Here is a 71,139-nt window from a genome sequence, read left to right as displayed (position 1 = left end):
TAAATAAATGTTAATCTTTTTTTCTTTTTTTTTTTTGTAATAAATTTGATCAATCTTCCTAATATATTAATGTTTTTTATTAAACGGCATGATCCGCAACAAATAAACAAATGAAATTTATATATATACATATACATGGAAATCCCAAAATACACGAGATAATCGCAGAAATAAATTTGGCACCACATTATTCATTGGTTTTCAAGACAACTGATCAAGCTTTATCGGCTTAAACATATTTTTCTCTTTCTTTTATAATTATGTTCGACCAGACATCACCTATAAGATTTGGTAAATATCTGGGAATTAAAACTAGAAAGTCAATAACACCATTAACAAAATATATAATAAATAATTAACATATATTTATAAATACTTAAATCCATTAAAAAATACCTCTGTTGTGCACAATGTCATAAGTAACTAAAATTATAGAAACAGCAGCCCATCCAATAACTAAAAGTGGCCATATAAATGACTTAAAAGGAGTTGAATAAAAATTTGGAACGGTTATTAATAATTCTGGAATTGATTTTCTGGCAAACATTACTAAAGTAGCCGGAATTACATATTGTATTATTACCCCAGCAAATGATCCAGTCACTCCAACCTATATAAAAAAAAATGTATCATTCTGCTGCAGAAAGTCCATATTTTTATAGTAATTAATAAAATATATTAAATGAGAATTCTGGAATTAATCTCAAAAACAAGGCATTTCTTTTCTTTTTTCTTTTAAGAGCACCCTTTAATGAACGTTACGCACGAATATTTATCTCCTAAAAATATGCCCTTAGAATGTATGGGAAATGCACTCTAATCAAATAGATATATGACAGTGCAGAAAGATAGAAAGAAAGACATTAGGTGCGAGACCGAAAAGCCAAGATCTTAAATTATTTAGAATTAATATACCACCGCAGTTGTCGCAGTTGAAGTGGGTAAGAGAACAAAGATGGAAAGAAAAGATAAGCTTTTACAGAGCCTGTTTAGCCGGCTAATAAGTTTTTTTTATTGGGAAATGAGAACGGTACCGACCCGGTGATGGAAACTCCATGGGTATCAGAAAACTGAAGGATCTCTCCCTGAGTAGATACAACGGATGTCTGGTGCTAGGGAATGGTTATCTCATTCTGCCGTCACTCTGATCGTGGAATTTTATTAGTCTGATTGTTTACCAGAATTTGAGGAATTACTAAATCAGCCCTCCTTAGAACACCCCTAATTTTTTAGTTTGGGATCCATCTTCGGATGGAGAGGGCATTGCGGGGAGGGATGGATGGGAGTGAATATACCTAACTACCGGTGCCCATCTCTTCCAAGAATTTACTTGCAAGCCTGGTTCCCTTGATCTAAAGGTGAATGGTCTTAAAATTTGTAAATAACCAAATATTCAAACATATGTGTACTAACCAGAGCTTCTATATTTTCAGTCGACATGGCAATAAATATAGGAGGAATTACAGCCAATAAGGGTAATATGAAGAGATGTAGAATCCTCCATTCGTATGGTGCAAACATTGCCTAAAAATAACCTTTAGTAAATTTTGTTTCCAACGATAAAAATTGTTAATTTTAAATAATAAATCTGAAAAAAAGATAAAATACCTGCAAATTGCTCCTAAGTGTAACAGCTATAATAGGGAAGCTGGCCGTCAACGTAAATACAGGGAAAAGTGCCAGAAAATATGAAACTAATTCATCAAAAGCAGTATAATTAGAACCATCCGGCACAAAATTCAAAGTATAAAGATCTAATACGTTAGGAAACGCAAAAACAGCCGTTAAAGCTAATATTAGATAAAACAACAAAATGACCATGTAATCAAGTGCCAATCTGAAATTTAAATAAACATTATCAGTTAATCAGGTAAAGAATAAAAGAAAGTGTTCAATATTTTTCTTTTAAATTTAAATTCCGGAGTAAGCATCCCTCCAAAATTTGCTTAGTATTTTTATCAAACAAATAAAAACCCACCGAATACGATTTTAAAAAACTTACTTCGAGAACAGTCTTGATTTATCTTTAATTGGCATTATTAAAGATGGTAATGAATGGTGGCACATGAAGGAATACACACACGAGCCTAAAAGTGTTGGCAGACCAGATGCTATTTCCATTTTTGGTTTTCCATGTTCTAAAGCTGGGTTCAGTAATCGATGTATACCAAGACCAATCATTAAGGAAAAAGCTGAAAGTCATTAATATTTTAATTAAAGCACAAATAATAATACATAAATTAAAATTTTAATAAAAAAAAAATTATAATTACCCAGCCATCGTGATCCAGATGTAAAAAACTGCAAATATTTGGTTTTTTGCACATTAAAGAATACATACGGTCCAAACAGTATAAGAAACAAACCCTTTAAAAAAATTTACGAACTTTTAAAAGTTAGGTATTAAAAAAAAAAAAAAGTCAAGAAAAAATAAGGTAACAAAATTTACCAAATATAATTTATACATTGTTCTTCTGGTAAAATTGTAACTTTCCCAGCATAAATGTTCATCAGTTACATTAGTTTTAGTGCTGCTTTAAGAAAAAAAATATACACATATAAAACTATTTAAGGCAAATTCTATTTAAATTAATTTATGTTTACCACAGGACTTATAGTATTCGAAAAACGTCTAACAGTGTGTAATAATAAATGCTTCTGGTCACTTCAGAAAGCTCTACGCTTCAACCAGCTATCTTGGGAAGCCTAGATAATATTGTGTAAGACCATAATAAGGACGGTTATAATTAATCTATGGTAGCAAACTTGGACGCTAACTCGAGAGGATGAGCGACTATGCAATGTTTGGGAAAAGGAATGTCGTGAGGAAAATATTTTCCCCGATAAGACAGGATGTAATGTAGTGAATGAGGTCGAATCAGAAGTTAAAAGAACTATGCGGTGAACAAGATCTGGTAGGAGTAGTGAAACGAGGTAGGTTCAAGTGGTTTGATCACCTAGAAAGAATGGAGCAGGAAAGAATACCGAGAAAGATTTTGCTATACTGCTATACCCTCTCACGTAGCACAAATCCTATCATATCGGCCACTGTTAAGATAGACATCTATGCAAAACGTTTGAAGTTCATTCAAAGTAGAGAAAGACGAGATTTCTAGACCTGCGCGCAACATAAGAGAATTCCCATATATGAGAAAAAAAAGTTAACAATAAGCAAATACATATTTAAAAGTATAAGGTTGACATACCAAGAAGTGTCCACAATTGTTTTGGCAACAGCAGCAGAATAAATAGTCAGATCACCATAAAGATATAAACATAAACAAATGTAAAAAATGTACTGACCAGATTTACTATAAAGAGTTGTCGCCATTTCACTCTAAAAGTAATACAAATAAATGTATGTAAATTAGTGAACACAGAAATAATACAGATATGACTAAGCGAAAATAATTTTTGGTAACATACCATTTCAACTTTAATATCAAGTGTAAAAAATTTTTGAGGCTCACTTGGAAAATTTTGTAAATACTCTGAAAAATAAAAACAAATTTAGAGTCATCACAAAACCTGGTTGTTTATGTTTCTATTACTGAAATTGTAGCCTAGGCCTGTGCCTAAGCCTCACAGACTAATTTTAAGATGCAGGAGAAGAGACTTTTGTAAAGAACTATCACATGAGAACGCATAGTTAAAGTGATAATGAGCTAATTATACAAACTACTATGGACACACGAGACGTTAATTTGTTTCACGGATGGTTTCAGTCAGACAGCACTGATCATAAAGGAGCACGTGATTGGAAAGCAAGTGAGTTTACTGAAGTATGTCCACCCCTTCCTTGATCACGGAACTGAGATTTAGCAGAAGTTTTGGCGATTCTTGAGTGTGGTCTTACAAGAGATCATTAGAATTCAACAGATAAAGGTTAGTAATTTTCTCCAACTGTCAGGCTGCCACATTAAATCTTACATTCGTGAGTTGCTATACATGAGCATATTTTGTCCAAGATAAATATGTCATAAATAGACAGAATTCAGATTCGAATGAAATTCTTCTTCCGAGTTTTATTTGAGTTACTTCTGTTGAAATAAATATTTCGATTATACTCATTGGTTGGTGCAATGCTGTGTACTCAACAACAAAGGATTTTAATGGATAATCCTGCCACTTGATTTTCAAATGGCCTGATAATCTAATTACAACTTTTCAATAGGCAATTTTTTTTTATGGAGTCAAAAACATTGTATAATTGAGTGTGAAGTTAATTCAATTATCTCTTGCGTATCAAGTATTAATTATTACGATTATGCCAGTTAACATATAAATACTGTCATGTAATAAGGCTTAAAACAGTACCAGTAGGTAACATCAAGGAATCCTCGTTGGGTTCACTAACATCTTCGTCGTCTGTGCTTACAGGTGCTGCTGAAGCCTAAAAAAGTGAATTTAACACTATCGCTTCTAAGAATAAAATAAAAACATAAAAAAATATTAATACCAACCAGTTGAAAATAACGACTTATCCTTTTCATTCTTTCGACTTTTTGCCATTGAATAATAGCATTTGATATGGCCATAGATTCAATTACAAATGTAGCAGTAATATAGCTATTTAATATGACATTGAAAAGAAAACATTAATATAATTTACATTCCTATAAAGGGAAAAGTTTGTATAAATATGCTTTACTTACCTAACCAAGGCCAGAAATACAATGAGGACACTGCTGAAGAGCCATCCTGCTTCAGTAAAAGCTTTTGGGAGAGTCAAGGCTCCAGTTCCCACAATTAAATTGAAAATATACAAAAGAGCAGTCTACAAATAAAGTTCCATATTGTTAGTGACCATAGATTCAAATGTAACTGAAGTTATTTTAATGTAACATTAATTTTTAATGTTTTAACATAAATGAAACAACAATAAAATGCAAATCATTCGGAAAATATATGAATAAGTAAATTAAAGTTTTATTTAAGACTTACACACGACGAATACTGGTCATCCATTGCAACAAAAGAAATTTTATATAATTGATACTAAATGAACATATTTAATATTTCCTCGCAATTTCGTACAATACCAAATTAACATCTATAATCCTTTTCTTTAACTAATTTTTAGTTTTTATTTGCAGTATTATTAAATAATAGACGAATAAGTAACCAGTAAATTTATTTAAGTCAAAAGAAACAATAGTGTAACAGCTCGTATAACAGAAGATAACCTTCACATAATAGCAACTGGTCGACTCATTGGGTTTGGAAACAAATTTCACTGCACGTTCATCAAAAACGTTAATCATGCCAGACTATTTGGGTGATGATATGAGAAAAACAAAAGAAGAGAAAGAAGAAGAAAAAGAAATCAAAGGTAAGAAATTTAGAGATAATAATAAGAAAGTTAGTATTTAGTCATGGGCAAAAAAAAAAACCTTGATTGCATTGCTTTGCTTTTTTTCAGCTCTGGATGAAGCCGACATTGCTCTTTTAAAAACTTACGTATGTTCTTACTTTACAATAATAGAATCTAGTTTATCAACTGAACAATAATTTATATACAATTTGAAATGTTCACAGGGACAAGGTCAATATACGAAAGGAATAAAAAGTGTGGAAGATGATATTCAGACTATTATAAAAAGAGTAAACGAATTAACAGGTATTAAAGAATCAGATACCGGTTTAGCACCTCCTGCGTTGTGGGATCTTGCAGCTGATAAGCAAACTTTACAAAATGAACAACCTCTTCAGGTTATTGTTCTTCACATTATAATTGTTACAATTTTATGCTATACTTAAATTTACGAGTATCAATCAGAATACGACTTATTTTATTTGTGATAGGTTGCAAGATGCACTAAAATAATTAATGCTGATTCGGAGGATCCAAAGTATATCATTAATGTGAAACAGTTTGCAAAATTTGTGGTAGATCTTGCCGATTCAGTAGCTCCTACGGATATTGAAGAAGGCATGAGGGTTGGGTATGTATGGATTTAATGTATTATTTTATGAAGCATGGTTATAATAATAGAAAAAACTTTAGTTTTCATTAATTATCTCAATCACCATCACAACTTTGCATTTGAGAATTTCCTGACTTTTTAGTCCATCATTAGTCATATAAAACGTTCAGTGGTGCTAGAATGAATCTTGTAAAAAAAATTACAGATTTCTGGGAGGGTTTTCTCACCTAACTTTATAGTATTGTATCAGCTTATTTTTTTAAAATATAGATTTACAGTTTGATAATAGTGCCGTCACTTCTAAAAATTCATTTTAGTTTGCTTGAAATTTTCGTAAGTTATAAGCATAATTTCTAAAAATGGTTTAGAACCGGACGCTTGATTATAAGATCTTTTTTGTCACAAATAAACTATCTGGTATTTATTATTTAACTTTTGAATAGAAATGGATTAACATTAAAATTGACTGAAAAAAATCACGCTCATAACATTGGCGTCGAATTTTATATAATTACAACAAAGTAATAATTTTCTCCTTATAGTAAATTCTCAATTTGTAATTATTTACAGGGTTGACCGCAACAAATACCAAATTCATATCCCATTACCACCTAAAATTGATCCAACTGTAACTATGATGCAAGTTGAAGAGAAACCTGATGTTACTTACAGTGATGTAGGTGGATGTAAGGAACAAATCGAAAAATTAAGAGAAGTCGTTGAAACTCCGCTTTTACACGTATGTTCTATAAAAGTTGAAAAATATATATTATATATATGTATAATCCAAATTCTAATAAATGCGGTTTTCGTTGGTATAGCCGGAGAAATTCGTCAATTTGGGAATTGAGCCTCCCAAAGGAGTTTTACTTTTTGGCCCACCAGGTACAGGTAAAACACTTTGTGCCAGAGCAGTGGCTAACCGAACAGACGCCTGCTTCATTAGAGTAATTGGTTCTGAATTAGTACAAAAGTATGTTGGAGAGGTAAGCAAAAAATATTCCTAATTTTAGGCATTATAAATAATTTTATATAACAGGAGGTCGTTGGCAGGGCACAGAAAAAGGCCTGAGATGTTGAGAGTTTAAATTTAAATATAAATTATTATCTAAAATTTAGGGTGCTCGTATGGTTCGTGAACTTTTTGAAATGGCCCGCAGCAAGAAGGCTTGTTTAATATTTTTCGACGAAATAGATGCGATTGGTGGTGCACGTTTTGATGACGGAGCCGGTGGTGATAATGAAGTTCAAAGAACAATGTTGGAACTTATCAATCAATTAGATGGATTCGATCCTAGAGGAAACATAAAGGTTGTCCCTATTCAAATATTTAATTATATGATATGTTATTCAAGTTTTCATCTTTGAATTTAACAATTATTACAAAACATTTGCAACGATATTATATTCTTTTTTGTATTCGTCGCATCTTAGTTTTAATTTTATATTCTGCAGGTTTTGATGGCTACTAATAGACCAGACACTTTGGATCCTGCACTCATGAGGCCAGGACGTCTGGATAGAAAAGTAGAATTTGGATTGCCAGATTTAGAAGGCAGAACTCACATCTTTAAAATACACGCTAGATCAATGTCTGTAGAAAGAGATATACGTTTTGAATTACTCGCTCGATTATGCCCAAACAGTACTGGTAAGTAGCTTTTGCTGTGGAATTTTAGTACAATAATGGCTAATAACTTCAAGAATATTGTAAAAGCAGCAGATTTATTTATTCAGGTGCTGAAATAAGATCTGTTTGTACTGAGGCTGGTATGTTTGCTATAAGAGCTCGACGAAAAGTGGCTACTGAAAAAGATTTTCTGGAAGCTGTCAACAAAGTCATAAAATCGTACGCCAAGTTTTCTGCTACTCCACGATATATGACTTATAATTAATTTAAACTTATCAAACTTTATAAGGTTCATATAATTCATAAATTGATTGTATCTAATATTTTTTTTTTCTTATTTAATGTTTAAAAAAATATATGTTATTTGGTAACAATAGTTTTTTTCTATTTAAGTTTTGTAACTACTTTTTTTCTGATAATCCAGAGAAATAATTGGCAAGTTGACAATTTATTGCGTTATGAAAATTTTAGCGCCGAAGTAGGTAGAGGAAGAGCCAAACGGATTGGAGTAGACTACCGACCAAGGTATCGGCCGCTCGATCTAGTGGTGCGAGAGACTAATCGCATTTGAATACAGTTTGAGCTTCGAGTTTGTTTTAATATAAAAGTTTGTTTCAAAACAAGAGTTCGCCAAAGTTCAACCCTAAAAAAGCAATAGTAGTGGTTTAGTTTTCTCTCCATATTTAAACCACTAAGTTGTAATTATACTGACTTATTTCGTACTTTGCCAATTAATTTAAGCTTGGTGGGATAAACTAAGTTTAACACATTTCATTTGAACAATTTTGATTGATTTTAGTGGAGAACCGCTTCATATAAGCTGCATTTCAAAGTATACTCATTCCACAGTATAACATTGAGCATGATCTCTAGAATCATAGAAGGCATAGTCAATAGCTCAAGTTTGGGGGAAAAATCTAAAAAAATAGAGTTTTTTAAGAAAAAAATACTTCGATGCCTGGTTTGCAAGTTGGGATTAAAGGAATCCATGTATTTTTCCATCAGATTAATTAAAACCACGCTGTAAATGCAAGAAAATTGATAGTGCCAATTTTTCCCCTCTCAATTATTTTTACTACTAGTGATTATAAAATTAAATTCCCGGTACTGATTATTTTGAATTATAATTTTAAACTTAAGGAAGATTTTTATATAAGAACTGATACCAATGCATTCTTCGATAAAACTTCGATGGAAGAATCGTGCCAATGAAATCGATACTTTAAAAATATGGGTTGTGGTTATCTTGTGTTGACATGACAGGATGGCAGGCTACTGAGGCAGGGCGTCTTAGAAAGTTCAAACAGTACTGAAGTGAGTTAGTTTAATAGGTTTTTCCCTAAAAAAAGGGGCCAGTTTATTCTCGTTGTAGGTCTTGTACATTCAATACTTAACAAGCATTGTAATTGACAAGATCTCTGAAACAGTTCGGTCACTATTCCTGGACAACAATCAATATTATTAACCTCTTATTATTACTATATTTTTAACAAAGGTTTAATCAAAAGCTTTATTCTGATTATTAGTAACATTGGTCATGATTCAAAATTTTCTTTGTAAATTTTCTCAGTCCGCCTTGCGACTGCGTACGATGTTAGTGCAATTTATTATCTAGTCATTTGGCATAAACTGTAGAGACCTTAAGTTTTCACTGCGTTTGCAATTTGCTAATTTCGGCTCTCAGTCTTATAAAATTGAATCAGTTTCTTTAATAGTGAATTTTTGGCTGCTTATTATAATTGCACTGGGCTAACACATGCAATCATGCAAAATTGAGCTGGTAAAGTAATTTATTTGAATGTTTCTTTGTTGGTTTATCATAGTTTTTTACCATGGTTGGATGCTGATATATTGGCTGATATATAATTCTTAATATGTATTAAATGTCAGGAGAATGGTGCGAGTAATATCGGCCCATCACTTCGATTGCCAGCTTGTTCAAACATGTGAAGAACCTTTAGCTGTTACTACTGCTCCTCCTGACAGGTAGATAACTTACATTATGGTTTGTTAATATTAAAAGTTATATGTTTTTTCTTATTTCCAGGTTTATCTTACAAATTAATATTTATAATTAAATGTTTTCAAGCAATCAGAAGTTAATTTTCATTATATTTGTCTTTATTCAGACTATCCCCATTCATGAAGGCCTCAATTAACTAACAGAATAATTTTGTATTTCAGATTATTGATTGCTTTACCGCATCATACCATTGAAGTCAGAGATCTTTCTGCTGATGGAAAAACAGTACTGACTTTCCCCACAGTTGACAGTGTAACTTTCCTGAATTATTGTACAGCAGGTACACAAAACATAAGGATTAAACATATTTATTTATTTTTTAAATTCAAGTAAGAAATTAGGTCATGGATTTCATAAAAAGATTGTCCTATAAGAAAGTGGTTTTATCAAGACGTTGTGAGTGTAAATCAACACCCATTACATTTATCAAATATGCAAGAAATATAGCTGATCAGACTTCTGCAAAAGTGTCCAAGCAAGCAACTGAAATATTGAAACATTATTCTAAAACAACTTTTCTTCAGAATAATCTTCAATATATGAATTGGAAATTTCTTGATAGAAAAGTGCGAGTACCCCACAAGATGATTTTGGCCGATGAATTAGTTGCAGAAAAGATTATTGAAACTATTAAGCCTAATTTAATTAAAACCTCCGAACCTGTTTTTGAGGCAAATCCAGGTTTAGGGTTAATCACAAAAGAACTCCTGAAGATAGATAAACGAGATTTACCTAAAATTTGTATCTTTGAAAATGATCCTTTTTTTAGGAAGAAGATGCTGCTAGTGTGTGAGCAGCATGTTGGACGTGTAAAAATGTATAACACAAATATTTTAGATTTGTGGAAAACAAGTTTTTTGGATAAAGGTGATAGTAGATTAAAAGGTTTAATGGAAGATGTAATTGTTAAAGAATGGAATGAAGACCCTTGTGTAAAGATCGTAGGTACTTTACCAACTCCTCATTTTCTTCATTCAGTTGTAATCAGCATAGTGTTTAATTATGGTATTACAACATTTGGGCGACCCGAATTGTATATACTGATTTCTCCAAGCCTTTATGCCCGTATATGTAAACCTAATCGAGGATTTGAAACATTATTTAACATATTCTTCAAGTGGCAATGTTTAATGGAAGTGGACCAGAAAGCCTTGTTACCTTGGACTATAAAAAAAACAAAAACGACAAAAACATTGACTAATTATGGGCTGGATCCAAATAAATTTTATTTATTGAAGGCAGAACCAAAAAAAGATCTATATAAAATAATACCTCCTGAATTAATGAAACCTCTTTGGTACTTTTGTAAGACTGCCATCCGCGGAAAAAGACAAAGAGTATTGCCTGCCTTAGAAAAATGGATACCTGATTGTGGTCCAAGATTGATCTCGATAGGAATAAGTGCTTTTTCAGAATTTGGTGATCTTACAACAGATGAAATCTTACAGGTATTTTTAGAATTTGTAAATTGGCCAGAATTTTCTAGCTGCCTGTTTATGACCTCAATGGAAGACTATTTAATGAAATCTGCAACTGAACCAGATATATCGGATTCAGCAAGCGACGACGGTTCTGATTTTCAATCTGATAAGATTGTAAGTGAAGTTAGGGATAAATAAAAAGTTGATTAATTGATGTTTCTGTTGCTACTAGAATTTAATTTGATAGTAACGTCTTGGTACTTATGAAAGGAAAAATGAAACTTTCATTGTTTCTCCGGTTTAACTAAAATAAAAAATATGTATTCAACACTAATTATATTTTTTAAATATTAGCATTTTTATTGTACAGATTTCAGTTTATCTGATACAAATGTATTAAAACTGTTTTGTATTATATTTGTTCAATAAAAAAAAAAGAAAAAAAAGAAGAACTTTTTTTTATGTTCTCGGCCTATTATTACAGACATCAGGTTATATTTTTGGTACAATAAAAATGCGTTAGAATAAGACGGCGGAAATAATTTATACTGGAATACATATACCTACTGCGAAATAGGTATCTCGTATGGTACATATTTAAGTCAAAGAATATAAGACCTGGGTATTTAAAGGTTATGCTCTTAAAAGAAAATTGTTTTGTAAGCCTGAAAATTACTGAAGAAAAAAAATAAAGAAAATGGAGGAACTTAAAAATGATTGATGAGCGCTTCAATTATTCCCGATAGAATCATACAAAAGATTTTTGCAATATACCTATCTTTGGATGAATATATTGTTAGCCTTATTTTCTTCCTAAAAGCTACTTTGTGAAGTGCTTAATGCTTTACGGAGATATTAAGTAATGTACAGGAAAAGTCTTCTTAAAAAAAATATCTACTGTTGCATTTCATCTCTGTTACTTTTGGCACACTCCATCGGTAACTTTGAAGGGTGACAATAGTATTGCCTTTACTTTCTGGTTGGAATGTATTTGGAACTACTGACAAGGTACAGTAGGCGAGGTGGATAAACATATTTGATTTAAAAGACAAATTTACAGCCAGCACATAGTTGTCAATACAGTCTACTTCATTTCAAAGTTTTAGAAATTGGCAGCCATTAACATAATGTACAAGTAAAGTGTGCATTTGAAGATCTAAGTTTTGAATGGATATTTGAAAACCTTGTAAATGCTAAACCTCATGAAGCGACTGGATGATTTTAAAAAAAAACTGCTTAGTGGATTCTCCATTGGCGCTTATACTAATTTATTTATTTTTTATTACTACCTTTTTTATTAAGTTCTTGTTTAGTTCACTCGTTGGATAAATAAAAAGAAAGATGAGGAGCATTGAGGCATTATTAATTCATTACTTGATCGTTGGCATATTTTTCTTGTAGATCTGTTAAAATCCAGTGGTAATGATAATTACCTTTTTTTTTTAGATTAACAAATTAAAATTAAATAAAATATAATAAATAAATAATTAAATAAAATAAAATAAGATACAATTATTTTTTGTGAGAGGGCAATCATTTTCTTTACACTAAATCATTCAAATGGTAGAGATCCATTTACTTTTACATATCTTTTCTTTACAGGAAATTATGTCGCTACTGTGGAGTATAAACGTACCGGGGCGCATGGAAATGACAAAGAAAAAGATGTTCTCCCATCTTTTACAAGAGTGTACACAAATTGGGAGAAATGTGATTCTAGAGGTATGCGTGCGAGAATTGCCGGGAGAGTTACCCCGAGTAGTTCACAAATTGGAGGTGATATCATGGAGCTGATTGAACTTCCTAGTAGATTCCAACAGATCACTGCTATAGCATGTTCACAAGTAAGATTTAATAGCGCTTTTATTTATGATGCTCCATTTTTTTTTAAATAAAAGTAAGTAATTCATTACTTGATTCAGGAAAGTGGTAACATACTTGTATGTAGCCATCGTACGCTATGTCTCTATCAAAGAGTTACTCGAACGCATGATATTTCTCGTTTAAAATTCATAGACTTCGAAACATGGCCAGTTACTTTAGAGCTCAGTTATTCTCCTACACGATTGTCAATATGTGAAGATTTGGTAGCAGCATCTAATTCGGATAGTTTGCACGTATTTAGGATAAATAAGGGATTTGCTCGTCCTACCGACTGGACCACGACCGCTTCTTCTTCGGCAAGTTCTTCGCCTAGAAAGAATGGAAGTGAGTGTTTTTATTTAAATACATTATTTCCTCATTTTTTTAAAAAAATTATTAGTTAAAATAATTATTACTTAAAAATTATTTGACATTTATTCCACTATGCAGATGATTGTAATAAAGATGGAGAGAAAATTAATACAGATGCAGATTCTCTTCTTGGTGAAGCTTGCAAAGGAATAATTAGCAGTAGTAGTAGTATATTGTCAACTTTATCTTCTATCAGGTGTAGTTTACGAAACAATTATCCAGAATTAAGAGTACCACCTTTTAAACCTCCAGCATCTGTAGCAATGACTGTAAATATTAAAGAGATACCGGTAAATGAGGTAAGTTGACACATTTATGGAATGGAACATTCATAATATTAAGAGAATATATTTAAAAGTTCATCAATAATCTCCCATTTTTTGTTTTTGTTTTTAATGTTTTAATTTTCCAATTCAATAGCCTTGGGCCGAACAAATGACCTCTATGATCGAGAGCCTATTACAGTTAGAATTATGGGATGCTGAAGGTGAAAGAGCCAAAGATGCCATAGTATGTGTGGCTCTTAGACCTTTGTATAAGATTTCTGCTTTTCAGTCTTCCAAACAAGGTTTGCATTTAATTTTAATTTTTTCTAAATTATTAAGTTTGGATTAAATGTTTATTTATCGTCCGCATTATATTTGTACTCTTACTGCATAAAGATGTACAAATATTAGATATGAAGTACCCACACTCTCTCTTGCTGTAGTTAATGTAATTTTCTTATGACTATCTCTTACATTTAATTGTACCTTACAAGTTTTCTTAACGGTTAAGCTGTTGACAAATCTCTCCCCTTCACAAATATTTATTGTTACTAGAAAAAAATATATTATTATTATTTTCTATTCCAATTTAACAGTGAAAATAACAAAAAGTTGTGTGACTGCTCACTAGATTTTTTTGCATAAACTTCATTATTATTTAAAATAAATACAGTAACATTTACATTGCCTTAGTATGGTTTATCCTGTCCCTTTCTTGAAGCGGCTTGGTCGATTTTCTAAAAAAATTATTTCATTTTATACTAAATTGAGGTTTTTCACGTTTCCAATTAGAATTTTGAAAATAGCTCTGAGAGAGAGCTATGAAAGTTTTATTCGCAGTATTTCTATTCGCGTAATTTTTGTGTTTACATTTTAAGCTTTTGAAATGATTATTTACTTTTTCTCTCAAAATCTCAGAATCAAGCTGCCCTCGCCTCAGGTCACATGCATATAATACACTTGTAGCGTTTAACTGCCTAGTTTGTACTCGACTACAGGGCTTCATGTATCACTTTCCTGTTGAAGACGGACTAGTGGTGAGTATATTCTTTAATTTCAACTTTTAATAATTTCAACTATAAAGTACGGACCTTTATTTTTCTAAATTTATTTAGTTTGGTTTAATTGTTGTTAAATAAACCTGTGTTATGTTTGCTAGACAAGTGTTGGAAAGTGCATTTCCGAGTATAATTTTACATCTCTAGTAAAACATATTATTCTTCAACCTTATCTTCTGCATGCTGTGACTCAAACTGGTTTGGAAACCTACACTTTAAGAAGTATCCATGCCATTGAAGAGGATCGCCAAGAGGTAATTATATATATATTTATGTATTAGTGTAGGTTTCCAAATATTTTCGGGTGAAGCTTTCGTGGTACATACATACACATATCACGAAATACAAAAAAGAATTAAATTTTTTTTTTTTCAGGCCGTCTGTCCGTCCACCACTGAACCTGTTTGTCAGATAGGACTGAGACCATTTTTCGGCGTAGTCAATTTATTTTTAACCAAATCTTTCATCATAATTTTCTCATCTTCGTCTGATTCTAATTCTAAGTAAGTAATTATCTCTTTTGATTCACATTTAATATTTTTTAAAGATTATTTAAAACGCGACAGCATCTATGGTCTTAGATACAAGGGTTGGCTGAAAAGTAATGCACACGTGCTAGGAGAGGGGGAAAGAAAAGTGTTATTAAGTTTGGTCAAAAAGTATATTAAAGTACAATTCTTAAGCTTCACAATTATGTATTACTTTTCAATGAAGTCACCATTAACGCTAGTACATTTCTCCCAACGTGAAACAAGTTTTTCCATTCCGTCTCTGAAGAATTCTTTTGACTTTTCTTGAATCCAGGAATTGACAGCTACCTTCACCTCATCGTCTGAGGAGTAGTGATTACCCTTGAGGTCTCTCTTGAGTAGAGGATCTTGAGATCCGGGGAATAAGGAGGGTGTGGAATTGGTTCAAACTGTCGCATGATTATTGGTGCCAAGCTGCCTCTAACACGACAGACTCGACGCCGAGGTTTCTTAGAGTCTATAAGTACCGAGAAGAATTTACCGTTGCTCCTGGTTCCAGAAAATCGGTCATATAAACTTGATGAGCATCCCAAAACACGGTCAGAAGAATATTTTCGCGGACGGTTGTGTTTTGATTTTTTTCGGCGGAGGAGAAAACGCTTGTCGATATTCAGTGCTCTGCCTTTTCTCTTCTGGGTCGTAATGATGGAACCATGATTCGTCCCCTGTCACAATATTCAAAAGAAAGACGATAACAGCACGCTGTTTATCTCGCAGTGACATAGCACCAGTTCACGTGTCCATACTTCAGCGTCTAAAAATACACAGGCTGAACGCAGCAAGTTCAAACTGAGCATACGTAATAAGGGGAAATGTGACTTCCAAATGCCACCTCACGAGCTTATTGAAGCTTTTCGTTCGCGCTCTGCAAGCATGTGTGCATTACTTTTCAGCCAACCCTGGTAGATATATAAGTACTTCCACTAATTTAATTTAATAAAGCAAATTATCAGAAAATTGTTGAAAAACTGTTTCTTAGTAGCACCTATTTCATTGTGGTATTTTTTGTTTTAGTGATAGTGGTATACAAACTATTTATAGTTTACGTCTTTCATCGACTGGAACAGTATATACTGATTTATTGGCTGTGGCATCATTACACACCTTCACATCACCATTCGTATATTGTCAGTTGTTATCAGAAGCGCATTCTGTGTTACGAACTGCTATAAGCGTAACCGATAATGTTCATTGGGAAAATCAACTGATGGAACCATGTGATTCTGAATTGTATAGGGAATCTTGTGCATTATTATCTGAATACTATCTTACAAGAAATACTGAAGCAGAATGGATCCTAGGCTATGAATATAGTCAACTTGCTGGACTTGAACCAACGCAATTAATGGAACGATTAAAGCGTTTCGAACAGGAAGCTAATCAAGTAAATTCTGTTATAGTGTTTTATTATAAATTTTAGTACATTACAAGATTATCTAACTCAATATTTTGTTAAATTCTATAGTGCGAAGTTCTCTTAGATTCTGCACCAGGTTTAACTTATTATTTGAGAACGTGGATTGTAAAATGTGGAGATGATTCAAGAAAACTATCTGCTGCTGCTTTAAGCGCTTTACAGCATCTTACGTCTTGTGTTACCATTGAGGATGGTGGATGCCTCCTTTCTTCATTGGTGTTGCAATCACCTTTATTGAGACAATTTTCGAGAGATAAAACAATAAAAATAATTACGGAACATGTGAATAAGAATAGGTGAATATATAGTATCAAATAGTATAGTTGAAAGTTTACAATTGTTAAAAGTTACTTGAAGAATAATTTTGTATATTACAGTTCACAAAAGATATCTGCATTAGATTGTCTAGCTATGACTGTTTTATTCTCTTCTAAGGGCAAAAATTCAGACGCAGAGAATGCCCTCTCCTTGTGTACTGATTCCACTTCTAACATGGTTGCCTTACTCATTGAACATTGGCCTCTTCTGTTTGACAATACCAGAAATGTAAGATCTATTCGTAATTAAAACACAGTATGAAATTAATTATAGTATAATAGATTATTTAATATTTTTAGAAGAATCAAGTTACTGCTGATGATTGGGAAGGAGTGACACTGTCTGATCTTTCAGTTCTATTGATAGAAAAGAAACCCATAGCCATGGCAGAAACTTTAACATTATTAGTTGTCAAAGAGCAAACACTTCATTTGCAGCATATTTTACAGGTTAAAAAGGATCATTCTCGTATTATTGAAGTGCTAATATCTTTTTTGATTTTGTTTGTTTTGGGGTTTCCCCCTAAATTGTAAATTTCTAATTTGGTTTGCATGTGACTGCGAATTTTTGGAACCCCTTAATCATTTATTTTCTAGAAAAGAAAAATTATTGGTTCAGTAAAGAGTAGCGTACCGTAAAGAGTAAGTCCATATAATACAATGAACTGGCATTCTACCGAACAGCCTAACTACCCCCTCCCCCAAAAGGACCCTCAATCGAAGTATTTCAGAGAAAATGTTTTTATAAAAGTTATAGAACTATTAGTGAGGTAAATTATACCAAGTTTAAATACATTGTTGTACAACCCGAATGTGATCGGTTATTGTCGGCAATTTTCGGCTCAGTTGACTAAGGTTCTTAACTTAATTACTTATTTAATATTTGACATCAAATGTGCATGTTCACTCGCCTTTTTTTTTTGCTTATGTGTGCACAGTTAGATTTTCTTGTAAGCTAGAATTATTTCCGAATAGTAGTTACCTAAAATTTCACAATGCATTCTAATGGAACTATTTGAGAAAAATCCTTATGAGCACACTCACACGACTTTTTCTAGCCATTACCTACATATGTAGTTAAGTTTTCTTATAAAGTAGAACCACGACTTACGAAAGGTAAGATACAACATACGAAAATTTCAATATAGTGATAAAAGTTCCCTATATTTGAGCTAAATTGAGGGTTAAAATGTCAGTAAATTACAATGTAAGAAAACTTAAATCTGAAGTTTAGGAAAGATTGTTGGCCATGTATGTTGGTATCAGCATTTTTATTTATTTATTTAATAATTGACGTCATAATTATTATTTTTTGGTTACCTTTTTAAAAACATATGCATGAGTAGTTGAATACTTTTTATTACAATCAATCTAAGTTAAATCGGTGCTACACTTTACTGAACAAATATTTTGTATATGAAAATAAAGTATAAAGGTCTGTGGCATCTTATAAATTCTAAACAATATTAATGAAAATTTAATGCAGTAAAATTGTTTAAATGATATCAATTGTAATGAAATGTCGAACACATGCTTATTTTAACGTTTTTATATAAATTATGAACTGAAGTATGAATGAAATGTTTGGTACTTACTGATTTGTGTACCTTTTGTCATTTAATAAACCCTTATACCTAACTTTTTAGACTGTTAAATTTTTGTTAAGGAGTGAATGATTCATGCGGGTATAAAACTTGAAGGAAATTATTAGTAAAAAAATATAATTTGAGGATAATATAAAGAAATTAAATAAATTTACTGCTAAAGCGTGCTTGCTTTTTATATTCATATTTTTTATTTCGACATATTTCGGACTTTTACCATTTTTAGTTGCTGGTTATTTCACTTTGCCTTCTGCCAAAAATGCGACTTAACTTTTTAGTGGTACTCTATAAAATCCATTACGGACTATATGATTAATATTTCACTTCACTTAAAAATAATTGACAAAAACTATGGATTTATAAATTTCGTTCGCCATTGTTGGTTCTAAGAAATAACGATGTCCGTCGGCTACAAAGCACTGACAAGGTATCGACTCCCATTGGTGTAAGACGTCGACTTGCGTTAATGATGAAAAATAAAATAGGATACAGCAGTGCCTGTTTAAATTTAGTATTTTTCTAATTAAATGATTCTTTTTTCTTTTTTTTTTTAGTGTAACTAAAAGAAATAAAACTTATTATTAATTTATTTCAGGTTTTCCTGACTTATTTACCCGCAAGGATGTGCACAAGTACTAGCGGTATAGCAGCTGTTTTACAGAGATTTTTGGAGGGTATTTTTAACAGTTGGATACAAAATGACAATAGCTGGAATCCAAACAGAGATTGTGACCTATCTGCTTCAGATGCGTTGAAGGTATGAAATCACATTATGAATTCGTCAAATATCTTGCACCAAAACTTTGGCTTAACTGTCTTTCTCAATTATTGTTATCTAATCATCACAATGACTATATTTTTATTAGATCCTAATGAGATCTTTATTGAGTGATCTCATCAGAAATGATCGATTCATTAAGGAACAAGAAGAAACTTGGGAGGAAGCTAAAAATTTCTTCGGAGGTAAAAGATACAAATATCTCGATATGTTGCCTCCATTATCTTTTGGTGAAAGGGAAAATTCACAACATATTGGATTGCTCAAACTGCAGGTTATTACCTTAATTTTAGGTTGTTTTCTAAAAAAAAAATTTTGATCGTAATAAAATAAAATTGAATCTCAGTGCCTTCTCTGCACCGGTTGGCTAGAAGGTTCATCTTTATCTGAGATGGTCCAGTTTGTTGAGGAATTTGTCGCTGGTGATTTGGGCTACAGCTTGTTGATATTATCTCAGCCTGAAAAAGCTGTGGAACTATTGGCCAGAGATCATCCTAATGTTTTGCCTCAATATACCAAAGTAAGTATGAAAATATTGTTTTTTTCTTAAAAAATGATTTTTTGTTTTTGTTTTAAATGAAGGTTAAACATGTGGGGACTTAGGTAGTTCGAATCTCCTTAGGGTATTGCCTTTTGTGATCTTATTCTGTAGAGATAGAGTCAACTCTGTCCATTATCAGACTGACTACTGCTGACTGCTAGGAATATAAGAGCAGTTGAACTCTTAGCATTGCCTACTTTCTTTTGCTACTAGTAACTTTTTATTTTTATTTTCTTTTATTAAAACTAATGTTACATAAAGGATGTCTTGAAAAGTGAGCCAGAATTAAAACATATAATCGCCACATTACAATCTAAAGCAGACGAAGAAGAAGCTGGCGAAAAGGAAGAAAAAGTATATTCTCAAATTTTAGATGGTTAGTGTATAGTTGATCTAGTAAATGAAAAACAAAGAACCAGCTCAGAAAACTAGATTTGTATCAATATATTTTTTTTTTTTTTTTTTTTTTTTTTTTTTAATGTAGAAGTGATTGCAGCTATTGCAGCAAGTGTTCCATGTGATGTGTTCAGCAGAATAGTTCCTGCTGATGCACAACAGTATGCAACGGCAGAATGTAGAAATACCGGAGCACATTCCACACATCTATCAGATGTGATTAAAGCAACCGGTCATCGCATGATGGCTACTCTAAATATAAAATCATTTACATAATGTGAAAGGATTCAAGATCTTATTTTAGAAAGCCTATAGAAAGAAGTAATTTTCTAGTTTAAGGTTGTATATTTTTTAATTGATGTTACATAAAGAAAATATTATTTTGAAAGCAGTCACAATAAACAGTGATTTGCTATTTAATGGAGGATTGTTATAGCAAGAGCAAGACATTTATTGGGCCCAAGCATAATTTAGTTCTTCTATTTTCTTACTTAATTTTTAAGTGACTGAATGTTTTTTCGCCTTAATAGCATGTTTAATATCATGCTTAATAGCGAATTACTCTATGATGTTTAACTATTTATGTAGAAAATATCTATACTTGTTCAAAAAGGTAGGATATTTTATATCTGAATTGAAATTATCTTCTGTTGGATTTCTGCTAAGAAAATTTTCTTATTTGTTTTAAATTTAAAATATAATTAACAATTTTTAGTGCTATCTATAGGAAGGCTTTTTATTCTTTACATAATGTTGTAAATGCTATTTCTTTTGTGAAAGGCTCAAAACACCTTTTCAGTTATTTGTTGATGTCTATTGAAAAAAGATAAGAAAAGTTCTGTATTTTATTAAATCTTGTACATTTTTAATGAGATTTTTGGTTTTCCTATAGGTCTTTTTGAGCAGAATTTCTTATCAGTGATTTCAGCAGTATGAGTTTTCTTCTTTTTATTTAGTGGAATTTAAAAAGTTCATCTGCTTTTTTTTCTTGTAAGACAGTTCCTGTTAGTACGAAAAGTGACAGTTGAGGTAATTGATACAGTGCAATTATTACCTTATTACCTTTCTCAATGTGTCATATGTACAATGAAATATAAAAGTACTTTTTGAAAATGGTTTCATTCCAATTCGACATTGCATTCACATTGCTGTTTAATAAAATTGGAATGTTATTCAAGTTAATTTTTTATTTTTTCATTGTAATTGACATGATGGGTTATGAATATAATTCATATTTAATTTAAGAAATGAATTAAAAAGATTTATAGACGCTTGTTTGTTTAGAAGCAAACGCTCGAAAATTTAGTTTAAACTTTTAACAGAATCGTTGTATTTTATATGTTATAAAATAAACCCTATTTTTCCGTTAAATATTTTGAAATTATATATAATATATTTATGAATATAGGGGTGCTATTATATTATTAAAGATAAATTCATTTTTTGTTAATTAATGTTACCATTATGAATTTATAAGAATTAAAACAAAAAAAGTGATAAAGGTTTGTCTCATATTACTGTAACGTACCTTATACTAAAAATATGTTTTCAATACAAATAGAAAAAAAAAATGTTAACTTTTAAATATTAATGAAATTACAGAAGTGGCTATAAGATGTTATATTGCCAAACAGAAAAAAATTACTGCCATAAAATATCTGAGCTTTTTTAAGCAAAAATAAAAAAAAAGAGAAAAGGTGTATGTTTCTAATTATTGATTAGAGCAATGCAACTGCTGCAACTTGAGTTTTTTACTTTCACTTTGTAAGCAAAGTTTTTTTTAGCTTATTATATCTTCATACATGTCATTTTCTGAAACAGATGTACAGTGTGCCCACAAAATTTGTTTAGGATTATAAAATGAACAGACACAGTAGAATTGATTGGAATGGTAGTATGAAATTGATTACACAGAAATCTTACTTTCCCTTTCATTTTCTTGTGAGGCCGCACAATCTTTGCTTTAAGATGTTTTTAGCATATAGAATGGTAAATGTGAGAACCGCGTTTGAGCAGATCATTATTACAGTGCATTGTGATACTTCTGTACCCGAAGGACACCTAGAGACCCTTTAAAAATGGTACAGTTCACTTCAAAACAATAAAGTATATCATTCCCTCTTTAAACAAATTTGATTTTCACTAATGCGCAATTAGCTCTCTCTCTCCACTCATTATTTTCTACATTTCAATTAAAACTTTTGTACGCACTCATTTCATGGGTTTTTAAGCAGCTTAAATTATATTTGAAACATTTTAAAATCCATAAGGCAGTTCTGGAGGTTAAGCATTCATATAAATTGCCATTTTAGTGAAATTTTTGGCCTCACTAGCTCTATAACATTAATTTTTCCACCTTAATTAGTCCACTTAAAACATAGTCAATTTCATGTCGTAGGCGCAGAAGTTAAGCTTACAATTTAATCAAAATTTAATGCAGGCAGTTCTTAAATTCGGATACATTACGTTCCCAAACCAGAAAGAAACTGGTTAAAAAAAGTGTTTTTGTGTGCCGGTTGTATGTATTAGAAATTAAATGTAACATTTTTGTTTTTTATATTCTAAAAAATGATTTCTAGTTATAAGGCTCGTAGATGGAAAATATAATCCAAGTTTGTTGCAAAAGCCAAAGCATAGTTTATTTATTTTAATTCTATTAATCCTATTTTAATAATCTTATGGCTTAGATTATTGAGTTTGTTCAAACAGTAAGTTTGTTACAACTTTGTTATTTTCAGTAGGTGATTTTATAATAAGGAAAATTGTGCAAAAGTAGGGAAATATGTTAGAGATAATAGTAGTATTGCATTACACATACAACGTGATTAAAGAAAAGATGAAAAAGTAGTACAACTCACAGTTGAAATTGTGTTTTTCTTTAGAAAGAAAATTATTTATTTTTCATTAAAATGAAAATTCTTTTCTTTGGCAATTTTTATTTCTATTTTAAATTGTATATTTACATATCAAGTCAATATTTGTTATAAAAGTACATGTATATTTTCAAAACTAATGAATCAATGGTGCTTCTTTAAAATATGTACAAGCAGTATTAAGTTTGTTGTGTTTTATGTAAAGCTTTATTAACCTAACAAAGTTTGCAGAGCCAATAATTTTGCTATTATTATTATTATTGTCAATTATTAATTTTTAATGCAATATTTTTTTTAAATTTTGAACATTTTGTTCAAATTTTATGTGATCCTCTTTCTGGTTACCTTACTTTTGAATGTTCAGTTTTATTTAATTTTATTGTACTATTGTTGTTTGTATTTAGTATAAATTATTAATAAATATTTATGATTTGTTTACAATTTCTATTTCCTACTTCAATAATTTTGCTTGAATTAACGTTGGAACATTACAGTTGCGTTTTATTTTTTTGGGATACAAGGCGGGTCCTCAAGGCGATATAGCCTAAGAGGTATAAGATCTAGTAAATCTAGATACCGCTTTTTATTTAGGGTTTTATCCTCATGATCTCCTTTGGTCGCAGCATCCTATGAATTACATATCAAATCATGAGATTGCAACGCCATCAAACAAGCTGGTCATTTTCACATTTCTGAAAAAAATCTGCATAGGAATTCTAGCTAGGTTAATCAACCCCAACGTGTGAAAAAAGAGTATTATAGTGACCCCTCCGTCGTCTCCTAAATTTTTTAACATTGTCTAGGGTTTGCCAAATGCCAAGTGTTAAAGCCTCAAACTAGCAATTTAACTGATGTAGGAAGAGACTTTTCCTTTCCTCCGTCATTTTCACCATAAGAACGAGAGCCACTTACTGGGAAGCACATATGTATGGAGTAAAACATTTTAGGAGGTGTGACCAGCTGTGCTGGTGGGGTGAACTTCTATCTCGGAAGCTAGCTCGTAGAACTTGACTCTTCAGTTCAAAAGCACCAAGAGACGCATGAGCCTACGACCTCCTAAATTTAGGAAGCAAGCATGCCAAACAAGAATCATATTTCTTTGTTGAACATTTTATTTTTTAAAAATATTAAACAAGCAGAAATGAAACTTAAATTACTATTAAACAGAAATCATGCGTATAATAGTTTTATTTCTTATCAAATAGATGAAACTTATTAATTCCCCAGATTTCACATAACGTATAGAGATCTAAAAGTAGATCTTGGTGCAAGTCATAATGTCAGCGATAGTATCTCCCTAAATTTAGTAAGTACTGTACTGAAACTGAAAGGGGAGTTCCTATCGCTGAACTATAGTGTCAGTAGATCTGAAAGAGGGTGTATTTGTGCGCTCTGCAATACTGGAGATATAGAAGATACGGTCCATTTTGTGGGAACTTGTCCTGTTCTGAGAGAGTTCCGTGTCAGATGGCTAGGAAATGTCTCCATCAATCGGAGGGAGGTTATTAACCACCTGAATGGGCAGTACGGTTGGCGGAGTATTCACAGATACACTCTTGAAGTTTGGCGTTACCGAGCATTTCTAATACAACAATTTAATTATGATCCTTAATCTTTTATAATAAGTAATCTTTATAAATAGTCTTCATAAAGAAAGCATAATTTACATTTTATTATCTAAATTTGTGGAACTAGTATAATACCAAACTCCTGGCAGACGGCTAATAGCCATGCCTTATTTTGCTTTAATTCAAACTTTAAATATTGTATACAAAAAAGTGTAATATGAATAAAGCGTTTATTATTATTATTAACTTATTAATTCAGTGCCTGATAATGATATTTGACTTGTTGGATGCAGGTACAATGGATAAATTATACGGGAAGAAAAATTCGAGTTTATGACAGAGGAAATATTTTAAAAGTATAAAAGAACACCAATTTAAAGAATTAATAGTTTTGTTAAGTAACATCGTACACACACAGATGATGATGAAGGTTGGCATTATCTTGTACGCGGTTAAAAAAAAAGATCTTAAAAAAAGATGGAATGTGCTAAACACACATTCGAAAGATATCTTCTCACTTTATTGCTCATTTATTGTCTCCTCTTCTCCCTTTTAAGAGGAAGTATTGCAAACGTGCCCAGTTTAAATTTTGAGTTTTCCCTGGAAATATAATTTTTTAAACCCACTGAGTAAGGAAGGATGTATTATCAGTATAACATGAAAACAGAATAAACAAAAGTTCAAATTTGGTAATTCGGCAATTATAGTTTAATCAAAAATCGGACGTCCTCCTTACTGTAAAGTTTCCCAGTTTTTTTTAAAGGTACTCTACAATAGTTCCGACAATATCTTACAGTTTTTACTGCATACATTCTTTGCATTCATTGGAATTCATTTCATCTTAGCTGAAAAATTTCATTTGAGCCATCTTAAGTCAATTCTGAGGGAAGTTAGGATTTACGTCTCCATATCCAGTGTAACGTATGACAACATTAAATGTTATATACAATTTATTCTCTAATGAAAACTGTTTTGTTACAGCGAATGTATTTATTATTGAACCTTACTAACATTTGATAGAAAAATCAAAATTTTAAGGGATACTGGACACTAGAGGTCACTTAAAAGTAAATCGTGTGCGTTTCCACACAAGAGTACTTTCCCTAAAGCACTTTTTAAAAGGAAAGACGATTATTTTTCTTTAAAACGCCGCTTTGAAGTCTAAGAAATTAAGGAAGTGTTAAACGATTATAAGATGAAATCCATTAAGTGGAAAATACTTTTTTTGAGCGTTACTAAACCGGATTACTTTCCACCGTATTTTCCGTCTGGCTGTTAGAGATTAAGTACTACTAGTTAACTTGATGACCTTGCTAAAATCTGTTCGAATTAGCGTTAATAAAAATAAAAATGTATTAGTGACTAAGAAAGGCTGCAGGTAATGGACATTTAGTGCCAAAGCCGATTTACACAAATTTAATCTATGACAATCTATTGTTAAGGTGAGACCCTGTATATCTACCTCGATAATTCAGTACCTGCTAAATACTTTAGAGCCGTTTTTTTAATTGAACTCGTTAATTGTAAAACAGTTTCTTATACATTGGAGGTTAAGTTTATATTTTCATTTAAAATGCAAACCATCATAACTTTTACATAATGTAATTATTCATTGAATAATTGAAACATTAAATTTCTTTCTTGCAACCCAAATTTTCTATTCAATTTTTTATTCGGTGTAAAGGTATGTTTAACATTGTGTTAAAGGTTTTGTTGAAATTTGGTTTGGATCTTATTAAGTTAACTAGCCATTTTGTTAACAAAATTTTGGATTACTTTAGAAGTCTCTCAAAAATTCAATCCACCTTGAGTATTCTGGTGAAAAAAATCAATTTTTAGCGAACAGAAGTTTAAGAATGTTTTAATATACATAATATAGCTTACTAAGATTCAACCTTTCGGCGATAAGGTTTGAATCAAACGAGCATCTCTTCCCTTATAATGTGACAAAGTAATTACTTGTTTTTTATTCTAAAGTTACATTTTATTAAAAGAATTATGAAGATATCCTTTAATAAATTGTAAATCGAAGTCGCGTTATGTGTGGTTACAAGATGAACCAAAGATCCGGATGGATTGTGGAATTACGTAGATTCGATTTCAGATCTTACATTTTGTTTAATGAGTTAATAAGACTCACTTTTAGTAAAGTATCTATGTTGTCCGCCTACATCCACCCCTGATTGATTGGTAGCTGGGCGTGAAAGCTGTGTAAGACAATAGGCATGACTTCACATTTTCAAATGCAAGAGATTAAGGTTCCTAGCTAAGGTATAAAGGTAATAGATAACGTAAACAGATTTTTTATTTTTTACTCGCTCAATAGTTAGTACAGTCATAGTTTCGGTCGTAGTCTTCAAAATTAAATAAAATTATATAGTATACTCAAATAATGTTTTAAACCATTGATGAAATTATTTATTCAACTCAACATATGAAGCAATATTTATCAGCGTGAGTTTTAAACTTCATAAACGGAAATTAAATTCTTTATTCCAATCTAGTAAACCTAATAAAATTTCTGTAACTCGTTGAAAATCTAAAGGATTAAAAGTTTACCCAAAGACCATTTAATTATGTTATCAATAAAAGGAGATAAAATAGTTTAAAAGAAAATCTGTTTTTTATCTTAAACTCCAATCGGTAGCTAAACGGTACTTAATGTATTAAATCATACACATTTTTACTCAACGAAAGGAAAAATGAAATTTGAAAAATCAATTAAATTCAATGAAGTCAATAATAAATAATAAAGATATCGTTCTCTTTCTCCCATATTTTTTTTCTCATTCTCTTTTTACGTCTTTTTTGTCGGCTCTTTTGATCTTAATCGTTTAGCTTTTCTGTATATTACTACCTACAATGGTGGGGGAATTCCCCTCTCTCATCAGCAAGTGGTAAGCCTACCGTTTCATATGTGTCGTCAAACTTTAAACATTAGGGACTTAGGAACGTTAGTTCAAGTAGCATTCATAAAAAAAAAAGAAAAAGATGTACTTAGAAATGTTTAGATATGAGTCTTTCTGGAAGTTAATGGTAGGGCTCTGTGTTACTTACGTGGTCAATTGTTCTGACTCTTTTGAACATAGGCATTCATTACAACTTTGGACAAAAGTTGCTTTTGACTGGTTGCAACAAGAGCTGTGCACAACCTGTAGCCTTCCTGGATCTTCTAACGATGTTCGACTGTATGCGGCACTACCAACTCATCTAGGTATAACACTTCAATTTAATGATACAGGATTAAGTTTATTATTATACTAATTCTGACTATTACTTTAATTTACTTACTCGTACAATATACTTACTCCTGTCAAGAACAGGACTTCTCCGAAAGTGCGCTTGTTGTTCTGTGAATATAGATTGAATGATAAGAAGATTACAAAAGAACATTATGAAAGATCGCAGAAGCTTTGAACTTGCTATCTATTTAGTTATTAGTGCCGCTCCTACTTTTAGGATCCTGCCGAAATAAGTCGACCGGAAGTTCAAAATTTTTATAGGAATGATTTATAAGTTTCTGGCAATTTTGACTCGCAAATGGCTCCAACGATATTTTTTAAATTTTATTAGAATTTGGACGACTCAATTATAACTACCTGAATGTTCAACAGTTTTGTTTGAAAAAAATTTCTAAGCATAATGATTTTTAGAGAGGATGTAGTCTCGTAGTCTAAATTATTCTAATTAAACTTCTAAAGCTTTCTAAAGTACCACTTCTATTTAATCTGTGTACGGTTTAACCAACTATGTAAGGGATGTTTAAAGCAGATTTTTATTACAGATTTTATTTGAATTTTAACAATTACAGTAGGAATAGGAAATCTTGTAAATATCTTCGTCAGATTGATCTTGAACTTGTAATGTCCGGTGCTATAGAACGCCTTGTGTATCGAGTAAAGGAATGTTACTGCCTTATGGGATAAATTGTAAAGGATTTTTTTTTTTGAAGTTATTAAATCATTTCTGAATGATTTGTTTAAAGAGAAGTGATTTATAATGTGCTTTATCATTTCAGAAGGAAAGGTTTTGGGGAAAAAGAGAGAGACAGTAGAGAGTTAAGGATCTGGTGAACATGATCTTGGAATATTGATTATCAATCAGATTGGGTGGCAAATGGTTTTTTTATTTGTAGGATAAGTAAAAATGATTGATTTATCCTAATTAAATTTCGCCTAATCTCCATTTTGTTTGCGGATAGAAAAGAACGTACATTATATTTCGATTCTAAGTTATAATAAGATGTGTTTTGGTCTCTGAGGGAACTTTTATTTTTTTTAATATAGAAAGTCAATTTCTTCTTCTATCGGTTCAATACCATTATTTTTATTATTTTCTCCTTTAAACTCAGCCTTTTGTTGGTGGTTAATCAGTTAAATTATGGTATTCAATTAATTATTATAAGTACATCAATCAATTATTGATATTATTTATAATTAATACCAATTGGCATCTTAAGTCTTTTCTCAGTGAACAGCCGGCCTTCGGACGGTGTTCCTTTGTTTACAGTTTACCGACTTTACCCTACCTATCAATTTATCAGGAAATGGGGTATAGTCCTTCTAGAAAGACAGAGTCTAATGATAGAATCTAGTTTTTTATCCAAGATTTTTTTCATTATTATGATTATTATAATTGATTTGTAGAGAAGATCAAACTCAAAGAGCTTGCTCATGACAGGGTCTACACATTGAAGTGTAGCTTGTTGTAAGTTTATATGAGGTGTGTCACTGATATTTGGTAAATTAGATTTTGTGGGTTCCTTTAAACACAGCAGTTACCCATATCAGTTAACTCTTACTAGGTGCTTACACAACTTCTTTTAGTGAACATTGGAATGTTCATCATAACAGTTCTTTGTTTTGTTGAGCTGAGATCCCAGAAGCACGCTAAGATTATACGAAATATCTCCAGTAACTTCTCCGAGATTCGCTCGGCCTTGTGATGTACTCTGGGAAGTCATTTACATTAAGAATATTTTATTTTGTTTTCAGGTAAATTACGTCCAATAGCGGCCGACAGTAGCACGAGACATGCGAGAATACACGATTCAATATTGGTGTTGGATCCTAAACCGAGTTTACGTTTTGGACATCCTGTTTTTATGTTTTTCATTGACCTAAATATGACGGTAGATCAGTGTACAACATCAGGCGGTCGCTTACTGGGTGAGAGCTCATAAATAAATACTTGAAAGGAATTTAACTCTTGCATTCAATAATATTTGATTCGGGCCACACTTCTACATTGAATGTTCGTCACATTACAAGATTTTAACAAATTAAATATTATCACTGATATAATAAGTACTAAGTACGATCGTATCCATCTTACAAGCATTTATAATTTAGGGCGCTTATAAAAATTATGTTTATGTACATCCGAGGTTTATACATAAAGGTATATATATTTTTTTTACTAAAGGCGCGTCAATATCTAAGACCTTTAGGGCCCGAAGCTTATTTCAGTGTACTACCGGCCTCCGGATAGTGTTCTCTTGTTACAGACAACTTTGTCCATCATCATTAGATAGTGAGCTATAAGAAGCTTCTAGGTAGAGAAAATTTACGAGCAGCAATTGGATTCGAACACGTCATTTGCACGTCGGAATCCAATATGTTAACCCTGAGCTAATCCCTTCCCTGAGTATCAAGTAATGCTTAGAGTTTTTAAAATTAATAATAAAGATCGTAATAAACTTTCTTTCGCTGTTATAATAAGTAACATTTTTAAGTGTAATTGATTTTTTAAATGTGAGTTAGGGAAGATGTAGTTCTCTTCCGGTTAAGAGAACAACTATACAGAGCAGCCCTTGATGTTACTCCTACGGTTGATCTTTTTCTAGTCTTTTATTGTGAAAAACAGAGGAAATATAACGAAATGTGAGTTAGTTTAAGTAGATGTAGAGTGTTTTCCGGTAATGAATGCAAATATAGAAACCAGCCCTAGATGTTTGAACAAAGAAAGTGATCAATTTTTAAACTGTTAAACGACAAAGTTAATTTTAACAATGATTATAAGTCTACTAAAATTTGAAAATAAAGTTTTTTCCACAACTTAAAATCATCATTACACCTAGATTATATTTATGTAAGAATATTGACGAAGATAAAAATTTCAAATATATAGAAAATAGGCGGGCCGATAGTACCATTTTTATGAAGTGTTTGGGTACAATACCACTTTATTTTCGACTGAAAGTTCCTTGGAACGGGTATTCCCCCAAAAAACCCGAATTTTCATTTTCTAGTTATTTTTTACTTTCTCTTAGAATATCGTGTTTTTTCCGGGATTGTGTAAATTGGCGTTAGCTCTTCTACAATAATACCTTTTCTTTTGTCAAAACAAATAACTTAGCTTGAAAATCCTTCAACCGAGTCTTTACTGTTTACTAAGTTTATTTTTCACTTTTTCGAGAATTTAACAAAGAAGTTAGGATTATTTTCTTTAAACTTCATTTTCATTTATCACATTCAAATCAAAAGCATTTTACTAGGGAAATTCGTTTAGACACTTCTATGATGGGGAACTGGGTAGAAATCTTAAAAATGCCATTTTTTAATCCAATACACAGTTCTTTTGTTTATCAGAGACCTACGAAGCTAATATGTATTGTGGTACTGGGTTCGATCCCCGGTCTTAGGCCTTGGATTTTATTTAATGGTTAATAAAATAAATTTACAGAACAGTATATTTGCTAGTCGCCTCCGTCCATGACACCCAATTGGTAGTTGGACGTTAAGCCCCGCCTGAAAAAATAGGCGATTACTTTACTTTACTTTTTGTTTATCAAATATTTTGGAGGATTAAAAAAATGGTTCACGAAAAATTGCGAGTTAAAGGGAATTTGTTCAATTGGTTTTACCATTTTACTGAATTGCTTTTCATTTTTTTTGCTTCTCAGATTCTGTTTATAGATTATCGTACAAATTGATCAGCGAAGTTGCAGGAAAATTGTAAGATAAGTGAAAGATATGATTACTAAAGAGTTCGGAAAAATAACAAAGAAAAACAAAATTTACTTAAAATACAACTTATATATTAGATTATTATTATTAAATATACTAGATTATTATTTCATCTGCTTTCTCATTTGCCGCAATTCTTTTATTGTTACAATTTTTCTAAGATTTTTTTTATTTATTGCGATTCTGAGGGAATGGTGGGATTCATTTAAGTGTTATGAATTTGCTTGCCAACTGTATAATGTTTGTAAGAATTAAAAAATATGTTTTAAATAAAATACAATGTTATTAAATTAGGTAAAAGAGTATGGACCAAGAGAATTGTTGTAAGACAAAGTCATGTGAGTCTCCGCAAGAGATTTTTCCTTCTTTTTCTTTTATAGAATTAATAGCCGGTGCTAGTTATAAAGATAGATAATACTGCCGCTCTGAGAACCATTCACACACTTTAGCAGACTGCTACAATATTACCTTTTTCTCTTTTTGTCCTACTGTTTCCCCCTTATAGTTGGCCTCTTCTCTTCTAGGGCTATTTCCTTGTGAACTGGCCGCGTTATTTCTTCTTTACTTTGATCTTGCCGACAGATCAAAGGCGCCGCCATTCTTAGTCACCTGCCATATGCATTACTGTTCTTTCTTTCTGAAGTCTTTATTAATTGAGACACTAAAACTAACCAAGCCATTTGGTTCTGAATATGTGCAATCAGCTGTTATGTAGGAAAGCAATACTATTAGCTAGCCTTCAGAATAAGATGAAGATTTAGATGGTCTTTTTGAAGTTTGCCGCTGAAATATAGATTTTTTTTTTTTTTTTTTTACTTGAATGGACTGGTTTTTAATGGTCTATTCAAAGTTTGGAATTGAAAACATTTTTATGTATAATAATTAAATCAACTGAATAGCAGTTATGCATAAATCTGTATTTTCTTTTATTACCTTAGTTCAGATGGTCATTCGCAGTTGTTAAAATGATAATTTCAGAAAATACTAATGAGCTCTCCAGGCTTATTTTTAAGCCTACTAATTTGTAAAGTACCGTAAACCGTAGTTATTCTTGCTCATTTTTCTATGCTTTTTATAACTTTAGTATGAGAAAAGCTTAAAGGGAATGAACACCTTGGCTTTCAAATAAATTTTATAAAAATATTCACATTTCATTAAACAATTAATGTCCCACTTAATTATACTTGAACCAAAATGAACATGAAAGAAGTATTTCACTTCAAAACTTTTAGTTTCTGGCAAAATTATGCTAAATAAATTTAAATCAGAAAGCATAATTGGATATCTGTTGAACGTCAAAAGTCCTCTTTTTTTCCAGCAAGTTGGGAGGATTTATTTTTAACATTCTTATTCTACGTGATCCTCTTTTCTGAGTTCACGAATTTTTGGAATTGGACATGCAGTACACTATAGAACCTTTTACCTTTTCCAATCTCTTGTGTTCTTGCACAATGTTTAAAGGATTATAGCTTCCTTATAGTACTTCTAATAGCTTTTCAACCTAATTCCAGTAGACAATCAAATGTGCGCCTCACAATTATTTAAGAACAAAATTTCCAACTTGCCTTGTATTTTAGATGCAATATATTTTATTGAACTTGACTTCTTTGTCTTTTTCAATAATTCGGTAGCAGCGTTTTTGAAGATATAGTAGCAGATATCCTGTATTTTTTGATTTGTCACCCATTCAAGTTTTTTTAATTAATAGATATTTTTATACGCTAGTACTAGATTAAATTGTGTGAAGAAGCGGATACTTAATAAAAAAATATTTTGGTGATTGCAGTTCTTTAGTCCTTCAAAAGCAAAGGCTTTTGGCCAATCCCTGTGGAATCTAATATTATCTAACTGTTCTTAAACAGTTCAAATACGATTGTTGATTAAGAAAAACCAGGCTTAGACTTTTTATAAGCCTTAGTTTTCACAAAAAAAGGGGCCGAAGATAGAAATTCTAAATTAAATGCAAGAAAATTTTGTAAATTATGAGAGATTGTTTTGTGCTTCTTACAGTAAGGGCGGCCATAAACAATAATAAGTGAATAACTTTTCAGAAGGTAAAGCTTGTCTGCAACCTTGGCGTAGAGCTAGATGTCACAGGAGAGCTCCTTCTAGACGGGGAGGTTGTCACTTAGTGTATCTACCAGAAGTAAGATTAGTCAGAGAGAGCGGTAGCCCAATTGAACATAACAATGAGGATTTATTGGAATGTAGAATAATACCTGGATTTCATCAAACCTGTCCTCAACGTAGAAAAGAACCAACATCGCCGGGTATTTGCAATCCATTAGCAACTAATACCAAATCTTGCGATACGACATCTTATCTGAGGACTCATTGTCACTTCATGCAGACTTGTGATCATGTAAGTACTAGCTGATGTAATCGATATTATTTAAGACTTCTTTTTCGCAACGACATTTTTATTGTCACAAGTACTAACATTTGTGATGATTGTACAGTAAAAAAATGCAAAAAAAAATTGTGCTGAGAAAACATGCAGTGGTGACACTCATTCACTTTAATCGAGATTGCGAGCCCACATACTTCGAAGACGTCCAGGAGGGTTAACAGAAGATGCACGAGATTAGAGAGGACGAACGAGAGTATTGCAGTGAAGTAATAGAGGTTCATGGAATTTCCTGTTGTTTTCTTTGATGATTTCTTTAAGCAAGTAACACCCTTTAAGGTATTTGTGTTTCCAGAGCAGATCCTTAGGCAAAACTTGAACTTCTTCAACTTTACTTTTGATAGCATTTTTAATTTCATTACTAAGTGCTGTGAAATGGAGATTACAAAGTACTACCTACAGGCTTTTTTTATTTTATTTCAGTTATGTTCTTATTCAATGTTAAGTTTGTTCAAATAAGAACCGCTTTGCTAAATGTAAGAAGAACAATTGTTTCTAAACGAGCCTTACCACTAAAGTTTACTGTGCCTCTAAGTGTTATTAAGTCGACCTTTAAGCGCATGAAATTACTTGTTTTAGAGACATTAAGTACGGCAGTTTAGGCTTCATTGGATTTGCACATAACGGTACTTCAGTAATCTGAATCTATTTGAGTGATGTTCATTGTCTTTGTAATCTGTTCGCATTGAGCTGCATTTGTTCTTGTTTTTGGAATCGAGTTACCTAATTGGAGTTTTGTTTGTATCTGAGTGGTTCGGTATTAAACGGCATAGCGGTTACGCTGTATTTGTATTTTTTTTCTTTTCCTTTCTTTTTTCCGGTGGAAAAATTTGTCATTTCAATTTTCCGAATTTTTCGGACTTTTCTCCTGCAGAGACATACAGCCCCCAATTCTTTTTTGTTTTTTAATATAATATTTTCTTTTATAGGCAGTGTTAATATCCGGAGGTTGGAATAGACAACTTAGTGATGAGTATAGTCTCCAGAATGCACTAACAATGAATAAAGTATTGATAAATCATGGATTTCTAGAAAACAACATTAGAATATTTTTTGCGAATGGCATCCATCAAGAAGATATGGGTAAAAATGATTTTAAATAGATGTTTTTTTTTAAAAAAAAGTTCTCTTCTTTGACTGATTGATTAATCCAATCAATGTTATGTTATCCTGCAGTATCATTTAGCCCCGGTGGTGTCATTTATCCTAGTGGACTGAAACTTGCTCTTAGATATCATCTGCGTACTTTATGCGAAAAAAGACATTGTGCAGATTCTTTGGTAATATACATGAACAGCCCAGCAAGGCCTGATGGTGCTAGTCTTTTGTGGGATGTAGACTCAAATGGAGAGGTAAAAATAAATTGATTTAAATTGAATTTGTCTCTTCTTATTTTTTGTAGCAAATATTTTAAATTGACTCAATTACATTTTATATATTTTAGTTTGACGAGACCGAGGTATACACTGTACGGGAACTACTGCGTGACCTAGAAAACTGTAAAGCTCGCCGTACCATCCTGCTTGTTGATCAGAGCTATGGTGGGGAAATTGTCCGTCAAGCTTTACATAAAAGTACTCAACTATCTAACACGGTGGTTGTCAGCTGGGGTGGTAGCTCATCACATAATAATGAATTGGTTACATTGTTAAAACGACTGTATCCAGAAGCTTCACACCCACCATCTAGTTCTACAATTTGTTTAAATCAATTAGCTCAAATTTCTTCAGAAAGGATCACTTTTGTTGGACTGAGACGAACCCAACTTAATGTAACGTTATCTGGAGGTCCTTGTTACAAATCGGGAGAAGCTCACAATGATCATGATAGTGGTGGAGGAGGTTGTCAAAATCTATCAACGCTGGAACTGTTAGAAGATGAAATAGAATCGGATGGATTTGAAAACAGGCGATGATTGGTGTTTACATATGGTCTCTTCAATAAAGATACCTAATTTTGTTCTAGTCTCTTTTTTAGATTGTTTTTATGAATAGTAAAAACTAATTATCTAATTTCATATCATTTTCAATGTATAGCTGCGAATGAACTGAAGCAATTTTCAAACACAATTATTCTATGAAGATGAAAAATTAAAGACTGTCTATTAAATAGAAGCTAACGAATAGGAATTAATTTACTTAAATTTTTTAGGTTCTTCAAATAAAATCACTCTAGGAAAATGTTAATTGAGTTAAATAACATCATTTAAAAATTATTTAAATCATTATCATTCAAGTAAATCGTTTTTAAGTTCTTAAATTTGAGCATGAAGTAAATGGGGACATCGTTCTAAATACTAAATTGAAAAATAAATAAAAATATCGGCAACATATTCTAAGAGATACATTTTCAATAGGAAGGTGAAAATATCAATATACTCTTTTCATTTATTTATAAAATTTCTAATTTGCTATTAAATACTGTGGAAATAATGCTGTAGTACAAATCATCTGCATCTATGTGAATATTGCAAATTTAATGGAAAATTCTTACTATTAGAATAAATTTTAATCTAAATTAAGGTTAATTGAGTATTAGAGTAAGAGTGTATTTAAATGATTGGGAATCACCCTGTTGAAGAATTAAAGAAGAAATCTGTGACTAAGTAAACTATAATTCTGTGGCCATTTTGCAAGATTTTCTGGAATTCTATTGTTGTATCGAACAAGTATTTTCGGTGGCTAGTGACGTTTGTAAAAATCCCTAAAGAAAATATTGTCTATTTAATTCGGCAATTATCTCTTACTGTACCATACAATGTTCTCTCACTACAAACAACGTTGTTCATTATCTGACAGTAGTTGTAAAGGCTTCCAGGAATGAATCTTATTAAAATTATCATTTTTTTGAATTCTATATTTTTAAAACAATGCGGAAGTAAATATGTTTAAAGTGGGCAATACAGAATTGAAGAACAGTTGGTAGTAGATTATAATTATTAGACAATAAAACAAATTATTTCTAATTAGAATTTAGAAAAATATGTAAACAAAAAAATAACGTATTAATTATAGTGAATGAAATCTATTTAATGCTAACTCATTCAGGAGTTTAATTTCTAAATTAAATTCTTTTTTGGTTTATGAATTGAAGAATCACTTCAATTTAAGTAGAGAATTTGAAGTGGTTTATCTCTTTGTTGTAAATTATGTATATTGATTTATTGATCGAAATCTTATATTTTAAAAAAATAGAAATAAATTCCATTTGAATTATTTTTGAGTAGGTGAAATGTACTAAATAAAGATAAAAACTTCAATTTATTTTCCATTCATTTGAACTTTTTACACCTCAATAAAATGCGAGAGCTCACCTTTTTTTTTTAGCTTGGATTCTAAAAAAATGAGATTGTTCTTTTATTCACAGTTTAACTGATTAACTAACTAACTAATTGCTGTGGGAGTAAACTTCTTTTAAATTTAAATTGCAGCTAGCCAGGGAAAAATATCAGAAATACCATTCTACAATTTCTGCTCAAATCCTTTCATACATTCTCTTTCTTTTCTATCCATTTTTGACAATCTTCCATGCCGATTGTAGCACCAGTGGCATCGAGATCTCCTTCGGACTGAGAGAACAACTTCAGGACCAATGAGGGAACACAAGAAATTAAATTGGTTGTTTGATATTTACACTTTTTATAAAAATGTTTTACTTATACTCTTGGAAATTTGAACATATCTAATTTTGAAAATATTCACCGAAAACAACGGTATTGGAAATTCTAAATGATTTTAAAAATAAATATAAATCATATTATTTTTCATCAATGTGGATGATATTTCTTTTTGTGTGTGGTTTCTTCCATTTGTTATATCAAATTTTGTTCTCCTACCTAGGGTGGAAGCAGGGGCTATGCACTTTAGACGTATTACTGAAAATATAACATTAATCAAACAAAGTTTAAAACACCTGATTGTGCATAATAAGGTTGTTAAGATTCATAAACTTCTTTAAAGTTCCTTAAGGATTGAGAGGGGAAAATGTAAATCTCTATCAGGGAAACTGTTTATTTACTATTTTTTTTTGTAAACGCTTACTCAACAAAATAATATTTTTATATCACAATATCACAATATTTTTGTTTTGAGAATAGTTAGGAAGGGCTGGAAAACCAGAGTAATCACGGCTAGATTGGGATTTCCTAATGATAACTATCCTTGAGCAAAACTGGATTGAACTAACAATAAATTCATGAGATTAGTTTATTGCTTGAAAGCAATGTCAATAAAAATTAATAAATTTTAATGAAATTCAGCAGGAATCCATATTTTTATTTATTTCATTTCATTTTTTTTTTATTGCACTAGAAAATTTACAATTCTATGGCAAAGGAGTGGGAGGCCAATATAAGTTTGTAAAAAAAAGTACAATAAAAACAAAAATTAATAAAACGCTCCTAAAAAAAAAAAAAAAAAAAAAAAAAAAAAAAAAAAAAAAAAAAAAAAAAAAAAAAAAAAAAAAAAAAAAAAAAAAAAAAAATGAACATAACTCAGTCATAGAAATTACACTTGATAATACGACAAAGATACAGTAAACAAGAAAAGAAGAAACGCAATAACTAGAGTGCAAAATATTAACAAACAATAAACCAACTGACATACTGACTTAATTAAACAGATAAACAAATTACTTATTTATTATACATATTTTTATTTAATTATCTTAGATGAATTTAATCTTGTCTGTAGCATTGCTTAGTTTTAATGTATTAAAAAGAAATTTATATAAAGCATTAATTTTATTTAAATCTATATTTTGGAAAAAAAAATTACTATTAGCTCCTCAGGAGGCTAAATATTTATTTCTTTGTGACGAAAATGCTATTTTCGGAATAGGATTTTCTAACAGAAAATGAGGCAGGTCATCTAAATGATTTTCGCTGCAATGAGAACAAAATTTGAGGGGGTAAAAATAATATTTTTGCGCCTAAAAAGAATTATGCAAAATTTAGTCCCTTAAAAACGAATTTGAGCTATAGCTCTAGGCTTTTCTATGTTGCAATTAAAAGATAGATATGTTTCAAAGGCAACCAGCTGACTAATATGACTACAAAAGGTATTATAAGAGCTGTTAGTAACGGAGTCAATATCGAGAAAATGTAAGTGATTATGAAAACTTTAAAACATATCATTTTTAAGAGATTTAACGGAATGTGTTTTGATTATTTATCAGGTACTCAAAACCAATGGTTGGACAAGTAATGTTTTAACTGAAAGGCAGATTATTAGCTTTAAAATCTATTAGTATGGAGTAACAAAGTTTAGGGAGCCTCTCCTCTTCCATGGCTAATAGTTGAATACACCATACGTTTGAAAAATTTAAGTTTACAGTGAATTCTTCCAGTCTCTAGTCGAATATATGCATTGGGGATTGAGGGGGATTAATTGAAAAAAATTAATTGCCCACGCTCCACTTCATTAGCATATTGAAAGCCTCATACTTCAGACAGGTATAATAATACGCTTTCAGCGAAAGACTCAAACAACTTAACCTTAGAACCTTAGGAAACTGATTGTTTTTGCTAAAATGTTCATAACGGTTGAGTTAGCACACATAAATTTACTCAGAAAGTGCTTTGTTGCAATTCTAAACACCGCTGAAGAAGAGAATATGATATTTTTTTAATGAATTCGTTTCTTACTGAAATGTACATTTTCTTAAAAGGTCGTCAAACTTAAATAGATAATTTTTCTGTTATCAATTGAAATATATATCAACAAAGTAAAGAAAATTTGCTTCTAAATTAAGAACATCAAAGAGAAATCATCCTTATTTATGTGGAAGCTTTAAAATGATTTAAATAAATTTACTTTTCTTCTGAAATTCATATAAATATGTCCTATTTTATACCTACTATATGGTTATATCTCCTTTATTTGTACAATTAACACGATTGCGAAAAATGACTCCCCCCCTTTTTTTTCTCCTTCTACTGTGGAAGAAAGAGTCAAATTTTTAATTTCGAGTATTCAGTGAAAATATCATTTTGAGGTCTGCTGATTCCGTAAAAGTTTATCGATTGTAGAAAAAAGTTAAATAAATGTAACATTTATCTCAAGAAGCTCAAACTTTCATTTGAGTACTTCTGTGGAACCAGACACTTAAATTAGCTGCAAAAATTGCACAACGGAAAGTTGCACTTTATTGAAGAGATTTTTCACTTATCAGAGATTTTATCAAAAGTGGTTGGTATGATATTCTCTAAACTTTATATTTAAATTATTTAAACAAAGCTTTAAAATGTTTCTTTGAATTACTTTACTCTTTGAAAATTTATTTTGGTCCTGAGGTTGGAGTAGACTTTTTGTAAAGTATAATTTCAGTGCAGTATGCGGAGTTAGTAGAAAATTTGTAACGTAGATCCTTAATTGAAGTTTGGGAAAATCATTGGGTTGTTCAAATCTGTTTTTATTTATTTATTTATTTTTGAACTGAAAAAAGTATTACAAAATTTGAACAGAATGTCTAACAATGATTATTACCTTCAAAGTGATTTCTTTTAATAATTTTAATTAAATATATAATCTGAAAACGGTTAAATAAGTTGGGAAAAATCAAATTTTACCAAATCATTTTCAAATAAACAAAGGTTTTAACTAAGTTTATTCCTACAGTTTTCTTGATTTACAAATAGTATCCACGAAATACAATGATCACATTATGGTCTATTTAAGCAATTATTTTACAAGTGAGTAATTGAATAATAAATGACTATAATCTATTTCACCAATGATGTTATTTTAGCTTCAAGATAAATGAATCTAAAGAACTTATTTTTATCGAGTCTACATACAAAATGAATCCGTTTCAAAAATAGCTCGATCATTTCCAAAAAATTATGACTAAAACTAACATACAATTACAACAATGACTAAATAAAAACAATTATTCAATTAAAAAATTACAATTACATTTTTGACAAACTCAATGTTTTCTTCTAAATAAAGTGAGATTTCACTTTTGTGTACTGTCTTTAAGCACTGGAGAAAAGCTTCTTTTTATTTCTTCATAAAATAACTGGTTCAGTCCAGTGTGGATTATTACATTTATTCACTGGTGTGCTTATGGCAACATGGGTAAGAATCGAAATTGTACTAGTATAAAATAACTGTATTTATAAAAAACCGTTTGACGTGGTTGCGTAAAAAAAGATTCAATAATGGACGCAAATTGTGGTAAAACTAATGGCCAAACCAAACTATGATCGTATATAAAGATCAGAAAACGGTAATAATAAGAAAATGTAGCAAGTTACAATCCCCACAATTCTATAATTCCTACGACTTCTTCACCACTATGGGAACGACACAAGGCAAATTTTCAGACATTTCTACCATCACAGTCAGGATCCTTTCTGTTAGCATCTCTAAAACATTTCTTAAGAATATCTCGTTCATGAACATTTATGTGTTGCGTCGAACATAAGCTGGAATGTTTAAGTTAACTGCATGAGTAAAGCCACAATTCTTGCGCTTTTGGGAAGAATGATTACTATTAGATGGCAGCGTTGAAACTATATTCTAAATAGATTAAAATAGTTTGGGTTGGTTGCTACAATTAGACAATTTGGGAATAAATTTGAATCACATTTTGCCCCTAGGTTTTTATACCATCAAGGTGGTTTAAAAAGGCAGTGTTATCAACTTTTAAAGAATTTATTTCATTACGCCATAAAAATGGTTCTCGTTAAATAAATAAACTATTTTATCAAATTACTTTGTTTTTCACTTTAAAGAAAATCTTGAACCAAGAAAAAAAAAATCATATTTATAATAAAGCAAATATTTTACTTATCTTTATAATAATGTAACTCAGTATTCTTGTAATATTAAAATTTATTTGTAAAGAAGGAGAGTGATGGCCTTGCCGGTAGATCGCAGCAATAAAAAGCTTCTTACATCGTTAGTTGTCAGTCTCAGACAGCTCCGGCATGTCTCCACGTATACTTGTGTTAGTCGCTATTCAAGCCGTCTTTTCATTACCAATTAGGACAATTACAGCACAGGATTTATTGAGTAAGTAATCAAACTTTTCGGCTGGTATTTAGCAATATATGCATGCAAGTATGAGTGAACGCAACTCCAGTTTTCACTAAAAAAAAATCAAATTAATAATTTATGTCATATACTACCTAGTACTGAGTTGGCATCGACATAGGACAGTCTTCTTTTATATTGGGCTGCCCATCGTTTACTGGAATCGTTAACTGCACGACTAACTGAACTCTCTGTATAAATGTTGCTCAATCTTCTGGCGAAATTTGGTCTTACTGTTTGAGTTCCTTGAGAACTTGTTGGAGTTGATGGCATCTTAATCGTTTCAGTTGCTCACTTCAATTTTTGTTTTTGTTTTTAACCAAAAAAGTCACCTCATATATATTTTGCGGTTTTGTTGTTTCTTAAAGAAAAGAAAGAAATGCACTGTGTGACTACAAGTACTGTCTCTAACTACTGAAAAATATTTAATACCCCGCATTTTCCTTTTAAACATTATTTTATTATTTACACAAGAGATAAAAAACACAATATATATGGTCTATTTGATATTTGTTTATTCCACTAAAAATGGGTTTCAGTTTACAAAAGATTAATAAAAGAAACAAAAATGAATTCTTTGTTTCTAGATGTTATTGCGCATTTTTGAAAAGTTTATATAATTTGTCTATCTTTTAAAAAGAAATAATCGAGTTTAAAAAACTTGAGGGATATCTATTGCTTGCAGAAAAAAATGGAAATTTTAATTCAAATATTCCTAAGCTGGTTTTAGTAGTACCTGTATTTAGTTTTATAAGATGGGGGTTCACAGTTGCCTGTTTTGAAGGTTCTATATTTATCTGGATTGTGTGGATTAAGTTATTCTATAACATCTAGAAAAACTGTGATAGAATTTTAAAGTTTCCCAACTTTTAGAAGCTGAAAATCACGTAAAAAAGAAAAAAAATCGAAAAAAATTTAACAAATATATTGAAATTTATCTAAAATTTTAGAATTGTTGAAGACTCTAAGGATGGTAAGGAGGTGAGTTCTGTCACTTGGTCTGCCAATGCTAGTATATATCACTAAGCAGCTACAAACGATTGTCACCGTCATTAGTAAATAAGGTTTTCTTGAGGAAACGAGAAGGCTACGCAAGACCCAGGGCCCTTTTGTCCAAAAAAAAACGAAAGTAAAATGATTTAGGCTTATTTCTGGCTATGCTTTCCCTAGCGTCAATCATCTCGTTAGAAGTGGCATAGCCAATTCGCCCAATGACCATTTTGCAATCTCTTTAGATGTTTCGTATTATATATTTTCAGAAGACAACCATTTAGTACTTCTAAATATTATTATACTAAGCGCTATATTGGCCGAGATGTCTTCAGTCGTTCCGGAAAAATTTAATTACTTTAACGGACCTAAAACAATGTTCTATGTTTTAGAACATTTTCTGAAAATGCCGTTTTTGGTCATTTTCGGCAACTTTTTTCTCAAAATCTACTTAATCTGGGTTGTTGCAAAAAATTACACTTATAAAGGAGGGTTTGCCCTTTATTTTAAAGAAAATTTGGGAATTTTATCTTTTATAGAAAAAGAGGAAAAAAATGTAAAAGTTGGGTGTTTTTCAACATTACGCTTTTTTGTGCAGTTTTTGACGATCAACCCTTATACAACTGTCCTACCAGACAGTTTTAATTAAGTTCTTAACAGAAAAATGTAATCTCTATTATTATAGTATAATAGTTAATTCATGCCAGCGAATTTCCAATAATATACCATAATGTACTATTTCATGCTCTAAGAAGTACCTACGTAATATTTATAATTTTGTGGCTTGTTTGTATTAAAATAAATATTTTTGACAAAAACTTTGAGTCTCCATATTTTCCAAAACAGTGACTTTCAATATGAAACCAGTGACGCTTTGAAATCATGGCAGATTGTAACGCAAAATTAACTTGTAGGAAAAATCAAGGATATTACGAAGTTTATTTTATTCTCTCATTAAATTTTTCTCTTCCTTCTGAGACTTACTGCTAAGATGTTCTGAAAAGATTAGTCTCACTCTGAAAAGATATTTACTGAGTGTTCACCAAACAAATCGTGTTTCTTCCAAGTGAGAGAGGAATCTTCTCCATTCCGGTATCCAATTAATTGTGACTTTATGAAGCAGAAGAACGATGTCAGGAATTTTCATTCGTAAAAAAAAAGAGGAGATGTTTTCGAGAGCTGCCAGTGACTTTAGGGTAAGGCCTTGTTGCCGTGAAAGTTAAGAATTTTCTTCCCAGTGAGACATCTTATCTCTGGTTTTTATCAGTGCCTATCTCGAGGCAAATCGCGAAAAAATAAATGTAAAAAAATTTCTACTACATTCTAGAAAAACAGGCATTGCAGGTTGACGGGTTTTGGCTATAGTCTTAAAACTGAAAGCGCATGGTTGTTTCCAAACAGTTACGAGGGTCGTTTGAAAAGTCCGTGCAAAGTCAGAGAGATATCTGGCGCGTATCGAGGTTATGTTTAGTTAGTAGCATCTCTTGGAAGAACACACACCAAGTTTCAGCCAGATTGGCCTATTTCTTTGTGTTTGGCATTCGTTTGAATCGAGGAAGTCGAGTGATTTTCAAAAAATGGACGAAAAAGAATTTCGTGCGTTGATTAAACACTACTTTATGAAAGGCAAAACGCCTGAGGAGACTAAAGAGAAGCTTGATAAACATTATGGTGACTCTGCACCTTCGATTAGAACAGTTTATAAGTGGTTTCAAAATTTTCGGAGTGGCCATATGGGAACAAGTGACGCTGAACGTTCTGGACGCCCTGTTGAGGTTACTACTCCAGAAATCATTGATAAAATCCATGATATGGTGATGGATGACAGAAGAGTGAAGGTGCGTGAGATTGCTAGTGCTGTGGGCATCTCGAATGAACGGGTACATAATATTTTGCATCAACATTTGGACATGACAAAGCTATCCGCAAGATGGGTGCCGCGATTGCTCACGCTTGACCAAAAACGAAATCGTGTGAAATGTTGCAAGGACGGTTTGCAGCTGTTCCAGAAGAATCCGCAGGACTTTAAGCGTCGTTTCGTCACTGTGGATGAAACATGGATACATCACTACACTCCTGAGACCAAAGAACAATCTAAACAATGGGTTACAAAGGGGGAATCTGCGCCAAAAAAGGCGAAGACCGTTCCTTCGGCCGGAAAGGTTATGGCGACTGTCTTTTGGGATTCGCAAGGAATAATCCTCATCGACTATCTGGAAAAGGGTAAAACTATTACAGGTGCATATTATTCATCGTTATTGGACCGTTTGAAAACCGAGCTGCAAGAAAAACGCCCACGATTGGCCCACAAAAAAGTCCTTTTCCATCACGACAACGCACCAGCTCACACCTCAGCAGTTGTGGTCGCAAAATTAATGGAAATAGGGTTCCAACTCGTTTCACATCCCCCCTATTCTCCAGACTTGGCTCCCTCAGACTACTATTTGTTCCCCAATATGAAGAAATGGCTGGCGGGAAAAAGATTTTATTCAAACGAGGAGGTAATTGCAGAAACGAATGGCTATTTTTCAGACTTGGACAAATCCTATTATTCGGAAGGGATGAACAAACTAGAGCAGCGTTGGACGAAGTGTATAAGCCTAAAAGGAGACTATGTTGAAAAATAAAAAAGGTTTACCCCAAAAAATTAAGTAGTTTTTATTTTTGCACGGACTTTTCAAACGACCCTCGTGCACCAAGTAGCAAGTTCCAGTAGATTCTTCATCAATGAAAAATTATCTGTTTTGACACAAAGACGCTCAAAAAACACAACAAACTTTCTCCATATACGTGTTTTTCTTATTCTGTTAACAAAAATGGGGTTTTCTGTCTGAAATTTCTATTTTCTTTGAAGAAAGTAAAACAAAAATGACAAAATAAAAACATTTATGAAATAATATAATTTAGAGCTATCAGTCGCTAAAAAGAAATTATTTTAAATTAATTTAAGAAAACAGAAAAACTCATTTACTTTTTAATGCTTAATTACGTCGTAAAAATTTTCCTCAACTTGTATAATATTTTGACGTAGCTTTAAATACCTTAGTTATCATAAAAATAATTTAGTGAACGTTATTTATTGCTTTACTTTAACGTTAACAGTTGAGTTAATTTCTACGACCTTGCTCTTAATCTATCAGTGTTCAATAATCCTTAGTAATTAATATTAGAGGAAAGTAGGAAACCTGAAGAGACATGAAATCAGCAAAAAATAATTAATGGAATAATAATTTATTGAGCCACTAATAACTGCTATAAAAATAAACAAAACTGCAATGAAATTGGGATGTTAGATTAATGAGCAGCGAAAAAACCAAAAAAGAAAATTCTCTTAACAAGTTTATAAAAATTTTTGGATATAAATACATACATTTTTTAATAAACTTTCTTGAATGTGGTGTAATGATAAATAGTTATTTATTTAACAAGTGTGGAAAGTAGTACTTTTCCTCACGCGAGGCAGGGTTTGCACGCACGAGCGAGCGAAGCGAGGCGAGTGCAAGTGCAAATTGCCGAGTGTGAGGAAAATACTTGACACTCGAGTTAAATATTATATTTTTTCTGCAACCATTAGATTTATTAACTAAAAAAATTAAAAATTTCATTTTTACAGTCTACAAAAAGTAATTTATTTATTATAAACATTTATTGTTATATTACAATTATTTACATTACTTACGTATTCACATTACTTATTACATTTTCTGCTGTTTCTTTTATTGATGGAGGAGTGTTTTCTAAACAGGAATCACTAGAATCCATTTTAAATTTCTATAAGGTAACACTATAACCTTTTTAACTGTTATAATTAAAAATATCGAATTATTTATTAAAGTATTATTTTTATTTCTATATTCCTTTCAATTTTTATTTTATTGTTTAATATTCGTTTTTTAATTATTTAGTTACGTTAAATAAGCTTATTAAAGTTTTACAGAAAATATTTATGTTAATAACAAAACTTCTTATATCAAGGAAGCACAATAAAGTTTTTCCACTCACTAGTGAGGAAAGTGACACTAATGGGAATTTTTCCCCACTAGTGTGGGAAGTTGGGCATTACACAGCTGAGTTTAATTGAGTAATGAGAACTTCCCCACATGGTTGCAGAAAAACATCTTTTATTAAGATACATAGTATGTATTTAAGATACAGAAAAAGTATTGTTTGCTTTTCAGTTTTGAATAAAATACTAAACTAAAAATTTTCCAAAATTGATCGCATAAATTTTGGAAATTTTCTTGATAATAACTTCATTAATTTTCTCTGAACTTAATAAACAAAATGGTTAGTTATTAAGGAGTCACCTTTTTTTTTGAAATTTGGTGTGGGTGTACTATTTGTATTTTGTGTTTTAACTTCAGTGTTCTTTTATTTTATAAAGTTTTATCCATATATACGTATATATAGCTTATATTCACTCGTTTCATTGGTTAATGAGTAATTTTCGAATTGAGTATATGGACTAAAACTCTAGTAAAACAGAAAAAGCAATAAACTTTTCACTGTTTTACTAAGCAATTGTAAGGTCGGGAACGGAAGTGGGTCCTAAAGGAAACACAAAATCCAAAATTAACGGAACCTTTTATTAAACATAAAATTATTAACTGTAAGTTAAGAAATTCCACCTTCACTATCGGCTCAGGTCTGTCAGTCGGTCGCTCAGTTCAGTTCAGACACCACAGCTGGCTAGAGACAAGCGGCAGGTAATCGAGCGCTACTCCCTCCTATTACATGCCTTATCCGCTCCACAGGCCACACTCCTCTCTTCTCGCTGTGATGCCCCATCCCCACTCCACTCCAAGTCTTCTCCGCCCCACCACTCGCTTGTCCGCTCCTCACATCTGCTCCCCCTTTAAAAAAAGTGAGGCTTCTCCTGCAAGCCTCACTTTTCCTGTTTTCACTTAAGCCAATTGGGACACGGGCCGCAAACCACATCGCCACATTTACGCCAATGATGTCTTCGATTTTCTTATTGATTATAATATTCCCATAGACGAGGATGTCGTTAAAAGGAAGAACTGTCTATCATTAGGCTTCCTCCTACATTTTGTAAGAACTCCATCTCCAACTAAGACTCTTCCTAAGGTCCTAAGGCCGGAACTTCCAAAGCAGCTTTCAACAATAGCAATTCTTCGAGCGTTTGCCTCACTGTTGACCAGCCTGTCGACCATTTTCCACTCGGCTATCTCCACGCCCTCCACCAGGCTAGGGCTGCTACTTGGCTTTATTTTAGGAGATAGTGAATTCTTCATAAGGCCCCTATTAGGTGCGGATCTTTTGTCGGTCATAAGGGGGGGGGCACTCGTCCGCTCGCACTCTCCACCACCAGCACTCCGCACTCAGCCTCTGTCAGTGTCTAGTCCTAACTTCAGATCAAAATTAGTTTTGTTTGAGGTTAGTGGACTCTCACCACCTACTGCCTTAGTTCCCTATCGACCTAGTTTTCTCGTTATTCATTCTCCCCGGACTCATTTGCTGAATACTGTTGGGTCCGGTTCCGGAATCGGGGCCGAGTATTAACCCATTCCCATCGGTTTGGGGATCCCTCCCCCTTATTTTCTGCGGCTTTATCCGGCTCCACCTCGCGACGCGAATGGCATCTGAGGGTACAAGGTAACCTCGACACTTCGGCCGCTTCCGTTTGGTCCCACTCTTCCTGGCCTGGAGACCAGGTTGGATCTCTCGTGGGATCGTCCACCACTGTAAGTTCCTCTACTGATCCCTCATCTTCGGAACTGGGACTGGCCTCCCCCTCGTCCTCGGACACCTCCGAGCTCTCCTCGCTTACAGGCTCTATGTCAATTCCCTCACCTTCACGTCCACCCTCAACCCCCCTGGAATCTCCTAGCTCGAATTCTTCTCGATCCATCTCTTCTCTATTGAGGCTATTGAGAGAAGGAACTCTCGTCTCGGCCGGCTTAAGTCTATTCACATGGACAACATATCGCCCTCCCGAGGAGAGAGTTAACTCATAATTTACTGGGGATATTCGAGCCAATATACTGTGCGGTCCTGTCCACGGGCGCCTAAACTTTCGCCTAAACATGACCTACCGGTACCGCTGGTTCATAGAGATAAACTTTATCACCTACGTTGAAACTCCGCACCCTTTTCCCCCGATCGTGAGTTCTCGCTCGTTCTCTTCTTGTCCGCGAGTCCATATCTTTGGCATGCTGGTAGGCCTCCCCCAAATTTTTTTGTATCTGCCGGATGAATTCCGCCACGCCATTTGGACCTTCATTGGCATCTAGCTCGCACTCAAACGGCTGCCGGAGCTCTCTCCCATGGATCAAGAAATGGGGCGAGTAGCCTATGGACGAATGAGGAGTGGTTCGGTACGCCATCAGGGCGTAGGGCACCCACCGATCCCAGTCCCTCCCATCACGTCTTACTATACAAGCCAGTGAGTCCGTCAACGTTCGGTGTAGCCTTTCCACTAAGCCATTTCCCTCAGGGTGGTAGGCAGTTGTTTGTAATTTTCTTATTCCTAACCGCTTACAAACAACGCGAAATAATTCCGAGGTGAAGTTCCGTCCCTGGTCTGTGAGCACTCTCTCCGGAGCTCCATGCCGGAGAATCAGAGTATCCACAAAGGCTCGAGCGGTCTCCTCTGCCGACTGTTCTTTCAGGGGCACGGCTTCGGCATATCTCGAGAACCAGTCGATTATGGTCAGCAAATAGCGATTACCGGCCGCCGTACTAGGCAAAGGTCCCACAATGTCAAGGGAAACCTGCTCAAAGGGGCGAGAGGCTCCCGGTACCTCCGCTAGAGGGACTCGCAACCCAGCTGGGGTTTTTCTTTCTTGGCAGACTCTACATTCTCTTACGTACTGTTTTACATCGCCACTCATCTGAGGCCAGTAAAATTTCGCTCGGACCCTCTGTATCGTGCGTTTCACCCTCGGATGCCCGGACCAAGCGGTTCCGTGGCAGTGAGAGATCACCAATACTCTTTTACTTTTCGGAACTAACACTTGCCAAGTTGAGCGATCGCCTTCTTCTCTGGCCCGATACAGCAGTCCATTCTTTGCTGTCTGTATTCGTTCCGCTCCCACCATCGCTCGACACCACTCATCGCGCCTCTGGGCTGCACGCCATCCGCTTACGCGGTCCCCGCGAGTCGTCTCCACCGCCCGAATTGTTCTACTGAGTGCATCCGCGTTAGCATGTTTCACCCCCGGTTTATGCACAACCTCATACGTAAATTCTGCCAGCCGGAGAGACCAACGCGTCAACCTGGCTGATGGATCTTTTAGGTGGAGCATCCAACGCAGCGCGGAATGGTCTGTAACTAAGGTGAACCGGCGTCCCAGAAGATAGCAGCGAAATTGAGCCGTCGCCCACACCACCGCCAGGAGCTCTCTCTCCGTGGTGGAGTAATTTCGTTCCGCTGCACTAAGCTGGCGACTGGCATAGGCAATAGGCCTCTCGTGCCCTTCTCTCATCTGGGACAAGACCGCCCCCAAAGCAACGCCAGATGCATCGGTAGACAACATAAAAGGGTCTCTAAAATCCGGATAGATGAGAACAGCGGTCGAACACAATGCTTCTTTCAGCGATTGAAAGGATTGTTGTTGACTTTCCCCCCATTGGAAGGTCACCTCCTTTCTCAGTAATTGGGTCAGTGGTTTTGCTAAATCGGCAAATCGCCTCACAAAACGCCGGTAGTATCCGCACAGGCCCAGAAAGGCTTTCAACTCCTTTGAGTTTTGTGGGACTGGGTAATTAGCAACCGCCTCCACCTTGCCCGGATCTGGTTTAACCCCCTCTGCCGTGACCAGGTGCCCCAGATAACGCACTTCTTGCTGCGCAAAGGTACATTTGTTCAGGTTGACTCGCAAATTTGCATTCTCCAACCGTACCAACACCCGTTCTAATCGCTGGCAGTGTTCCTCTATGGTGGCGCTGTAGATGATAATATCATCTAAATATACTAGGCACTCTTCTCCCTTTATCTCTGCCAGCAGCTGGTCCATCAGACGCTGAAACGTCGCTGGTGCGTTGACCAGCCCAAAGGCCATTTTCTTATACTCGTAATGTCCCCCGGCAGTCGTAAAGGCTGTCTTCTCCCGATCCTCGGGCCAGATTGGAATTTGATGGTACCCACTAGTTAGGTCGAGCGTTGAAAAATACTTACTCCGGCCCAGTCGTTCCAAGGTTTCGACGATAAGAGGTAGAGGGTAGGCATCTGTTTTGGTAATTTTGTTCAACCCCCTAAAATCGGTACAAAACCGGTATTTGGGAGGAGAACCATCCTCACATTTCTTCTCGACCAACACCACAGGCGCAGACCATGGGCTTGTCGAAGGACAAATGACATCCCCCTCCAACATATCCCGAATATGGTCAGCGACCACGTCACGCTGGTGGAAAGGTACCCGGTAGGGTCTCTTTACGACTGGGCCCTCTTCGGTGGTTCTTATTTTGTGGTACACCCCCGCTCGGCATCCTTCCTTCCCAGGAGGGCCGAATAGGCCAATGTGCCTTTTGAGGACCTCCAAAATACCGGCCCTTTCCTCGCCACTTAAGTGAGATAGTCGTTCTAGGCACCCCTCTATCAACTTTTCTTGCTCGAGTACCTTCATCTCTATTCCTTGAACTCTGACCGAGGTCCTTCCTTCTATTTCATTTTCCCCCGATCCGCCCTGTGTGTTTACCGCCTCCGCTAACCCAAGATGTTGACCTTTCGCTACTACGACGTTCCCTCCAGTGAGGTTCACCATCCTAACCCACAGCCTGCGTCCCTCCTGCCTATTAAGACTACGTGCAACCCGTATTCCGTGCTGAGGTTGGGCTATAGGCTCCACAAGCACATCCCTATATCGGTGCTGTTTCAATTTCCCCTCGACCATGATTTCGCTAAAGGGCGGTATTACAGTTTTCGTCACGGCTTGGACTTGGCTCACTTCCGGGTTGGGACCGGTCCCCCTTAGTTCCGCTCTCTCAACACTGTCTCCCTCTTTTCGTCCATGGCTCACATTTGCTACCCCCTTTATAACCAGCTGCCCTTGAGCAGCATCGATCACAAAGCCCACCTTGCTTAAAAGATCCCAACCCATTATTCCATCCGCCCGAGATATCACATCGGCGATCACAAATCTGTGTGAGAAAGTAAGGGGGTGTACTCGGCACTCTAACTCCTGCTCGCCTTGGAGATTTATCGGAGCACCCGTGATCCCTGAGGCCACCACTCTAGAAGGATGTATTGGATAGCCCGCTATAGGTTTCTTCAATATCGATATCTCCGACCCACTGTCTATTAACAACTTCCGGTGTACTCCCCCGATTTCCACCTTTTGTATTAGTCCCCTCTCTTGGGTCGAAGTGACACTCGGGATTATATAGGCGACCCCTTTATTGGTTGGGCCTACGACGGCGGGGCTTCCGTCGAGCCCCCGGCTTTTGGGATCATTGGCGATTTCGCCTCCTCACCTACAGTCACCGCTCGGGTGGCGCGCCTGGGACAGGCTCGTGCGAAATGACTGGTGGAGCCACACACGAAGCAAACTCCCGGGGTAGGAAGCCGAAGTGATCTCCTGTTCCCCGGTCCCGGTACTAAATTTGGTCGAGAGCAGTCCCTAGCGATATGGCCCTTTTGGTGGCATCGGTAGCATAGAACACTCGAGGACCCCGATTTCGGTGCAGAGCGCCCACCCACGACTCTCTCCTGTTGTATGGCCCAGACATCTTTGCTGGTCGGGTCATCAGTCAACGCCTGCTCCACTCTAGAAGCCTTGTTCACCGCTTCCTGGAAGCTGGAGGGGGGGTCAAATTGGAGTTGTCGGCGAACCTCAGGTTTCAGTCCCTTGATAAATGCCGCCGTCACCACCCTGTCGAAATGTCCCCTTATCCATGTTGCTTCCTCGGCTGAGCTGGATTTGGGGGTCGCCTGCTCTCCCACTCTACGGCATCGATCCGCGTAATCGCGTACTTTCTCCCCCGATAGCTGTTCTATGGAATTCAATTGTAGTAATCGCTGTTCCGGAGTCGAGAACCCTTCAAACCGTTGACGGAGTATGGTGGTATACTCTTGGAATTGGGCCGTGGGTTTTAATAATTCCGGATGAGCCGTTATGCAAGCCTTCGCGGCTCCGGTTAATTTTGAACGACAGATTAACATTTTCTCCTGTTCGCTCCATCCTCCGGTGACCGCCACCATGTCCAAATGCTGCAGGAAAGTATCAACATCATCCTCTCCCTCTCCTCCACTCCAAGGTTGAATCAAAGACTGCAGTCCCAGTTCCTTTCTAACAACCTGGCTTGCCTGTATAGAGCTATCGCGGGAAGATGTTGAGGCTACACTTAACGTTTGCACCTGTTTCGTTAATCTGGCCACCTCCGCTTTTAATTTTTCGATTTCTCCGTCCATGATACCCGGTTTGGAAAGGATTACCTGTTCAGAGAGCTCGTCGAGCTGGTTCCAACGGGCCCCTACACTATCCCTTTACACCCCCTGGCCTATCAGTAAATACTTTCACCAGTGGTTTTTTTTTTTTTGAAAATTTAAAATAGAAAAATAGCCTAGGAAAATAATATTCCACCTCTCGGAAACTGGGAAAATCTTCAACAAGCGTGGAGGAGCCTTCGTTACAGAGTTATCGCGCGAACGCTCTCAAGGTCGTTCCACTGGAGAAGCGCACGTTCCTATTTCAGCTTAATCCAGTAATACACAATCCCTACTACTAGGTGGTAATACTACTTAATATACTTAGTAAAAGAACGAATCTTTTGCTCCACTCGTAAATGTAAATAAAACAGAAAATAAACTAAATGACTGTTAAATGCATAAACATAAATGAAAATAAACTGAATGACTGTTACTCACATAAACGAAAAGGTAAATAAAACAGAAAATAAACTAAATAACTTTTAATCACGTAAACACATACATATACTATACATAGACTATACAACAAACATGACTATCATTCTCGTTATTATATACAATACATGCATACCTACATAAATTTTTTTTTTTTTTTTTTTTTTTTACATATAAAAATCTTATTATTATTATTATTTAATTTTACTTTATTTTTGGATGTTATACCCCACACCTGTCACCATTTGTAAGGTCGGGAACGGAAGTGGGTCCTAAAGGAAACACAAAATCCAAAATTAACGGAACCTTTTATTAAACATAAAATTATTAACTGTAAGTTAAGAAATTCCACCTTCACTATCGGCTCAGGTCTGTCAGTCGGTCGCTCAGTTCAGTTCAGACACCACAGCTGGCTAGAGACAAGCGGCAGGTAATCGAGCGCTACTCCCTCCTATTACATGCCTTATCCGCTCCACAGGCCACACTCCTCTCTTCTCGCTGTGATGCCCCATCCCCACTCCACTCCAAGTCTTCTCCGCCCCACCACTCGCTTGTCCGCTCCTCACACAATAATGGGTAAATTCACACCATATCTCACTTGAAAGGTCGGCATTTCGTTAAAAAAAAGTGTTTTCTAAAAAATAAAAATAGAAATTTTAAAAGACAAAAAAGAAATTAAAAAAAACAATTATTTTAACGTAAACTGTTTGTACCATTATATAATTTCCATTAAAGTATATAATGTACAAAAATTTAAAAAAAACTTTTTGATATATAAGTACTTAATATGACAAGGTTAATTTAACGAAGGTTGTGATCGCATCTTGTTACATAATTTTTGTTAGTTACCAATATGAAGTAGTCCGCTATATTTGACTGGAATTTGAGGTAGTATAGTTTAGATTACTCAAATATAATTTCGCAAAAACTAGTTTTAGGATTGTTAGTACCAGTTTCTCTTTTTAAAATTGCGTTCTGTGAAACAAATTTAAATATAACTTGACTTCTTTTCATGTGTTTTTTTAAAAAAAATACTATTTATTTTTTTGGTCAAATTTCTGTTTTGTCACACGCTCCAAATCGATAATTAGCGCGATTTCTGCATCTGTAAGAGCTGAACAAAATAACATTTCATTTTTAACTTCATTCACGAAATGTAATTTTGTAGTTGGATGTTAAGCCCCGCCCGAAAAGTTGCCAATTACTTTTCTACTTCAAATAATGTGCGCAGAATGTTTTTTGTTATAGATAGAATAGAAAGTCATACCAGTCTGTATAACCGTGACCTGTAGAAATATATATTTTACTGTCAAAAAAGAAAAAAAAAGGAAGGCGGTTGTGCTAAGCGAGGTTGGTAGCAGAAAAAAAAGAAGTTAACAGACTTGTGGTGAACTTCACTCAGCAGTTTTGGAGGATGGGAGGAGCATTACTCTTCCACGACGTTACTACAATGGCAAGAGTGCCAATCCTACAAACAAACAATCTAACATAACATATTTAAAATGAGATACCAGAGTGGGATGGGAACCATATATTTAACATTGCGTGCGTGGATAAAATCCAGTAGGAAAATTCCCAATTGAACTAGTCCAATGATATATTTGCAACTGGTGGAATAAACCAAAAACTAAATCAGTATTTATTTTAAGTGTAATTTCTCTAATTTTTCATTTAAATAATGCATAAGTGTGCAGTGTTAACAATATGAACACCAATAATATTGTCGAACGGTTAAAGATGAGGCCCACGAAGTTATTATGTGACTTGGTTTCGATTACCGGTTCAGGACTTGGATTTTGTTTAATGGTTAATATGAGAAAATATTAATACAGTCTGTTTGGCTAATCACCTTCGTTCACGATATCTAATTTGGTAGTTTGAAAAAAATAGGCAATTACTTTGCTTTACTTTTATGTTTGGCAGAATTAATAATGCTCAGCAAAACCTTTTGCTCTGCCAAACTGGCATGAGTAAGGCTACTCCAAGAAGAAGACTTTCCTGTGAATCGCCTGTGAAACCGGGCGATTGCCGGGTGAGTCAAAATCTGAAGTGCAAACTGACAAGACCTTTTCTTACAAGTGTTTAACAAAAATTGTCATTAAACTATCTTTTTACGAAAAATTGATGACTTCATGTAAATAAAACGGTACTTCTGCCCAAAAATCGTCCACGAGCAAATGGACATGAAATAATAAAAGTCTTTCATCTTTATTCTAGGTCTTCTAGTTATGTAAAATAAATGCCCTCTTTGACAAACCTTCAATTCTATTCTTATATTATTACGAATTAACTGTATTGTATTCGATCTAATACAAAATCTTCAAGGTTTATGCTGTATTTCACTCCATTTAATGGAAAAAAACATTTAGTTTTTTCGCATAACTGTTAAGTTACCAAATTAAACATTTAAAATAACTTTCGTTCAGATTAGGTAGGGAATTTTAGAAACTTTTTTAATTCTCATTAATATTATGCAAGCTTCTGGCTCAGGCACTATAAAGTGGCACTTTAAAAACAGGAAATCGTGCTAAGCTTTTACTAATATCAAATTTAGGGGCCTCAAAAAAGAGTATTTCCAGGGAAACTAGACAAAGTCTGTACTGCGGCAATACTTCCTCAAAGAATATATTTAGCTTGAGATGGTCCTATTCCTCAGGCGCTGCAGGTAAAAGAAGCTTATTGTGCTTATTGCTTCAGATGGAATGGGACAAAGGAAGAAGGATAAAGGAACTCGTAGTAAGACCTAATCTTAACCAAGTAACTTGGTATAAACTCCCTCACATAAATTTGAGAAGTGCCCACTTTTCACTTGGTTTTAGGCAAAAATGGGAGATAGGGTAGTTGTAATTACAATTGAAAAAGTTGTTTATTGTATATTATGAGACGATATCTATACTATTGCCTTAAAAAGAGCGTTGGTAACCTTTGTTACCATCATTCTCGAAGAGCAATGAGTTAAGAAATGCATTACCGATCTAAGGTAGTAACGTAGATATTATGGAAAATGTTGTGTTTAAATACAAAAATATTATGAATATTCCATAGCAATAACAATACCAAAAAAAAACATGGTACGATAACGTGAAAGTAAAATTGGGCTGGAAAATTATTGGGAAGTGGCGCGTTGTAGAACCATTACACATTCCTAAGTTTTAACCTTCTACTATATCCATTACAGTTCAGGGTTAGGCTTCTAGGGTAACGATCTCGATCTAGACCTACCCCACCTTGCTAGGGTTCCGTGTTCACGTCAAACAACGTAAAGACACTCTACCTGTCATTTATACTTCTATCATTATCTGCTATTTCCTTTTTCTTTGGTTTTTTAATATAAACTCCTGGAAACTTAATATTTTATTAAACTGAACTAAACGAGAAAATAGATTTAGCTTTTCTTCATCTGAGTAAATGTAATCACCATTCACTTTTCTCATTGATTTTCTCAATTATGTTCGAGTTAAATGATACTACTTGGTGGAAGCTTTCTATTGAAGAAAAAAATCTTACACCTTAAATAAATAAATTAAAAAAACTGGTAGAAATTAAAGTTCAATATACTTGTTTAGAAATCATCAGTGGAGATTGTTGTCATTTGCACAAACAAATATTTACAAGAAAATTCCATTAAAAATATTATATTAAAACAAAAATCACAATTCTTATTAACAAAATATTTACTTTTTGTATTCCTCATTATTATTTTTTACTTTATGTATTTACGAGGGTCGTTTGAAAAGTCCGTGCAAAGTCAGAGAGATAGCACTACTGGCGCGTATCGAGGTTATGTTTAGTTAGTAGCTTCTCTTGGAAGAACATACACCAAGTTTCAGCCAGATCGGTCTATTTCTTTGTGTTTGGCATTCGTTTGAATCGAGGAAGTCGAGTGATTTTCAAAAAATGGACGAAAAAGAATTTCGTGTGTTGATTAAACACTACTTTATGAAAGGCAAAACGCCTGAGGAGACTAAAGAGAAGCTTGATAAACATTATGGTGACTCTGCACCTTCGATTAGAACAGTTTATAAGTGGTTTCAAAATTTTCGGAGTGGCCATATGGGCACAAGTGACGCTGAACGTTCTGGACGCCCTGTTGAGGTTACTACTCCAGAAATCATTGATAAAATCCATGATATGGTGATGGATGACAGAAGAGTGAAGGTGCGTGAGATTGCTAGTGCTGTGGGCATCTCGAATGAACGGGTACATAATATTTTGCATCAACATTTGGACATGACAAAGCTATCCGCAAGATGGGTGCCGCGATTGCTCACGCTTGACCAAAAACGAAATCGTGTGAAGTGTTGCAAGGACGGTTTGCAGCTGTTCCAGAAGAATCCGCAGGACTTTAAACGTCGTTTCGTCACTGTGGATGAAACATGGATACATCACTACACTCCTGAGACCAAAGAACAATCTAAACAATGGGTTACCAAGGGGGAATCTGCGCCAAAAAAGGCGAAGACCGTTCCTTCGGCCGGAAAGATTATGGCGACTGTCTTTTGGGATTCGCAAGGAATAATCCTCATCGACTATCTGGAAAAGGGTAAAACTATTACAGGTGCATATTATTCATCGTTATTGGACCGTTTGAAAACCGAGCTGCAAGAAAAACGCCTACGATTGGCCCACAAAAAAGTCCTTTTCTATTACTACAACGCACCAGCTCACACCTCAGCAGTTGTGGTCGCAAAATTAATGGAAATAGGGTTCCAACTCGTTTCACATCCCCCCTATTCTCCAGACTTGGCTCCCTCGGACTACTATTTGTTCCCCAATATGAAGAAATGGCTGGCGGGAAAAAGATTTTATTCAAACGAGGAGGTGATTGCAGAAACGAATGGCTATTTTTCAGACTTGGACAAATCCTATTATTCGGAAGAGATCAACAAACTAGAGCAGCGTTGGACGAAGTGTATAAGCCTAAAAGGAGACTATGTTGAAAAATAAAAAAGGTTTACCCCAAAAAATTAAGTAGTTTTTATTTTTGCACGAACTTTTCAAACGACCCTCGTATATACAAGGTACCACTTTTTCTAAACTGCCTGGAAAAAATTAATTAAACATGGCTGCTGTTTGTAACTGATTTAACTACTCACTCTTGAAAGAATTGCTTTTAAAATCCTTCAATCCTGAAAATAAAGCTAAAAAGTGGTGAAAAACTTCAGGCTTTTCATTACCGAATAATTACAGCATTGGCTTACATTATCTCTGAAAGGAATGTTAATAATAAAATCACCTCTGGTTTTAATAATTCATTTTTTGCTAGAACAGGAATTGCCACCATTCATATATCTATTTTCTATTCAATCTTTACCCAATAATCTGTGTGAATTTGCTGTAAGTGAATTTTGAACATTATTTGTGAATTTTTGGGGTTTGATGGTCATCAATGAGGGGAAAAACCAAATTCTTTTCCACTAGAATAGAGAAGTACCGACTTGAAAATTTCACTGAGAGTTTGTTTATGTAGGATCTCTTGTGACGGCAGACAACGACTTATTCCAGAAAGTAGAAGCGAAGTTGATATCGACTAATAAGTGCTATTATGGTCTAAATAAGCACTTCATTATTAACAAGGGGCACCAAACTTAGGCTTTACAAGACCCTCATTCCGCTAGTCTTGACATACGCCTCAGAAGCTTGAACCATCTCAAAGACAGACGAACACCATTTGCAGGGATTTGAGTGGAAGCTGCTACGCGAAATCTACGGATTAGAGGGCTGTGTGCTCTAAAAAGGAGCCCTCAGTTGGAATAAGTTCAACCAACTGAAATTGGCAGACCAAAGGGTAAGGCTGAGTGCTGACGAAATTTTCTCCAAACTGCTGCACGGGCCTCCGGATGGAAAAGAGAAGGTTGGAAGGCACAAATTGCGTAGGCATGACGGAATTGGCCAGGATGCGAGGAATATCCTCGGACTGGGTAACTGGCTAGTGGTCGCTAAAGAAGGCCCTTTGTTACAAATATGTATAGGAGTAATTAAAAAGCTTTTTAGTTTTTGAAAAAAAAACTTAAAAAAAAAGAACTAAGAAATTTACTTACTTCTTATTTACCCCAGCCTCAAACTTTACTTTATTGATAAACAATACTTTAGTGATAAAAGTATGAACACAGGTAGTAGTGACTAATGTCACGTTATCCTTGACCTTGTTTTATCAACACTAAGAACGCCAAAAAAAAAAAAATATATATATATAGTACGTATATATATGTATACATTACCTAACTTTTATTCGATTTCTGACTAAAAGGTTGTAATAGTAGAAGTTGGAGTAGTAAAATTTCGGCACGAGACACGATGAAACTTTATGAAATCTTATCCACTTAAAAACTAATGTTGCAGTAAATACTTCAGTTATATTAATTCCTAATTACTCTATCCCATACTTTTAGAAAGAAGGAAGTATTGCTATAATGCCTAGTTATCGAAATCAAGTTATTATTGAGTAAAAAGTTTTAAAGGCAACTAATTACTGAAAAGTGCATTAAGGAAATAATTTGTATCTTGGTTTGATTGTGGCAAAAAAAATAATAGCTCCGTAAGGTTCCACCAATCAAGGTTTTCTGCTATATCGCTCTGATATTTCTGCAAATTTATATTTATTTATACTTAAAATTTTATATACTTAATTTCTGTGCCATTTTTGAAAGTTACTTCAAAAACTACATTATCTTCTTGAAATGTCCATATTCACCATTAAAAATTTCACCATTACATGATTAAAGGCTTATAAGTTTGTGTTAAAAACCTTTTTCCAATAAAATTAACTTTAGCGCAATTCTTGGATGAAGTTTGATGGTCTAAAAGTTTCATTTCACTGAATTGTATAATAGTAAAATTCAACTAATTTCATGAAGAACTAAACTTTTTATTATTATTCCGAGCCTGAAATAAACAATTGACGAGAAGCTCTCTTGTTTCATCTCTTTTCAGCCACGTCAGTTCATGTTTATTAAGAAATTCATTCATGGTAACCTGTGTTTTAGGGACATAGTCTTGTCCACCACTGTCCAGACTCTTCTTTTAATCTTCAAGTGACAATTTGATCCAAAAATGAATGGTTATAGCTGCGGAAATATTTCGAGATAAAATCTCTCCAAACTTGAAAAAGTTTTGCCAATCGTTCAAAATCATAAAGAACCCATTTTCCTTTTTTTTTTATTACTTTCCCAATAAGCTTTAAACAATCTATGACTGCAGTGTGCAACTAGGATTGCTAGATGATTTGGGATCTCCCGGAACGTTTGTTTGGTTCAGCTCTTCAACGATGATTCTTAAGTCATAATCTTCGGTAACTGTAGGTTGACGAGTCTAACTTTGACATTAAAATCTCTGGGAACAATGTAACCTAAACTACCACAGAAGTACTTCCAAATTGATAATATTAAATTAATCTTTGTGTTAGCATTATATTGTATTTTTTAAGGCAGAAACAAATCTAAAAATTAGAGGTATTTTTTTTTTTTTACAAAAGTACCTAACTGTTGGTTGGACATACCTAACATATTACTGAATTAAAAAGTTTTTTACATTTATTCTCCTTTTTTATCTTGTTCAGACGAACTCATAACCTGAATTTCTTTCAAAAACCATTTTAAACAATTTGGCACGATGAAATAATTCCTTTCACAAGGAATATATAAAAATAAAACTATGAAATCAATCACTCAGAAAGAAAATTATAGCACGTCTTAATTTTGTCTTTTTCACCATTTTTCATTGTATTCCAATACATAATTATTCCAGCAATTTAAATTAAATCCCACTACAATTATCGTAAAATTGTTTCCTCTTTCAGTGAAGTGTTTTAATGTTGACATATATTACGTTTAATGTTTCATTTATAACGCAATAATTAATAATATTCAACACTTGATTCACGCAGCTTTTTCTTTTGACCTTGATAAGTAATATTTAAAGTGACTATTGTTTTTCTTTGATTTTGATTTTCTTATTAGAAGTAACCAGCGTTCAAATCAAATTAAATTAAGTAAGAATCTAAATTTTTCAATTATTAAATAGTATAACATATTAAGTAGTATAAATAATATTTATTTTCAGCTTTGTATTAAAATTCTTTTCAGAATATCAGATCCTAATATTATTTTACTTTTTGAAGACTATTGATAAAGATGTGAAAAATGAGTGTGTGTGAGAGAAAATTATAGAAAAGAGAATGGAGAAACATTTCCTTTAGCTCTTTATAGATTTCAGTTACTTTATCAGATCTTTCAATTAATGTTTCGTTTTTTAGGCAAAGAATATTGGTTGAAAACTGGAAGAGATGAATTAGCGCAAAGTTTGGAAAGAGTTGCCAATACAGGCGTGGCAAGGAATGTAATACTTTTTGTCGGAGATGGAATGGGACCAAATACAGTGACAGCTGCGAGAATATACAAAATAGGAGAAACTGGACGCCTCTCTTTTGAAAAATTCCCTTATATGGGCCTACTAAAGGTCTAGTATAAGAAGTATACTAGAATAAAACTATATAAATCGGATAAAAAATAGTAATAAAATGTCATTTTAGACTTACGTTGTTGACAAACAAGTACCTGATTCAGCTTCCACTGCAACCTCAATGTTCTGTGGAGTTAAAAATAACTACCATACTGTTGGCGTGGACGCGTCTGTTCGCTCTGGCGACTGTCCTGCTAGTCTTAAGACACAAGCAAGGTTGAATTGTGCAGCAAGTTGGGCTCAAGAAGCCGGTAAAGCTACTGGTAAGTTTTAACAAAAATTCTTTCTCATAACTTCAATTCTTTTACAAGTAGCTCATGGTTTTTATTTTATTTGTAGGTTTTGTAACCACCACCCGGGTCACTCATGCGACTCCCAGCGCGCTTTACGCGCATTCAGCGTTCAGGAAATGGGAGTGTGATTCTGTAATGCCTGAAAATGCGACTTCATGTAAGGATATAGCCAGACAATTGATTGAAGATCTTCCTGGCAGGGATTTCAATGTATGAATTATTCTTTTATTTACATTAGTACTTGTTTGGAACAATAGAACTTCTAAACATGAGTTTTCTTCTCTCTTTTTTGTCACCCTGTCCCTCTCTCTCTCTTTCTTTACTCTTCAAGGAAGAATCATAATTCAATTTTCATTTAAAGTCCTCATTTAAGAAAAAATATCCATGCCTAAGATTGCCATGAATACTTCAAAACTAAAAATAGAACAGAAAATCACCAGTTTGAAATTCAATAAAACATTTAATGGGATTTTCATACAATGCAAAAAACGGTTCAAAAATACATATTCAAATTTCCAATATTAGTTTATTTTGTTTCCCATTTCACCGAATTCGCAGTGAAAATTAAGATTGATTCTTAATATTGAAATTATACTACCCTGGTTTGATGGAGGCTCTGCATGAGGTAGCAGGTTTTTTTCAGCCACATTTATATTATATTAATTAAAATTTTTGTTGATGGCAGTACTAGAGTTTTTTAGCAAAGGACAACTGATTTTTTTCAGAAAAATACAGTTTTTGAAGAAAGTTTGCCAATTAAATGGTGACTGTTACAGATGGAAAAAATCGTTTGGGTGTTAGCCTAGATTTTTTTTTTTAAATATAACAGTTCTGGACTTTTTTAGCTTAATTTTCATTTTCGTTTTTTATCTCTGTATAGGGAAGTCTCACTTTTTTTTGTATTAAAACAGTTAAAGCTGTAGATAAAAAGTAAAAAGGTTGATAAGTTTAAAGATAGATAAGGCTTGCATTTTTTAATAAGATGATTTAAATATGCATTTAATAACTTCAATGCTAAAAAGAAAATCATTTAAATGTTTTAATCGCTAAATCATTCTGGATGAAAACACTAATTTTTTTTTCTCTACAATTACTAAAATTCTTCTGGGATTTAAAATGAAACCTTCAAATCCGATGATGGATAAACAGAACTCACTTTTGCAATTAAGCACTTTTACTTTATTGTTCAGTAACTTCTTTAATCACACTTTCTTTTTCATTAAAGAACTCCAATAATATATTCTATTTCAGAGCATGTTTCATTCAGGGTAACAATGATGCAAAGCTATTCATATAATCATCCCAATCATTGCAAGAGATTCTTAAGGCTAGAGAGAGTGAGAGAGCAATAAATTAGAGTAAAATAATCATAATTCTTATTTTGATACTAGGTAATTATGGGTGGTGGAATGCAAACCCTACGGGCTAATGGATCTTCTCCTCCAGTTGATTCTTGGACATGCACCCGAAATGATGGACGTGACTTAATAGAAGCTTGGAAAAGAGATAAAAGTTCAAAAGGATCAATGAAATTTGTAACAAATACTCGCCAGTTGTTGGAGACTGACCCAAACTACACGCAATATCTACTTGGTTTGTAAAACACAAAGATTTTTTTTGAAATGAAAACCTTTAACAAAATTAACTCATCAGTGCTTACTTTTAAGATGTGCTGTACAAAAAAAATGTTTAGTTCTTCCTATTGTCTTAAAATATGTTGTCAAAAGTATGTAAGGATTTATTTGTGAAAGTATAATTGGTTCACTCCTATTTGGGTTGTATAGTTGTAGTAATGATCACATAGAATATACAAAGCAACAAATACTTTGGTATTAAATATAGTATAAATACAATTACATCAAATGTCCTTAATTAGGCAGCAAGAAAGTGAATGCGTTGCTTTCCTTACTGTGATTTCCTTCCAAAATAAAGGGTTTACAATAACCTAATGCTTAAGAATTTGTTGAACATATCAGTTTGTAGCAATGTCTTGCATTGTTAAAAAAAAATAAAAAATAAAATAAAGAAAAAAAAATAGTACATAGATGACAAATATATCTTTTGGACGTGTTTTATGCAGTTTATAATTGAATACTAGTTGCAAAACGCATTCCTCTCTACACTAAAAATGAGTCTGCAATAAGATTCATTGAGGAATTTGTTGTTTTAGATTGATGTTTGTCTTCCATTTTTTGTGTACCATGTAATTATATTCACACTCATTAAAAATCTTGCCTTTAATTAATTGTTTAGGAATATTCGCTCCAGGACACTTACCTTTTGAATACGCAAGAGACAAATCACCTGAAGGGGTGCCTTCATTGAACCAAATGACTACAACTGCTATTAAAGTATTAAATAACAACAATAACGGATTTTTTCTAATGGTAATGGTTTAATACATTGAAGATTCCAATTTTATGCATATCCATTTTAATCCAGAACCATTTTTAATCTTAAATAAGTTAGTCCAACTACCAAATTTGGTGTTGTGGACTATTTATCAACTGTAACTGCGCTCTTTTGGAGACAAATTTTAAATTTATTTACAGTGAAATAAAGCAATACTCGTTCAATAACATTTCAAAATAATTGATATATTTTCTATTGAAAATTAGAGTGAGCTTTTGGATATTGTCGTATAAAACATGCGTGCTATAACAGTAAAAAAGCAATGTTTCCTTTATTTTTTGTCTTAGTTTATTAAATAATTGTTAATTGTATTTATTACATAATTGTAAATTGCTTTAGGTTGAAGGAGGTATGATAGACCAAGCTCATCATCGAGGCCATGCTAGAACAGCTTTGCATGAAACAGTTGCTCTAAGCGATGCGATTCATGGTACTATGACTTTACTAGATGAATTAAAAATACGAGACGAGACTTTAGTCATTGTAACCAGTGATCACACGCATACATTGTCTATAAATGGATATCCGCCCCGAGGTGCAAACATTCTTGGTTGGTAAACTAGTAAATTATGTATTGTACATTATCATTACATTGATATTAGATATAACGTAATCGAATTTAGTACTTTCTCTTGCTTATGATGTAGAAAGTAGTGAATGATGGTACATCAATTGAGTTAAATCTGTTTGAATAAAAAAGGTTTTTGAGCAACTCTCTGAGAACATAATTGAACAATAAAATCTAGAAGGCAGACTTCCTATAATTTCTGATTTAAAGTAATTTAGAACTTACTAATACTAGTCACCTTTATGTTTGTTTTCCCCACCGATTTTATGATATCAATTCTCCAAGTTTGGATACAACATTCGGCTATTGTCTGAGAAGAGGAAGTCTTTTTCTTTTCAAACCAAATTTACTTTAATAATAATTATTATTATTATTAATGCCGTAGGGCGACGGAACCTTTTTACCAAAATGACCCGGGCTAAAATTAACTCGGTAGGAAATTCATAGTGAAATCAAATAAAATCAGAATGAAGGTGTTAAGAATATACAGCTTCAGGGCCTGTTAACATTTTAAATAATTTTAATGCCCCTGTTTCACATTCTTTAAATCCATTTTGTAAAACTTACTGAATATCTTCCTTTACAAGGTGACCCACTTCTTTCAGATTTTGCAAACTTTTATCACAGACAAATTTCAAACTGTCTTTGTAAACGAAATTATTATTATTATTATTATTTTTTGGTAGTGGAAAAGTAACTTTTACTGGCAAACAACTGCCTTAGTTCTTATTTCTCAATTTTTGAACAGGGGATGGCTCCCAGATATATTAATAAATGTTCCACCAAAAAGTTCATGACGAGATTAAAAATTTTAATGATCTGTTGTTTCCACTCTGACTGCATTCCAAAACCTTAACCTTATTTTTAGATCACATAAATCTTAAAAATTAAAATTAGAAACTTTATTAGTAAAGGGGTTTTTAATAATAATATTGAATATTATACTAGGTTAAACAAGGGTATAAATAAAGTTGTAAAAGTATTTAGAGCAGGTTAGAAGTTAAATGTCTAAATAAACCCTTACACCTATCTTCGAAATATTAAACATTTTATTTCTTATTTTTAGGTATAGCAGATAAATCAAGAATTGATGGTATCCCTTACACAACTCTTACATATGCGGTGTCAGGACCAAGTAACTACCATTATTCTGTTGTAAATGGCCAAGTTTTCAGGGAAGATCCATCAACTGTTGACACACTAGATTTTGATTATAATCAACAAGCTGCAATATTATCTGATGAAAGTACACACGGCGGAGGAGATGTGGTTGTTTATGCCACCGGTAAATAGTTGTTCATCAAAATTATTATTATTTTTTTTAAAGCGAAATGTTTCTGATACAAGTATCAACATACTTTATTCTCTTTCTAGGACCAATGGCACATCTCTTCCACACTGTGCACGAACAGAACTATGTGGCCACAGTTATTGCTTATTCATCAAAAATTGGATATTACAATTCTTCTCCATTTGGTGCAACCTCTTCTTTTACTATTATTGCCACAACCCTCATCTTCTTATACTTTTGTTGATGTTTGTTAAAACATTTGTTGTAATCCTTGGATTGGATTCTTTTTTTTTCTATGATATTCATTTATTTTAATCATTCTTGATGGTGCAGCATCAAGGTTTATATTCATTTTTGCAGTACAAAATCATAGATTAAAATAATTTCTTCAATTAAAAATCGTAACTTGTACATTAAATTCCAAATCTTACTAAGAAAGAGTTTTATAACAAAAATTTCTGATGAGCAATCATTCACCCACTTAAATTACTTAAAATATGAAACCAATCCCTCTGAAATTCTTTTCTCGAAAATCCAATCCCTGCTTACATCCTTTACGAAAAACTTCTATTTCTTTTTTATTCTGAATAATAAGAGAAATAATACTACTTTACATTGAAGTAATTGAATGTAAGTAAGCTTCACAATTGTTTAAATATTAGAGAAAATAAACGATGACTTGAATGTCACAAAATTATTAAGTGGAAGGGTACAAGTTCCTAATATTTCAACATGAGAAAACATTTTACTTTGTATTAAAAATTAGTAAGTGCAAATTGTTGTGCATTGGGAAGAAGTTTTCTTATCAAGTTTAAGTATACTTACTTATGCGCTATTACTTTTCTCAAACTGATATCACATGGATTTGAAACTTCTAAATCAACCTTAGAAACGATGAGGAACAAGACACATAATTTAATTATAAGTATTCAGCCTAAAGTAATGTAACTACTGCTTTCTTATTTTCTTAAACGGTTACTACGAAGTCAAATTATTGAGTGGTAGTGGAAGTCTTTAATCTAAGCTGAAAGAATGCTCACATTCTGAAGAAGAAATCATTAGTGACTTCTTTTGTGGCCAGGGCCGTACAATCAGATGTGACGATGCTTCGACGTTAAAAAGTTGTAAAGGGCACCAAAAGTTTTGAAAAATACATATATATATATAAATGACATGTTAATAATTAGAAAACATAAAAAGACAATTTTTTTTTTAGATGTATTTGTTTTGTTCTAACGTGAGTGTGTAAATATTTAGTTTTTTCTTATGCACTGGACGAAATTGTTTTGAGAAGATTCTCTAGATTTATACAAAAGCAAAAACTGAATTTCGTTCTCCTTTTACATCGTTTAAAAAAAACTGCAGAAGGTTCACTTTTCTATTGTAATTAACAACATATAATACTTTTTTCCTTTTTCTTTTAAGTTGGGCAGCTATATTGTTCCTCAATTTATTTTAAACAAAGGAAAATAGATGTAATTTAAGAGATCTCCAAAAAAAAAAAAAATCAATGTACTTCTCATTCTAAAGCTAAATAAAACACTAAGAATAATTTTGGCAAATTTCTTACACTACTATTTGATAGAAAATTTGAAAAATCAAATAATTTTGAATTTATATAATGTACAATAATGTATTTATTTATAATAGATGTAAGTAAAAATATGTACAGCTAATTATTAGAAAGTGCCCTCAATATACATAATAATCTTGGAAATCATTTGTCTCAACTTATCACCTCTGTTTTTATCGCTTACATGAGGAATGTTATGTGATATGAAAATTTCAAAACTATTATATTCTTGAAGTCGAAAAAGTTCCCTTATCTTTTTCTTTTTTGTTTTATTGTCAGGTTTAAGTTTATTTTTTTTCTTATCGAAAATAATAAATCAATCAAAATGTAAAAATGTCATATCAACTCTAGTCCCAGAATTAAAAACAAAAAAAATTGCAATATTTACATTTGTGCTTAAAATATTCAAAATATAACACAGTTTTTACAGTTTACATGGTTTCGATTTAAAATAATTTACCATCATTGTCTCCATCATCACTCTTTAGTTTTAGAAAATTCCAAACCACTAGTTAAAAAAAATTTTCGATTTCATGAATGCGAAATTTTTCTACTTTGACGTAGGTTTAAAGTTCGACACAAAAGATGATTATGATGATGAAGAAAGATGATTATGGTGAGGATATAAATCTGATAGATTGGAGGTGAAGCAGAATAACATCCTAGTTTACTAAACTTATAATGAAGCTTAAGGGATAAGATATGTAGTCTAGCCAAGCAAAAATGCTAGAACTTTTCAAAAGAAAATACTCGAGTTTATCACTATTGGTTTATCAATGTGATTAATAAATATATATTATATATAGCTAGAAATAAAACAGGAATAAAAAGATAGAAAGTAATAATGCTCTTAGCGGGCATTATTAACCATTGCTTTATTGATAATTTGATTAATTTTTTGCAACATAAGGGCTATTTCAGATCTCTCGGTTGGACTACATTTAAGTTTATTCTGAAAACCTCCATGAGCATTTGATTTGCTTAAGTGGAAAATTAAGTCTAAGACTAATTAATTAATTAATTAAGGTTTTCCGTCTTCAATGATACTGTTGCAGAACAAAAGGTTAAAGATTTAAAGAAAGCTGAAGTGAAAACTAGCTACTACAATCATATCCATCTTTAGTATTAGGTTTGTCTGCTTTTTAATTGAAAACGTGTTATAGCCCAAAGTCTCCGGTCTTCGATAGTATTGAACACTGTCCAATAGTGAGGAGAAGAGGCCTTGAGGAACTATTATTTAGTTTGGACAGAAATAAGGTGTTTAGAGGTAATAATAATGGCTTGATAGGCCAGTACTTAGTGTTACTGATGTTTTCTATTACGTTAATTTCCTTCCATAATCGAAGGAAAAATTAGGAACGATCAGATCATTGGGACAGAAGGCCATTCTGGCGCAATTTCAACAGCATTCAGGCCAGTGGTGAATGTTAGAATTGTGGTAGACCTTTTAGTTTTCCGTCACATCGAAAGGTGAGAGAAAATTGAAGAAGAGTCAGCGAGTTAGAACAGGAAATGTTTAGGAGTAATCCCATAGCTTCCTAGACAGCTAGGGTAGACCTTTTTCTCTACAGTCGTTGCGAAAAACGATAGAAATCTTTGGAACTAACAGCTAGACCGAAAAGGGTTTTATGGAGAATTGACATCTGCTATTTAGGTCAGAAATAAATCTTACAACTCATGTAGATCTTTTCCTTTATTTAAATTGTGAAGGAAAAATTATGGGCTTCCTTCTAGTATGAAAGGAAAGAAGGTGTTTTGAGGTGATGACAATAGTTTCTTAGTCGAGCACTATGTGTTAGAACTAAGTTAGATCTTTCTCCTTTCGCTAAATTCGATAAACGAATAAAAGATTTCCATCGTATTAAGTCTGGATCCATTGTTCATGGAGTATGTATTCTTTATTTTTGCAATTTAAATATATGTAATACAAACTTTGATATTAAGTATATTATTCTCATTCTTATTCAAATAACCCAATGTTTGAAGAATTAATACTTATTTTTTCTCTATATGGTACGTCCTGCTTTCTGGTACCAGTATAAGGAACTAATTTGTCTACATTTATGTTATGTGTTCTAGTTAGATTTGTTTTTGAACAATTATTTCTTTTGGTACATCAAGCGACAAGAATTTTGACTAAGTTTATTATTATTATTTAATAGATTTCCATAAACACTAATATTTCGCCAAATGAATTTATTTGGGTAATAACCATGTCAAATTCCAATACCCTTTCTGTACTTTTTGACTCAACTGTTTTTACTTTTCAGACTATTAAGTACAGTTTAATATTTTTTCCTAGAAACTTTCCTTTGATTAACAATCCGGGAAAACGCTTTGTGATAGTAACGAGAGAAGACTGTCAAAAGGCGACCGTATACTGAAAAGGCTCCGGGGTCTGATGACCTCAGGGCTGCTTTAAAAAGAAGTGGTATGGTATTCATCATGCTTTGACTTTTGTCTTCTTTGGATTCAAAACGATGTCTTCATTTTTTTTTTAAACTTATTTACTTACTGATTAGGTCTCTACCACTCGAGAAACCTAGGCAACCTTAACCATTTGCTAGTATCCCTAACGATCGTGGGCTCTTGTGTCCACCAAGCTAGCTGTCTAAATGTCTTTTAAGGGGCTGAATGCTCTGACATCCTTTCTAGATAATCCATTTCAATCTGCTCTTCTGATGTTTAGAAAAATGTCACTTAATAACATTACAATATAATATCAGAAC

At 33.2% G+C, this 71,139-nt stretch overlaps 5 protein-coding genes and 1 long non-coding RNA gene across 10 annotated transcripts in view; 5 read left to right on the top strand and 1 right to left on the bottom strand.

Annotated features, from left to right (window-relative positions):
- LOC141457723 (transmembrane protein 104 homolog) overlaps positions 1-5,085 on the bottom strand; it is a 6,614-nt gene extending 1,529 nt beyond the window's left edge. Inside the window, exons 1-12 of one of the 2 annotated variants that reach the window (XM_074134949.1) lie at positions 4,945-5,085; positions 4,656-4,777; positions 4,464-4,569; positions 4,318-4,393; positions 3,427-3,491; positions 3,207-3,337; positions 2,450-2,534; positions 2,274-2,367; positions 2,003-2,192; positions 1,609-1,837; positions 1,414-1,524; positions 1-610 (exon numbers count right to left, since the gene is read on the bottom strand). The exon at positions 1-610 is cut by the window's left edge and continues 1,529 nt beyond it. In XM_074134949.1, coding sequence (XP_073991050.1) covers positions 386-610; positions 1,414-1,524; positions 1,609-1,837; positions 2,003-2,192; positions 2,274-2,367; positions 2,450-2,534; positions 3,207-3,337; positions 3,427-3,491; positions 4,318-4,393; positions 4,464-4,569; positions 4,656-4,777; positions 4,945-4,968 — 1,458 coding nt within the window. In that variant the 5' untranslated portion in view covers positions 4,969-5,085 and the 3' untranslated portion in view covers positions 1-385. The remainder of the gene's footprint in view (positions 611-1,413; positions 1,525-1,608; positions 1,838-2,002; positions 2,193-2,273; positions 2,368-2,449; positions 2,535-3,206; positions 3,338-3,426; positions 3,492-4,317; positions 4,394-4,463; positions 4,570-4,655; positions 4,778-4,944) is intronic. The other variant, XM_074134950.1, reaches the window with a different exon arrangement.
- Positions 5,086-5,191: 106 nt separating this feature from the next.
- Rpt1 (26S proteasome regulatory subunit Rpt1) lies at positions 5,192-7,931 on the top strand. The gene is made up of 9 exons (XM_074134953.1): positions 5,192-5,332; positions 5,423-5,460; positions 5,539-5,712; positions 5,806-5,945; positions 6,498-6,666; positions 6,749-6,913; positions 7,047-7,238; positions 7,383-7,578; positions 7,665-7,931. Exons 1-9 carry the CDS (start codon positions 5,263-5,265, stop codon positions 7,820-7,822), a joined length of 1,302 nt encoding a protein of 433 aa, XP_073991054.1. The 5' UTR covers positions 5,192-5,262; the 3' UTR covers positions 7,823-7,931.
- An 812-nt stretch (positions 7,932-8,743) lies between these two features.
- Positions 8,744-20,601, top strand: LOC141457712 (BLOC-2 complex member HPS3). Of its 4 annotated transcripts, none has more exons than XM_074134925.1 (19): positions 8,744-8,871; positions 9,448-9,543; positions 9,742-9,860; positions 12,604-12,845; positions 12,924-13,209; positions 13,315-13,535; positions 13,657-13,804; positions 14,421-14,539; positions 14,662-14,814; positions 14,936-15,063; positions 16,105-16,474; positions 16,556-16,803; positions 16,885-17,053; positions 17,125-17,274; positions 19,024-19,185; positions 19,295-19,480; positions 19,553-19,726; positions 20,009-20,123; positions 20,232-20,601. In XM_074134925.1, exons 2-19 carry the CDS (start codon positions 9,452-9,454, stop codon positions 20,417-20,419), a joined length of 3,270 nt encoding a protein of 1,089 aa, XP_073991026.1. In that variant the 5' UTR covers positions 8,744-8,871; positions 9,448-9,451; the 3' UTR covers positions 20,420-20,601. The 4 variants fall into 4 exon arrangements, with proteins under 4 accessions (XP_073991026.1, XP_073991028.1, XP_073991029.1 ...); XM_074134927.1 differs by having other exon boundaries at positions 8,782-8,871; positions 9,381-9,543; XM_074134928.1 differs by having other exon boundaries at positions 8,810-8,871; positions 9,444-9,543.
- Positions 20,602-27,432: 6,831 nt separating this feature from the next.
- On the top strand, positions 27,433-36,781 carry LOC141458265 (uncharacterized). Its single transcript, XM_074136012.1, has 6 exons — positions 27,433-27,798; positions 29,579-29,752; positions 33,604-33,914; positions 34,889-35,042; positions 35,136-35,311; positions 35,404-36,781. The coding sequence occupies exons 1-6, from the start codon at positions 27,576-27,578 to the stop codon at positions 35,872-35,874; spliced, it is 1,509 nt and encodes a 502-aa protein (XP_073992113.1). The 5' UTR covers positions 27,433-27,575; the 3' UTR covers positions 35,875-36,781.
- Positions 36,782-41,758: 4,977 nt separating this feature from the next.
- Alp12 (Alkaline phosphatase 12) lies at positions 41,759-67,292 on the top strand. Its single transcript, XM_074135603.1, has 9 exons — positions 41,759-41,977; positions 62,068-62,270; positions 62,344-62,536; positions 62,613-62,776; positions 63,958-64,159; positions 64,820-64,953; positions 65,318-65,528; positions 66,613-66,831; positions 66,921-67,292. The coding sequence occupies exons 1-9, from the start codon at positions 41,893-41,895 to the stop codon at positions 67,079-67,081; spliced, it is 1,572 nt and encodes a 523-aa protein (XP_073991704.1). The 5' UTR covers positions 41,759-41,892; the 3' UTR covers positions 67,082-67,292.
- LOC141457744 (uncharacterized) lies at positions 54,463-55,684 on the top strand. Its single transcript, XR_012460511.1, has 2 exons — positions 54,463-54,701; positions 55,062-55,684. It is a non-coding gene; the product is annotated as an uncharacterized lncRNA (long non-coding RNA).
- Positions 67,293-71,139: the final 3,847 nt, after the last annotated feature.

Source organism: Rhodnius prolixus, unplaced genomic scaffold (genome assembly GCF_049639745.1).
Source record: "Rhodnius prolixus isolate KJV_2025 unplaced genomic scaffold, Rpr scaffold_5, whole genome shotgun sequence".
In the NCBI taxonomy this organism is placed as follows: Eukaryota; Metazoa; Arthropoda; class Insecta; order Hemiptera; family Reduviidae; genus Rhodnius; species Rhodnius prolixus.
The sequence above is the reverse complement of the archived record's forward strand: the minus strand, read 5'-3'. Positions and strand labels throughout refer to the sequence as shown.

What these genes read in the sequence shown, in the direction of transcription:
- Alp12 (XM_074135603.1), top strand. Translation starts at nt 41,893, where the DNA reads ATGTCTCCACGTATACTTGTGTTAGTCGCTATTCAAGCCGTCTTTTCA. An exon ending in CTACACGCAATATCTACTTG is followed by an intron (nt 64,160 to 64,819) that starts GTTTGTAAAACA and finishes TTAATTGTTTAG; the next exon opens with GAATATTCGCTCCAGGACAC. An exon ending in TGTGGTTGTTTATGCCACCG is followed by an intron (nt 66,832 to 66,920) that starts GTAAATAGTTGT and finishes TTCTCTTTCTAG; the next exon opens with GACCAATGGCACATCTCTTC.
- LOC141457712 (XM_074134925.1), top strand. Translation starts at nt 9,452, where the DNA reads ATGGTGCGAGTAATATCGGCCCATCACTTCGATTGCCAGCTTGTTCAA. An exon ending in CCTGAATTATTGTACAGCAG is followed by an intron (nt 9,861 to 12,603) that starts GTACACAAAACA and finishes TTTTCTTTACAG; the next exon opens with GAAATTATGTCGCTACTGTG. An exon ending in ATTTGCAGCATATTTTACAG is followed by an intron (nt 17,275 to 19,023) that starts GTTAAAAAGGAT and finishes AATTTATTTCAG; the next exon opens with GTTTTCCTGACTTATTTACC.
- LOC141458265 (XM_074136012.1), top strand. Translation starts at nt 27,576, where the DNA reads ATGTACTTAGAAATGTTTAGATATGAGTCTTTCTGGAAGTTAATGGTA. An exon ending in TCATGCAGACTTGTGATCAT is followed by an intron (nt 33,915 to 34,888) that starts GTAAGTACTAGC and finishes TTTCTTTTATAG; the next exon opens with GCAGTGTTAATATCCGGAGG. An exon ending in ATGTAGACTCAAATGGAGAG is followed by an intron (nt 35,312 to 35,403) that starts GTAAAAATAAAT and finishes TATATATTTTAG; the next exon opens with TTTGACGAGACCGAGGTATA.
- Rpt1 (XM_074134953.1), top strand. Translation starts at nt 5,263, where the DNA reads ATGCCAGACTATTTGGGTGATGATATGAGAAAAACAAAAGAAGAGAAA. An exon ending in TTGCTCTTTTAAAAACTTAC is followed by an intron (nt 5,461 to 5,538) that starts GTATGTTCTTAC and finishes AAATGTTCACAG; the next exon opens with GGACAAGGTCAATATACGAA. An exon ending in ATCCTAGAGGAAACATAAAG is followed by an intron (nt 7,239 to 7,382) that starts GTTGTCCCTATT and finishes TATATTCTGCAG; the next exon opens with GTTTTGATGGCTACTAATAG.